This window comes from Salvelinus sp. IW2-2015, linkage group LG37, assembly GCF_002910315.2.
Source record: "Salvelinus sp. IW2-2015 linkage group LG37, ASM291031v2, whole genome shotgun sequence".
NCBI lineage: Eukaryota > Metazoa > Chordata > Actinopteri > Salmoniformes > Salmonidae > Salvelinus > Salvelinus sp. IW2-2015.
Window position 1 is genome coordinate 306138 of NC_036876.1, and position 72089 is coordinate 378226.

Genomic DNA, 72089 nt, shown 5'->3' on the forward strand with positions numbered 1-72089 from the left:
ATCCGTCATAATCTAATGTAGAGAAAGTTTAAGACAAAAGTATCTATGTTAGTGTTGGCGGCACTGGGTCACAGATCTAATTAAGGAATTTTGAAGTAAGTAATTACAGTAAAGAAAAACCTAAAAGTAAAACTGGTTGAAGTACAGTATCTAAAGTAAACCTAAAAGTAAAAACTGGTTGAAATACAGTAGCCGGAAAACGTAATATAGAAAGCAAAATAAAAGTAAAGTAAATTACGTTAGGTTCTAGACTAAGGGAGTAAGTGAATGGCTGACCAAAGAACTCATCATAAACTTTACATAAAAATACTTGTTGTATGGCAAATGAAAGATACACTGGTTCTTAATGCAACCGCTGTGTTAGATTTTTAAAAATAACTTTACCACAACATACAGCTTGGGTTATTGTGAGACAGCGCTCACCAACACGGCGGAGAATAGGCATCAACATATTACACAGAAATACGAAATAACATCATAAATGTTTTCTTACTTTTGCTGAGCTTCCATCAGAATGTTGTACAAGGAGTCCTATTTCCAGAATAAATCATTGTTTGGTTTTAGAATGTCCGTTTCTTCGGTCGAATTAGCAACCTTGGCTAGCATTGTGGKGCGAACATTCCCATCCTCTCTTGGCGCTGTAACGCTCGTCGTTAGGTGGAAGAGAGGAGGACCAAATTGCAGCGTGGTACGTTTCCATATTTATTGGAATACTTAACAACACGAACAAAACAATAAACAGAAAATGAAACTAACGACGCTACCGTCCTGAACATGTGAACAATGAAAAACAATGAACGCAACGAACAGGAACAATCACCCACAAACAAACAGTGAGAAACAGCCTACCTTAATATGGTTCCCAATCAGAGACAATGACAAACACCTGCCTCTGATTGAGAACCATATTAGGCCAAACAATAAACCCAACATAGAAACACAAAACATAGAATGCCCACCCAGCTCACGTCCTGACCAACTAAACAAAGGAAATAAGGTCAGGAACGTGACAGGCGCAAAGAACGGAAAATTCCAAAAGTCCCATTAAACGTTGAATAAACTGATAAAACTCGGTTGAAAAAACCTACTTTATGATGTTTTTCTCATATGTACCAAATAAAATCAGAGCCGGAGATATTCGCCGTGTATACGAAGAAGACAATGTCGAGCTCCCCCGCGCACCGTCAAAGACAAAGCAAATACCGGACCTGTCACTCCAAAAGCTCCTATTCGGCCTCAGATCAAGCTAGACACCCCATTCCACCTTCCACTGCCTGTTGACATGTAGTGGAAGGCGTATGAAGTGCATACATATCGATAAATAAAAGCAAGTTGAATAGGCAGGCCCTGAAACAGAGCCTCGTTTTCAGATTTTTGCTGCCAAATGAGTTCTGTTTTACTCACAGATATAATTCAAACAGTTTTAGAAACTTCAGAGTGGTTTCTATCCAATAGTAATAATAATATGCATATTGTATGATCTAGAACAGAGTACGAGGCCGTTTAAATTGGGCACGATTTTTTCCAAAGTGAAAACAGCGCTCCCCTATTGACAAGAAGTTAACAAATAAGGAACACTCAAAATGTGCATATATAAAATTAAGATATTTTAATTAGAATACAGCTGTAGACAGAAGTCAAAGATCAAACATCAGACATACAACTGATGTATCTCCTGAGTTCTGCCCTGAACAAAAGACAGCATCTTATATACAGTGGGGCAAAAAAGTATTTAGTCAGCCACCAATTGTGCAAGTTCTCCCACTTAAAAAGATGAGAGAGGCCTGTAATTTTCATCATGGTACCCACTTCAACTATGGACAGACAAAATGAGGAAAAAACATCCAGAAAATCACATTGTAGGATTTGTTTATGAAATTTATTTGCGAAATTATGGTGGAAATAAGTATTTGGTCCACTTTACAAACCAAGCAAGATTTCTGGCTCTCACAGACCTGTAACTTCTTCTTAAGAGGCTTCTCTCTGTCCTCCACTCGTTACCTGTATTAATGGCACCGCTGTTTGAACTGTTTATCAGTATAAAGACACCTGTCCTACACTCACAGTCACACTCCAAACTCCCACCTATGGCCAAGACCAAAGAGCTGTCAAGGACACCAAGAAAACAAAATTGTAGACCTGCACTCAGGCTGGGAAGACTGATTCTGCAATAAGGTAAGCAGCTTGGTTTGCAAAGAATCAACTGTGGGTAGCACTTATTTAAGGAAATGGAAGACATACAGAACCACTGATAATCTCCCTCGATCCTGGGGCGTCCACGCAAGATCTCACCCCGTGGGGTCAAAATGATCACAAGAACGGTGAGCAAAAATCCCCAGAACCACACGGGGGGACCTAGTGAATGACCTGCAGAGAAGCTGGGACCAAAAGTAACAAAGCTACCATCAAGTAACACAAACTACGCCGCCAGGGACTCAAATCCTGCAGTGCCAGACGTGTCCCCCTGCTTTAGCCAGTACATGTCCAGGCCCCGTCTGAAGTTTTGCTAGAGAGGCATTTTGGATGTCCAGAAGGAATGATTGGGAGAATGTCATATGGTAGCATGAAAACCAAAAATATACACTTTTTGGTAAAAACTCAACTCGTGTGTTTTGGAAGTGACAAAGAACTGCTGAGTTGGCATCCAATAGAACACATACTACTGTAGGAAGCATGGGGGGTGGGAAACATCATGCTTTGAGGCTGTTCTTCTGCAAAGGGACCCGAGACGCACTGTTCGTCGTAAAGGAAAGAATGAATGGGGCATGTATGCTGAGATTTTGAGTGAAAACTCCCTTCCATCAGCAAGGGCATTGAAGAGAAACGTGGCTGGGTCTTTGCAGCATGACAATGATGCCAACACACCGCCCGGCCAAACGAAGGAGGTGGCTTCGTAAGAAGCATTTCAAGGTCTCTGGAGTGGCCTAGCAGTCTCCAGATCTCAACCCCATAGAAATCTTTGGAGGGAGTTGAAAGTCCGTGTTTGCCAGCAACAGCCCCCAAAACATCACTGCTCTAGAGGAGATCTGCAGGAGGAATGGGCCAAAATACCAGCAACAGTGTGTGAAAACCTTGTGAAGACGTTTGACCTCTGTCATTTGCCAACAAAGGGTATACAGTGATCCTGCGCCACTTCGCGTTCACTTATCGCGGATTCGCTATTTGTCGGATTTTCATAATGCATTTTTTTTTTTTTTTTTTGGTGCATTGGTTGCTACTGCAATTCTGATTCGCTAAACTCACTCCCGCTTCTTGTATCAACATGCTACGAATTGTGCTATCATGTTTGTCGTCTCGTGCAGTTATGTGTCGTACATAAAACAGCTTGGCATATTTACATTAAGTTGGCCAAATTATCTTGTAAATTTCGAACATCTCCTAAACCCATAATGTCGACGAAACGGCCTAAGACGTGAGTCACTGGTATTTGTATACATGTAATAGTTGCTAATTGTAAAAAAAAAAAAGTTTTCTATTTCGCGGATTTCACTTATCGCGGGTCATTTTCGGAACGTAACCCCCGCGATAAACGAGGGATTACTGTATAACAAAGTATTGAGATAAACTTTTGTTATTGACCAAATACTTATTTTCCACCATAATTTGCAAATAAATTCATTAAAAATCCTACAATGTGATTTTCTGGATTTTTTTTTCTCATTTTGTCTGTCATAGTTCAAGTGTACCTATGATGAAAATTACAGGCCTCTCTCGTCTTTTTAAGTGGGAGAACTTGCACAATTAGTGGCTGACTAAATACTTTTTTGCCCCACTGTACCCGAGATCACACCTTATGGTATGATCTCCTGTCAAACCCTGCATGTACAGCTAAAAGAACAAGTTATTCTTAACACAAGGTTTCTGAGAACCTGTCTTAGTGACATGCAAATCTGTCCTTGTTTTAGAGAAAAGCAGACGCTGTCTCTCTGTGTCTCGCTATCACCCTCAGTCCCTTTTCTCACCTTCTCTCACAGACGCGGGGCTGCGGGTTTTGGCAGAGAGCTAGACACAGACAGAGGAGTCAGGGAGCAGCATGACACAGTAATCATCATTGTCTATTCCAAGGGCCCTGCATGCCCCTCCGTCTTTAGTCAATATGTAATCGAGTGCCATTTCATCTCTGGTCACTACTGCCTTAAAATTCTGCACATCTAGTGACAATTGAGCAAAACCCTGTACGGTCAAATTAGTAAGGGTCTGCATGGAGTAGGTCAAAATGTTAATCCACTTACCCTTTACTGCAACTCCTGCACCTGGAAAGATTACTAGGGCTGCCATCTCTATCTGAGACAGCACATGTCCATAAGCCTCACTTTTGGAAGTCCTATGCATTTAATCAGCTGGGAAATGTTACCTGGTTGTACGCTAGGAGCCTTCTTCAACCTTGGCCATTTAGTCTCAATGTGCCCACCCTCCTTAAATTCTTTAGCTGCATTTGAACTATTACCTATTGTCTTATTGGATAATCCACCTTCCCATGCTGCTTCCTTCCCCCTAGTGACCAACATCAGAATAGTATAATTGCTGTTTCTTTGTCGAACCCTGGTATTGTTCCTTTGCATCCAATTGGTACTACCTGGGTTCCCCACAGAGAGGCTGTGGAGGTGGGTTTCTGGAAAATCATTGCCTGTGTGCCAGATGTGTTCCCCTTCCCCTGTAATCCTATGTATGTCACCACGAGTGGGATTTGGAGAGCAATAAATACCCTGCATGTGTGTTTCCATGGTTGCGATTTTCTTGTTTCACAACCATAGAGTGTGTGTATGATGGTGTCCTCGACATCTGATGACTTCAGGTTCTGTGGCTGAACCCTCTGTTGGTTCGTCTGGCCTTTGGTCTCAGCCCTCTGGCTGTGGTCTTCCCAGTTTCTCCTCTGGTTCACTCTCATCGGTGGATCTCAGCCTCTTTTGTTGCCATGGTCACCTGGAAGGGTCCATCTTGGCTGGTCCCATCCTCCTTTGGTCGTCTTTCCTTCCAGTTCTCTGCTGCCAATGACTGGAACGAACTGCAAAAATCTCTGAAGCTGGAAACACTTATCTCCCTCACTAGCTTTAAGCACCAGCTGTCAGAGTAGCTCACAGATTACTGCACCTGTACATAGCCCATCTATAATTTAGCCACAACAACTACCTCTTCCCCTACTGTATTTATTTATTTAGCTCCTTTGCACCCCATTATTTCTATCTCTACTTTGCACATTCTTCCACTGCAAATCTACCATTCCAGTATTTTACTTGCTATATTGTATTTACCTCGCCACCATGGCCCTTTTTGGCCTTTACCTCCCTTATCTCACCTCATTTGCTCACATTGTATATAGACTTATTTTTCTACTGTATTATTGGCTGTATGTTTTGTTTATTCCATGTGTAACTCTGTGTTGTTGTATGTGTCAAATTGCTATGCTTTATCTTGGCCAGGTCGCAGTTGCAAATGAGAACTTGTTCTCAACTAGCCTACCTGGTTAAATAAAGGTGAAATAAAAATAAAATATTTTTTTATTTTATTTTATTTTATGGACTCGTAGTTTCACCTAGTCTCCTACACAGATGGTTAGAGCATCTGGATCCTCACCTGGGATTGGTTCTGCTGCTTTCCTAGTGTGAGAGTGGAGAAAACCTACAACATAAGTTAGTTCCTTCATGTACTCAAGATGGTCACACTGTCTCAGTTATGTCTATCTATCGGTCAGTCATAGGTCTCACCCCTGGGGGTTTTCTGATTTCCCATTGGCCATGGCTATCCTCTGTCATTAACTTGTCCTCCTTGTCCATAGGGCATAGGTGGCCCCGGGGAGCATTTCCAGCTCCGGGCGAGTGGTACTGGGGCTGAGTTTCCTCTTCTTCTGCCAGACCCAAAGTTTCCTCTGCCCCTGTTGTAACCTCTTCTTCTGCCAGACCCAAAACTTTCCTCAGCCCCTGTGTAACCTCTCCTCTGCCAGACCAAAGTTTTCCTCTGCCCCTGTGTAACCTCTCTTCTGCCAGACCAAAGTTTCCTCTGCCCTGTTGTAACCTCTTCCTCTTCCAGACCCAAAGTTTCCTCTGCCCCTGTTGTAACCTCTCTCTGCCAGACCCAAATTTCCTCTCCCCTGTTGTAACCTCTCTCTCTCCACCCAAAGTTTCCTCTCCCCTGTTGTAACCTCTTCCTCTTCCAGACCAAAGTTTCCTCTCCCCTGTTGTAACCTCTTCTTCTGCCAGACCCAAAGTTTCCTCTGCCCCTGTTGTAACCTCTTCCTCTTCCAGACCCAAAGTTTCCTCTGCCCCTGTTTGTAACCTCTTCCTCTTCCAGACCAAAGTTTCCCTGCCCCTGTTGTAAACCTCTTCTTCTGCCAGACCCAAAGTTTCCTCTGCCCCTGTTGTAACCTCTTCTCTCAGACCCAAATTCCTCGCCCTGTGTAACCTCTTCCTCTTCCAGACCAAAGTTCCTCTGGCCCTGTTGTAACCTCTTCTTCTGCCAGACCCCAAAGTTCCTCTGCCCTGTTGTAACTTCCTCTTCCAGACCCAAAAGTTTCCTCTGCCCCTGTTGTAACCTCCTTCCTCTTCCAGACCCACAAGTTTCCTCTGCCCTGTTGTAACCTCTTCTTCTGCCAGACCCAAAGTTTCCTCTGCCCCTGTTGTAACCTCTTCTCTCTCCAGACCCAAAGTTTCCTCTGCCCCTGTTGTAACCTCTCCTCTTCCAGACCCAAAGTTTTCCTCTGCCCCTGTTGTAACCTCTTCCTCTTCCAGACCCAAAGTTTCCTCTGCCCTGTGTAACCTCTTCTTCTGCCAGACCCAATTCCTCTGCCCCTGTTGTAACCTCTTCTTCTGCCAACCCAAAGTTTCCTCGCCCTGTTGTAACCTCTTCCTCTTCCAGACCCAAAGTTTCCTCTGCCCCTGTTGTAACCTCTTTCTTCTGCCAGACCCAAAGTTTCCTCTGCCCCTGTTGTAACCTCTTCCTCTTCCAGACCAAAGTTTCCTCTGCCCCTGTTGTAACCTTTCCTCTTCCAGACCCAAAGTTTCCTCTGCCCCTGTTGTAACCTCTTCTTCTGCCAGACCCAAAGTTTCCTTCTGCCCTGTTGTAACCCTTCCTCTTCAGACCAAGTTTCCTCTGCCCCTGTTGTAACCTCTTCCTCTCCAGACCCAAAGTTTCCTCTGTCCCCTGTTGTAACCCTTCTTCTGCCAGACCCAAAGTTCTCTCCCCTGTTGTAACTCTTCCTTCTTCCAGACCCAAAGTTTCTCTTGCCCCTGTTGTAACCTCTTCTCTTCCAGACCCAAAGTTTCCTCTGCCCCTGTTGTAACCTCTTCTTCTGCCAGACCCAAAGTTTCCTCTGCCCCTGTTGTAACCTTTTCCTCTTCCATTTCTCCCACACTGCGAACTCGCATGCCCCAACTGCCCACAGGTCCATCATTGAGTGCTGTTCCAGACACAAAGGGCTCTGACGGGCCCACCTCCTCTTCCAGTCCATGTTTGTGAGTCACCATAAGGTTGAGTGGTGAAAAGCACATACCCTGCAGGCACCAGGTTCACGGGTGTGACTGATGTGACTGTGGGGGAGCTACAGGCTGTGGTTGTGGTGAGCCTGTAGAAACAACTTTGAGCAGCCATCATATTGTGAGTAAAACCACCACTTCCTTTCTCGATCTGTGCAAGCCGGGCCTTCTTCAGTGCAGTGTCTAGTCCTCATTTTCTCTGAATTATCTCCTTGACTATATCCAACCTAGTCTTGTACAGGCTTCATTGCTCCTATCTCCTCATTCTGTTTTGACTGTGCCATGGTGCTCCGGCTTTTTATTTAGATAGTCTGCGTGTAATGTGTCTTCCAATTTCTATAGGGTTATCCTAAAGTGGGTGTAATATGTATGAATATTTCTATATGAATTCTTCTCTATCTCCTTTCAGTGTGTGTTCAACAACAGTAGGTGATACTGTAATCCTAATTCTACTCTCACTTAATACAGGCTATAGTAAATGGTTCTACTAAATTCAAATATATTTCACACACGGGCCTCAGAGACAACCGCATGATAGACTTCAATTCCTAATATTATATCTTAAGGGTGTAGAGTAACAGTAATATGTTATTCACCAGTGCCCCCTTGGTGATAGCATCACTAAGTAATTTTCTTTGAAAATCTCTACAGAACAGAACTTCCTTGTAATAATTTTACTGGTATATTAAAGGTTGTACATCTCCTACACTGTCCTATGGTAGGAAAATGTCACTAACAAATATGTTCAACCTTTAATTCAAATAACTTCTGTCCTACTCTTAACTTTTTATTCCACCATTGGGCCATTACCTACGTTCAAGACAAATGGGAACTCGGAAAAAAATTAGCTCCGACTGGGAAAAATCGTTTTGAACGGTCATCCAACTCGGAATTCCAAGTCAGAAACTCAGGCATCTTTCTAGAGCTCCGACTTTCTGACCTGAAGATCGCTGACATCATGATTGACCTTGTTTTTTTTCCCCAAGTTCCAATTTGTCTTGAAAGCACCATAACTCATGACTAATTCCATGTACCATGCATGAATTAAATGACTGAGCCACGAGTTGAGGAACAAGGAAATCAGACCCCCCCCTTTTCATTTGAGGAAGAATAGTGATTAAATATTTTATTATAGAAATGTTTTTGTGTGTTAAATAAATGTAATGTTAAAGTATCACTACACATTTAGTAATCACAGAATCCATTTTAAACTATACACACAGTTACACTTTTGTATAACTTAATACAATTATTCTATCAACAGGAATGATAAAAAGGTGCTTTTGGTTATGCATTGATTAGCACACCAAAGTTGGCATAAACGATAAGTAATACAATTAAACTAAAAGCCTGTTTCACACCATAGCCCACTGAATTTGTAAGAAAACATTGATTTCGAACGTGGCACTGACTCGCCCATGGATTGATGGTTCAGCATTGTCTCAATGAAGAATTTGGCGATCGACAAGCCACGTGCAACATGCACGCGCAGTTACAAGCCTGCTAGAGACGAGCAATATCCACTTTCATAGTATGGATGAAGCCTGAGCTGGAATGTGAAGCTAACTGAAGCTGGTTAGCTTTAGAAAACCCTGAATAGATCTAGCTTTCTTCGTAGGATACCGCTCAGCTCAGGCTTCATCCGTACTATGGTGGATATTGCTCGTCCGCCTCCCACTAACTATAGCAGGCTTGTAACTGGCTTGTAGCAGGCTTGTAATAAAATATTGAATCAGTCGTCTTCCTCAAATGAAGGGGATGATGAATCTTTGCAAAAGGGATGGACTCTGATTTCATTTGTCCTCAACTTGCGGTTCAGTCGTTTCATTCAGGGTAAGTCGAGTTAGCCCTGAGTTAGCCTGCCCCGGAGCAGATTAGTTCTGAAGGATTCATTGCCGTAGAAGTTTACCTGGCTAAAAGATGAGCCACTTTCGAATGACCGGTTATCCTGAGTTGAACTCAAGAGTTGAACAAAGTTACCTGCTAACTCCTCAAACCTGCTTCGTAGGAGACCCCTCAGGCAGAGCGTGAGACTGAACCCAGCTGAACTTAGCTAGAAGGGATAGGATTAACACTACCACCACCTGATACCCCATCGGTGTTATCGCTCCCCAATACTGTAGTGTTTGATTGCTGCATGGGGTCTTCTTGGTTCAGCTGCCTTCTTGCAGTCTAACATTACCACCCACAAGAGTCCATGTATAACTGAAACACAGAACAATGTATATCAACATATATAATACTATATAATATTACATGTGTAAATGACATTAATTACTGAATGCATGATGACCATACATTTAAAAAAATCAAAAGGTCTCCGTCACTCCCAACGCCGAACATCCGGGATGACTTCAGTGTGTGTCACAAATAGCACCAAACCACCTACATAGTGCACTATTTTTGAACAGAACTTTGTGGACCCTGGTCAAAAGAAGTGCACTACATAGGGAATAGGGTGCCGTTTGAAGCAACCTTCAGTTCAAGCAGTAGCAGCATCAGTGGACTAGGTGCTAATTCTCTGTGGCAGAGTTCAACGGGAGTTCAATGTGATGTGATAAGGGGGGGAAGGCTACAGCAGGCCTTTAGCACTTGTAGTGGAGGATGTCTACTCTCCAACTGTGACAGGCAGTGCAGGCCGGAGTAGGGCGTCCCTGAGGGGAAACATTCAGAGCAGTGCACATAGAAATACAATGAATAGAGCAGACAGTTATCACGTCTAGTGAAGGGTGTCTCCGTGTGGCTGGCCTGGGGTGAAACGTTCAAAGCACTGGGCTTGGGTGAAACGTTCAAAGCACTGGGCTTGGGTGAAATGTTCAGAGCACTGCATGTAGAAATGTGACATATAGAACATGACAGACAAGACAGTCCTATCTGTTCTATCTAATGCTTTTCCATGTGAACAATCTGTAACAAACCTTTCTGATTAGGCAGCGCTCATTGAGGTGAAACGTTCCCAACGCACAATTCTACATCCACGTAGAAATGTGATGTATAGAGCATGACAGACAAGACAATCCCTATCTGTATTTTCTATAATGTTGAACCTTTCTGACAGACTCTCGGATATAAATGTATTGAATAGAGCTGGCATGATTACATGACAAGATATTGTCAACAAAATATATTTAGATCTGAATGTTGTGTAACGTTGCCAGCCACAGGCCTAGCCTACTCAGACAGTTAAACTGAGGATGCAACAGGCCTAGCCTACTCAGACAGTTAAACTGAGAGCAAACAGGTCTAGCCTACTCAGACAGTTAAACTGAAGGAGCAAACAGGTCTAGCCTACTCAGACAGTTTAGACTGAGGATGCAAACAGGCCTAGCCTACTCAGACGTTAAACTGAGGATGCAACAGGCCTAGCCTACTCAGACAGTTAAACTGAGGATGCAACAGGCCTAGCCTACTCAGACAGTTAATGAGGATGCAACAGCCTAGCCTACTCAGACATTTTACTGAGGAGCAACAGGCTGCCTACTCAGACAGTTAACGGATGCAACAGGCCTAGCCTACTCAGACAGTTAAACTGAGGATGCAACAGGTCTAGCCTACTCAGACAGTTAAACTGAGGATGCAACAGGCCTAGCCTACTCAGACAGTTAAACTGAGGATTGCAACAGGCAGCCTACTCAGACAGTTAACTGAGGATGCAACAGGTCTAGCCTACCAGACAGTTTAAACTGAGGATGCAACAGGCTAGCCTACTCAGACAGTTAAATACTGAGGGGATGGCACACCAGTTACAGACAACAGGAGCAACATACAGTCAGTACAGCACAGTTACGAGAGACAGAGAGAAGACGAGAGAAAGAGAGTGAGTTAGAGGGCGAGAAAAAGAGAGTGTGACAGAGAGAGTGAGAGACAGAGGAGAGTGAAGACAGGAGAGTGAGAGACAGAAGATGAGAGACAGAGAAGAGTGAGAGACAGAGAGAGTGAGAGACAGAAGAGAGTAGAGAGTGAGACAGAGAGACAGAGATGAGAGAAGCAGAGAGAAGAGACAGACAGACAGGGAGAAAAAGAAAGAAAGAGAGCGAGAAGAGAGAGAGAGAGAGAGCGAGAGAGAGAGAGAGAGTGAGAAAGAGAAGAGAGAGGGGTAGAGAGGGAGAGAGAGAAAGAGAGGGGTAGAGAGAGAGAGCGATAGTGTCACGCCCTGACCTTAGATAGCTCTGTTTTTCTATATATTTTGGTTAGGTCAGGGTGTGACTAGGGTGGGTACGCTAGTTTGTATGTCTAGGGTTTTTGTATGTCTAGGGTTTTTGTATGTCTAGGAGTGTTGTATGTTTATGTTGGCCTGATATGGTTCCCAATCAGAGACAACGATAAACAGCTGTCTCTGTTTGGGAACCATATCAGGCCAACATAAACTGAGGAGGTAGCCATTTTCCTCGTTTGTGTTGTGGGATCTTGTCTACATTGAGTTGCCTGAGTGCACACCTGTGGCTTTTCGTTTCGTTCCTTCCTTCGTCCGTTCGTTCGTTCGTTCGTTCGGTTGGTTGTGGTTTTGTTAGGTGAGTTTCGGTTTATTAAAAGTATATGGAACTCTACAGAGACTCTACTCTAGAGAGAGAGATAAAGCCCTTTGAATTGAATGGGCGGTGATACAGTCAAACCAGTCGGACCAGTCAAACCAGTCAACGTTTATGTTCAACATAAAGTAAGTTTATGCCAAATTGTTCTTACTCAGGCAGTCGCCTGAGACCTTCACCAGGGACCACAACAGCACATAGACCTAGTAATAATGGGCCATAGGATCAGTCTAAACTAGATTAGACCCATCTGATTGACCAAATGCCCGGCCATAAACTGTCGAATGCCCAGAAGATTTGGACAACACAGAGGGGATAGCCACATAGCCTAGTCAGTGATTGATCGATTCACCAGCACATTTATTGATTACCTGATGTAATCAAATTAGTGACAAATCAATAATAGACTCATACACTCAGACCCAGCCACACAATGACTAGACCAGCTAGTGTAATGGCTAGCTGACTGTCTGACCCAGCCACACAATGACAATCTACWGTATATACAGTTGAAGTGGGAAGTTTACATACACTTAGGTTGGAATCATTAAAACTAGTTTTTCAACCACTCCACAAATTTCTTGTTAACAAACTATAGTTTTGGCAAGTCSGTTAGGACATCTACTTTGTGCATGACACAAGTAATTTTTCCAACAATTGTTTACAGACAGATTACTTCACTTATAATTCCCTGTATCACAATTCCAGTGGGTCAGAAGTTTACATACACTAAGTTGACTGTGCCTTTAAATAGCTTGTAAAATTCCAGAAAATGATGGCATGGCTTTAGAAGCTTCTGATAGGCTAATTGACATCATTTGAGTCAATTGGAGGTGTACCTGTGGATGTATTTCAAGGCCTACCTTCAAACTTGGTGCCTCTTTGCTTGACATCATGGGAAAATGAAAAGAAATCAGCCAAGAAATCAGCCAAGAAAAACAATTCTAGACCTCCACAAGTCTGGTTCATCCTCGGGAGCAATTTCCAAATGCCTGAAGGTACCACGTTCATCTGTACAAACAATAGTACGCAAGTATAAACACCATGGGACCACGCAGCCATCATACTGTTCAGGAAGGAGATGTGTTCTGTCTCCTAGAGATGAACGTACGTTGGTGTGAAAAGTGCAAATCAATCCCAGAACTACAGTAAAGGACCTTGTGAAGACGCTGGAGGAAACAGGTACAAAAGTATCTATATCCACAGTAAAACGAGTCCTATATCAACATAACCTGAAAGGCCGCTCAGCAAGGAAGAAGCCACTGCTCCAAAAACGCCATGAAAAAGCCAGACTACGGTTTGCAACTGCACATGGGGACAAAGATCGTACTTTTTGGAGAAATGTCCTCTGGTCTGATTAAACAAAAATAGAACTGTTTGGCCATAATGACCATCATTATGTTTGGAGGAAAAAGGGGGCGCTTGCAAGCCGAAGAACACCATCCCAACCGTGAAGCACGGGGGTGGCAGCATCATGTTGTGGGGGTGCTTTGCTGCAGGAGGGACTGGTGCACTTCACAAAATAGATGGCTTCATGAGGCAGGAAAAGTATGTGGATATATTGAAGCAACATCTCAAGACCTCAATCAGGAAGTTAAAACTTCGGTCGCAAATGGGTCTTCCAAATGGACAATGACACCAAGCATACTTCCAAAGTTGTGGCAAAATAGCTTAAGGACAACAAAGTCAAGGTATTGGAGTGGCTATCACAAAGCGCTGACCTCAATCCTATAGAAAATTTGTGGGCAGAACTGAAAAAGCGTGTGCGAGCAAGGAGGCTTACAAACCTGACTCAGTTACACCAGCTCTGTCGGGAGGAATGGGCCAAAATTCATCCAACTTATTGTGGGAAGCTTGTAGAAGGCTACCTGAAACGTTTGACCCAAGTTAAAACAATAAAGGCAATGCTACTGAAGGATTAAAATTGATTATGGGGGTCATCTAAAGACCTTACGTGCCACCGTTTGCTTACGTGCCATTGTACTTATGCTCACTGTATAGCTGAATATTGAGGCCTCTGTCGGTGTCTAGCTCTCTGCCAAATCCTGCAGCCCTGCGTCTGTGAGAGAAGGTGAGAAAAGGGACTGAGGGTGATAGCGAGACAGAGAGACAGCGTCTGCTGTTCTCTAAAACAAGGGCAGATTTGCATGCCACTAAAACAGGTTCTCAGAAACCTTGTGTTAAGATAATCTTGTTCTTTTAGCTGCACATGCAGGGTTTGACAGGAGATCATACCATAAGGTGTGGGGTATATAAGATGCTGTCTTTTGTTCAGGGCAGAACTCAGGAGATACATCAGTTGTATGTCGGATGTTTGATCTTTGACTTCTGTCTACAGCTGTATTCTAATTAAAATATCTTAATTTTATATATGCACATTTTGAGTGTTCCTTATTTGTTAAGTAAATAACTGAGCCCAGAAAAGTGGAACCAACATTTGTCGAGCTTGCCAGGAAGGAGTAAGTGTAACACTACTGGACGGAACCTGAACCTCCCTTCTCTGATCACCAAATTATAAGGTAAGCAGACACCTGTTATATCGAAGTCTGTAATTTAGAAGAAGTGGGTGTTCAGTGTTTCGCTGGTATGTAAAAGCACCACCTCCCTCTTGTAATTATAAAAATAATGGAACCTAAATTGTGTATGTATAAGTCAATGAATGTATGGTAATTGTTGTATGTTATATGTATTAAGAACAGGTGACACCTGGAAGATAGATTGTTTAGTTAGGGAGCAGAAGCTGTATCCAGCGTGAACAGTTCTGGAACAGGTGATAACAGAATGACACCTGGAAGATAGAAATAATATGTTGTCTGTCCTTATGTGTTTGGTGTGAGTGGGTGAGGAGATAAACAAATCGAGAATTTGTTATTTGGTCTGAGGACTGAGAGTCGTTATAAGTGGATTTTTGATAAAGAGAGTTTCAAGTTCCTTGGTGTCCACATCACCAACAAACTATCATGGTCCAAACACACCAAGACAGTTGTGAAGAGGGCACAACAACACCTTTTCCCCCTCAGGAGACTGAAAATATTTGGCATGGGTCCCCAGATCCTCAAAATTATACAGCTGCACCATCGAGAGCATCCTGACCAGTTGCATCACCGCCTGGTATGAGGCGCTACAGAGGGTAGTGCGTACGGCCCAGTATATCACAGGGGCCAAGCTTCCTGATATCCAGGACCTATATAGTAGGCGGTGTTAGAGGAAGGCCCCAAAAATTGTCCTCGACTCCAGTCACCCAAGTCATAGACTGTTCTCTCTGCTACCGGGGAGTAAGCGGTACCGGAGCGCCAAGTCTAGAAACATAAGGCTCCTTAACAGCTTCTACCCCCAAGCCATAAGACTGCTGAACAACTAATGAAATGGCCACCCGGACTATTTACATTGACACCCCTGCTACTACTCGTTGTTAATTATCTATGCAAATGACCTCGACTAACCTGTACCGCCGCACATTGACTCAGTACCGGTATGGCCTCGTTATTGTTATGTAAATGTATTGTGTTACTTTTTGATTGATTCCATTTTTTTTAACTTTAGTTTATTTAGTAAATATTTTATTAACTCTTTCTTGAACTGCATTATTAGTTAATTAAGGACTTGTAAGAAAGCATTTTACGGTAAGGTCTACATCTGTTGTATTCGGCGCATGTGACAACTACAATTTGATTTGAAAAAAAGGCCACTCTAAAATTTGCAATTTTCTCAATCAACACAATGCCACAGATGTCTTAAGTTTTGAGGGAGTGTGCAATTGGCATACTGACTGCAGGAATGTCCACCAGAGCAGTTGACAGAGAATTGCATGTTCATTTCTTTACCATAAGCAGCCTCCAACGTGGTTTTAGAGATTTTGGCAGTATGACCTTACGGCCTCACAACAGCAGACCACGTGTAACCACGCCAGCCCAGGACCTCTTCACTTACGGGATCGTCTGAGACCAGCCATGAAACGGAGGAGTATTTCCATCTGTAAATATATTTTTTTTAAAGGAAGGTCCAAAAAAATCCTTCTGATTGGCTGATCCTGGCTTCCCAGTGGGTGGGCCTGGCATTTTGTTGCTCAAAATGATAATTATTGGGCTATTAATGGGATTCAAGGAATAAAATGGCCAGTGTAAGGGACTCAAGGGAAAAAATGGGCCATTGTGTTAGAAATTCCAGAGCCGATGTCTGATCCCAGTCTGCCCCTGTTGCTATAGGATACCCCTCAGGACTCTGCTCTGCACCTCGGTTCGTTCTGTCGTGCATCATCCGAGCAAACTAACCGAAGGCTAAATCCATGACGTCAGAGCTCAACCGACTCACAGTGGTGGGCACAGCAATCGCTCTCTCTCTGTGTTACTCCCCCGCCCCTCATCACACACACACATAACGCATACCAAACTCTCTCCCCGTCCAAACATGTTTTACCCTGGAGCCATGAAGGAGCAGCCAACCAGGAAAGAAGGGCGCAAAATCAAAGCGAATTAAGCTTGATAATCAGCACTTTGAGAGCGGCCGCGGCATGTACGCCCAATACTGTACACTACAGTCGTAAAGCAAAAACTTCTGGTATTTTATATAGGCGACAATAATAGCCGTTCTACTATATCTCACGATGGCTTGATTATTTTGAAGCCTATCGTCGGTGGTTTTCGGTCAAGGCACGGCCAGGGCTCAAGCCTTCGAGATGCACGGTGGCTGCTGCTGCCGCCAACCACTGCACCACAACACGGACACCGCCACGGGCCCAGTTCTATCATGGTGTTCAAACGGAGAGCGAGGTAAGCACACCGGGGCTATTTTCGGTCGGGAACGGGCGCTTGCATTGGCGGCGGGAGCACAACGGAGGTTGAGGACGATAGATAGGGCTCTGAAATTATGATTGAAACTGAAGCTGAGATTGATACAGTGACCGCAGCTGTGGTCCGTGCAGACATGACCTGAAAGGAGAGAAGCCTTTGCCTTACCAAACAAAGCCCCCCCTTTCGTTCGTGCGAGAATGTGTCTTGCTTATACCCTTCATTGAGCATTCATTGCGTTATATAATGTATGTTGGCGTCTCGAAATATAGCCTAACTTCGCCTCGCCATTGGCTGCCTTGCTTGTAGCAAGTCGAATCATCATGCTTGCTTGTGTGACAAAATCAAATCTGTGCTTTGGTAGACACTGTTTATGATTCGGCTATGTTGTAGGCTATCAAGCAAGATTCATTTTCAATATACACTATGCTGTTCTTGTGTAATTGTTAGCTTAATCTTTCAGCCCGGAAATCTTTGTTCTTGATTGAACTTCTGGGCACATTTAAGTATATCCCCCCCCCCCCCCCCTCTTTATAATGATTTTATTATAGTAATAAATCCGTGTATTGTAGCACTTACCGAAGTGTGGGTGGTTATACACACTGTGACAAACATTAGTGGGACAGTTGGTGAGAACTGTAATAGGCTATCTAACAGTACAATGCATGTTATTGTTCTGGCATTTGTTTAAGTTCTTCATGCAAAACGTCCAGTGGTGAACAGTGAGGCTTTGCACAGTCCATTGATTTAATCACAGTACCACTAAACCAGGAATGGGCATTAGTCAATTTCGGGGCAATTGTACACATTTTGCCATGGGGCGTAGAGAAAGTGTTGCCGTTTTACAACAAATTTCCTGCAATTCTACACCTTTCCATAGGGTGGAGAGAAATGTTTGCATGTTTTAATATCTGAGTTAAACAGAAAATAAATTGGGGCCGGTATTTCGACCATGATTACTTAGTTAGCTGGCGGCTAGACTAATTTACCAATCTAAAAATTGTTAGCTGACATGGGCTAATTGAGTGACTCAGTGACCGACATAAGAGAAAAAAACCATTTCGAAATTGCACCTTGTGTAGTCTACTGTTCTAACTTGCAACAGTAAATTGAGCCCAAATGAGTTCACCCCCCCTAAATGTTTTTTTGTCTACTCCCACGAGTAGACAAATCCCTACAACAAGCGTTGTAGCGCTGATAAATTGTCATTCACTGCTCTGTTTATAGTACAGTACACTGAGTATGAACAACATCAGACTCAGAGTGTACTGTACTAGCTGAATGATACTGGTGCTTCTCGCTGGTCATCACAACCCTCAAGTCATATTTGTTTGGTGAGCCATACAACTCCGCCTCTCTCCCCATATCTCTCTCCCCATATCTCTCTCCATATCTCTCTCACACTCCCTCTTTCTGTTCTCCATATTTATTTGTCCATTCTGTCTCGCCCTCTCCCCTCCCCTTATATTAGCTTGGTGTGTTTTATATAATATTTGTTTGATGACCCTTGGCAATTCTCTCCCTCCCAGCCTCTGTCTCTCTCTATCCCCAGAAGGATGCGGCTTGGGCCCATGTGGATCTGGACCCTTAAATAATAATATAACAACAATAATAATATTTATTTTTCTCTCTCTCTGTCCAGAAGGATGCGTCTTGGGCTGCGGTGCTATCGGGTGGGGCCCACGTGGCTCTGGAAGGCCCTGCTGGTGTTCGTGGCCATTGCCTTCGCAGGACAGCTCCTGGGAGTCATTTACAACAAAAGGTCAGAGGTCATATAGCTTTTAGCCTGGTCACCTAGCCTGGCCACCTAACCCGGTTCCAGATCAGTTTGTGCTGTCTTGCCAACTTCTATGGCCGCACTGCAGCTTTTGTTGTTGTTCTACTTCATCACCATCATCAATCAAATCAAATGTATTTATAAAACCCTTTTCACATCAGCCAATGTCACAAAGTGCTATACAGAAACCCAGCAAGCAATGCAGGTGTAGAAGCACGGTGGCTAGGAAAAACTCCCTAGAAAGGCAGGAACCTAGGAAGAAACCTAGAGAGGAACCAGGCTCTGAGGGGTGGCCAGTCCTCTTCTGGCTGTGCCGGGTGGAGATTATAACAGTACATGGCCAAGATGTTCAAACGTTCATAGATGACCAGCAGGGTCAAATAATAATAATCACAGTGGTTGTAGAGGGTGCAACAGGTCAGCACCTCAGTAGTAAATGTCAGTTGGTTTTTCATAGCCGAGCATTCATCTTCTTCTTCTGTTATTACTCTATATCTGTGTTATGTTTCTATTTCATTCTGCTCTTCAATAGAAAATAGATGAGAAAAGACTAAGAGGATAGAGCTGTCTCTTCTATAACTGCCTAAAGGTAGCCCATCCTCCTATAGCTCCTCCCATCAGCCTCCACTCTTTTTTTAATAAAAAAAAAATGTAACTAGGCAAGTCAGTTAAGAACAAATTCTTATTTACAATGACGGCCTATACCGGACGGTGCTGGGCCAATTGTGCGCCGCCCTATGGGGACTCCCAATCATGGCCGGTTATGATACAGCCAGGAATCAAACCAGGGTCTGTAGTGACGTCTCTAGCACTGAGATGCAGTGCCTTAGACCGCTGCGCCACTCGGGAGCCCTATGGTGGGTGCATAGACAGATAACAGGACAGACGAGGCAGAACAGAAGACAGCAGGACTGGTTGGACTGGATTTCTAGGCTGGCATGCTCTTGGTAAGACTTAGGTGTATTGCCTGGGGCTGCATAGATTGACTGTGGTTGATTTTATATTATTTCATTCACCATTTGGTTCACAGCCCATATGGGAATACAAGACACTCTTCAACAAATACTTGTGCACAAAACAACATTACAAAATAGCTTATTAGGATACAAGCTTTAGCTATATGGGCCTTGGGTTAGGTAGGTTACATTGTGTATTGCCAAAGCAGCAATACACCTTTTTCTTTTGTCATGCCAATAAATAATTTTTGAAATTGAGAAGTTGGGACACCCTAAAGCTTTAGGTATAGTGCCTTGGGCCAGTTTTTGGCCACTAACCCAGCCACACACTCCCGCGAATAGACACACTTGAATGTAATTTGTTGTTTTGTACACTAGAGAGACAGACATGTGCTTAGTTTTGTTGTTGTTGCTGGTTTTCTCCCTCTCTCTGTCCCATTCTTTCATACTCTCTCTCTTCCTCACTCTCTCAATAACTTTCTCTCTCTTCCTCACTCAACTTTCTCTCTCTTTCATTCTTCTCTCTTTCTCCCTTTCTGTCTTTCTCTCCACATCTGGCAGTTTTACCTAGGGGTTTTGGCTAAATCCTTCAGCCTTCTGAGGAGAACTAGCGTCCCTGCTCTCTTTCAGTGGTCCAACTGTTATATGGATAAAAGTGTCTGCTAAATTATTACAATCTAACCTGTTTTATTGATATTCAAATGACTGTCACGCTCTCTCTGTCCCTCTCGCTCTCTCTGTCCCTCTCGCTCTCTCTGTCCCTCTCGCTCTCTCTGTCCCTCTCGCTCTCTCTGTCCCTCTCGCTCTCTCTTCCCTCTCGCTCTCTCTGTCCCTCTCGCTCTCTCTGTCCCTCTCGCTCTCTCTGTCCCTCTCGCTCTCTCTGTCCCTCTCGCTCTCTCTGTCCCTGTCTCCCAATAGCCTCCAGCAGGATAGGTTGCGGTGGTTGTTCTCGTCCGATGGCCAGGGCCCGTCTCTGGGCTCCTGTCGGCCCCGCAGCCACGTCATGTTCTTGAAAACCCACAAGACAGCCAGCAGCACCGTCCTCAACATTCTCTACCGATACGGAGAGGTACAGACTCCATCTCCACATTCAGGGAAACATTTCTGTGTTTCAAAAGAGCACAAAGCTGTGCAAAAATACTGTAAACCTCATAATAATCTGGCAATTGGATTCTTCTTCTTCTAGGAGAAGGACCTGCGCTTCGCCCTGCCTCTGGGGTATCAGTTCGACTACCCCCTCCCTTTCAACGCCCACAGGGTCAAAGGTTACAGAGGGCCCCGTGTGGCAGAATTCAGCATCATGGGAAACCACATGCGCTTCAACAAACCAGAGGTACGTTACTTCAGGGGCGTATTCATTACGTCAATTCTGTTGCAAAACGTTTTTTTTATTTTTTATTTTACCATCTTTTCTCCCCAATTTCGTGGTGTCCAATTGTTAGTAATTACTATCTTGTCTCATCGCTACAACTCCCGTACGGGCTCGGGAGAGACGAAGGTCGAAAGCCATGCGTCCTCCGAAACACAACCCAACCAAGCCGCACTGCTTCTTAACACAGCGCGCCTCCAACCCGGAAACCAGCCGCACCAATGTGTCGGAGGAAACAGCGAGCACCTGGCTCCCTTGGTTAGCGTGCACTGCGCCCGGCCCACCACAGGAGTCGCTGGTGCGCGATGAGACAAGGATATCCCTACCGGCCAAACCCTCCCTAACCCGGACGACGCTAGGCCAATTGTGCGTCGCCCCACGGACCTCCCGGTCGCGGCCGGCTGCGACAGAGCCTGGGCGCGAACCCAGAGTCTCTGGTGGCACAGCTAGCGCTGCGATGCAGAACAAAACAGGGAGGGACCTACCTGAATTTGTCCAATGGAAACTCTTGTTTTGCCCTTCCATTTGGTTCTTAAACGGTTTCCGCAATGAATACGCCCCAGATTACGCCCCAAAATTATAAAAGTAGAACATTTTCCACATTTTACTTGAAGTTTTTATTTTTTTATTCTAGAAATACATGTTGGAATTTTATTTCTTGAGGAAATGAAATAAAGTAAAATCAAATGTTTTGGTATTGTCGTATGTTAGCAAAACACAGATTGTAATTTGCATGGAGCTGATGATATCTTTTGTAGGTCTGTCAGCTCCCTGGTGTTTCGTTAACTACTCATGTCACTGCTGGAAAAGAAAGGACTGAATGTTTAAGTTGTATGTACTGTAGGTGAATGTTTCAACAGGAGTTAGCCACGTATTGTAACTAAAGAAGGAGCGATACTGTGTGTGGGTGTGTGTATATTACTTTTGATAACAGGACAAATCAGAGCTAAAACGGGTTTGTCAGTTTGAGATGACAGTGCATGCTGACATTCTGTGTCATCTGCAGTGGTGGAAAAAGTACCCAAATGTCATACTGGAGGAAAAGTATAGATACCTTAATAGAAAGCTCCTCAAGTGAAAGTCACCCAGTAAAATACTACTTGAGTAAAAGTATAGGTACAGTTGAATTTGGAAGTTTACATACACCTTAGCCAAATATATTTAAACTCAGTTTTTCACAATTCCTGACATTTAATCGTTGTAAAAATTCCCTGTCTTAGGTCAGTTAGGATCACCACTTTATTTTATGAATGTGAAATGTCAGAATAATAGTACAGAGAATAATTTATTTCAGCTTTTATTTCTTTCATCACATTCCCAGTGGGTCAGAAGTTTACATACATTCAATTAGTATTTGGTAGCATTGCCTTTAAATTGTTTAACTTGGGTCAATCGTTTCGGGTAGCCTTCCACAAGCTTCCCACAATAAGTTGGATGAATGTTGGCCCATTCTTCCTGACAGAGCTGGTGTAACTGAGTCAGGTTTGTAGGCCTCCTTGCTCGCACACGCTTTTTCAGTTCTGCCCACACATTTTCTATAGGGTTGAGGTCAGGGCTTTGTGATGGCCACTCCAATACCTTGACTTTGTTGTCCTTAAGCCATTTTGCCACAACTTTGGAAGTATGCTTGGGGTCATTGTCCATTTGGAAGACCCATTTGCAACCAAGCTTTAACATCCAGACTGATAATAATTTTCCTGCCTCATAATGCCATCTATTTTGAAGTGCACCAGTCCCTCCTGCAGCAAAGCACCCCCACAACATGATGCTGCCACCCGCTTGTGAGCATCCCCCCTTTTCCTCCAAACATAACGATGGTCATTATGGCCAAACAGTTCTATTTTTGTTTCATCAGACCAGAGGACATTTCTCCAGAAAGTACGATCTTTGTGCAGTTTCAAACCATAGTCTGGCTTTTTTTATGGCGGTTTTGGAGCAGTGGCTTCTTCCTTGCTAGGCGGCCTTTCAGGTTATGTTGATATAGGACTCGTTTTACTGTGGATATAGATGCTTTTGCACCTGTTTCCTACAGCATCTTCACAAGGTCCTTTGCTGTTTTTCTGGGATCGATTTGCACTTTTCGCACCAAAGTACATTCATCGCGTCTCCTTCCTGAGCTGTATTACGGCTGCATGGTCCCATGGTGTTTATACTTGCGTACTATTGTTTGAATAGATGAACGTGGTACCTTCAGACATTTGAATGAAAAAGGAAACAACACACTGCTCTTGATAGTATCACTGATCTTTAATAAGCTTTACGTATCGGCCTCACGGCCTTCGTCAGAGCTTTTGTGAATTTAAAAAAATTAGCACCCTTATGTAGACCTAGCCCAGGTCTACAATTTTTTTCTGAGGTTTTGGCTGATTTCTTTTGATTTTCCCATTATGTCAAGCAAAGAGGCACTGAGTTTGAAGGTAGGTCTTGAAATATATCCACAGGTACACCTCCAATTGACTCAAATGATGTCAAATGATGTCAATTAGCCTATCAGAAGCTTCTAAAGCCAGGACATAATTTTCTGGAATATTCCAAGCTGTTTAAAGGCACAGTCAACTTAGTGTATGTAAACTTCTGACCCACTGGAATTGTGATACAGTGAAATAATCTGTAAACAATTATTGGAAAAATTACTTGTGTCATGCACAAAGTAGATGTCCCAACCAACTTGCCAAAACTATAGTTTGTTAATGTAACAGTATAGCTTTCGTCCGTCCCCTCGCCCCGACCCGGGCTCAAACCAGGGACCCTCTGCACACATCAACAACTGCCACCCACGAAGCATCGTTACCCATCGCGCCACAAAAGCCGCGGCCCTTGCAGAGCAAGGGGAACAACTACTTCAGGTCTCAGAGCGAGTGACGTCACCGATTGAAACGCTATTAGCGCGCACCACCGCTAACTAGCTAGCCATTTCACATCGGTTACATTAACAAGAAATTTGTGAAGTGGTTGAAAAATTACGTTTTTGACTCCAACCTAAGTGTATGTAAACTTCCGACTTCAACTGTACCTTAATAGAAAGTTACTCAAGTAAAAGAGTTACCCAGTAAAATACTACTCGAGTAAAAGTATTTGCTTCTAAATATACCTAGGTATCAAAAGTAAATGTAATTGATTAAATATACTTCAGAAAGTTAAAATAATTTCAAATTCCTTATATTAAGCAAAGCAGACGTCACCATTTTCTTGTTTTGAAAATGTACGGATGGCCAGGGGCACACTCCAACACTCAGACATAATTTGCAAATGATGCATTTGTGTTTAGTGAGTCCGCCAGATCAGAGGCAGTAGGGATGACCACGTATTCTCTTGATAAGTGTGTGAATTTGAATATTTTAATTGAAAATGAAAATATGCATTGAAGCACCCTCTATTGATTGTTTGTTGAGGTTTCGAAAGGTAGACCTTTTAGCTATAGCTGACCATTATGGATTCATTATCCCTGAGAAAGCCCTGAAGGCTGAGCTTTTGGTGCTAGTCAGGGATGGATTAACAAGAGAAAGAATTCTCTCATTGCAAGGAGAGGAGACGGGTAGACTTTCCGATGCCAAGTCGGAGGACAGGGCAGAGGAAGGGGTTGCTCGTACCCCCTTTGCATTGCCTCGATATGATCCTTTATCTTCTGCTTCAGGTCGTTCAGACGGGACCGCTAGGCTGAAGGTGAGGCTGGCCCGGTTAGAAATGGAGCAACAAGATAAGGAGAGACAAATGCATTTTGATCTTGAAATTAGGAAAATAGAAGCCGACAAGGAGGTAAGGATCCGACAACTGGAGCTAAATGCTGGCTCCAGTGCGACTCCAAAAGCTGCTCATAATCAAGCCCACTTCGATGTGAGTAAAAATATAGCTTTAGTCCCACCATTTAGAGAGTCGGAAGTTGATGCCTATTTCTCTGCGTTTGAGCGTGTGGCCTCTGCGCTACATTGGCCACTTGAGGTTTGGCCGCTCCTGTTGCAATGTAAATTGTCTGGGAAAGCCCAGGAAGTAGTAGCTGCTCTCTCGCTGGAAGACAGTTTACATTACGAAACAGTTAAAACTACCGTGTTGCGGGCTTATGAGTTGGTGCCTGAAGCTTACAGACAGCGCTTCAGGAACCACAAGAAACCCTCTCACCGTACTTTTGTTGAGTTTGCAAGGGACAAAGAGTCTCTGTTTAATCGATGGTGTTCAGCCAGCAAAGCTAACACCTTTGCTGATATTCGGGAGTTGATGCTGTTGGAGGATTTTAAAAGCAACCTCCCTGATAGAATTGTAGTTCATTTAAATGAACAGAAAGTGGTGACATTGGCCCAGGCAGCAGTGTTGGCAGATGAGTATGCTTTGACACACAAGACTGTCTTTGGTGCACCTCGTTTTGAAGGTAGACTGATTACGTCATCAGTGCCTCGTTCAGGTCGCTTTTCCTCTGACAAGCCTTTTCATGAAATCCGTGAATGTTTTTACTGTCATAAAAGGGTCACGTGATTGCGGACTGCCCAGTTTTGAAAAATAAACCGAAACAGTCCCAGTCACCGTCCCCAAAAAGGAAAAGTTTGGGTTTAGTCAAGTCTTTGGCTCGTCCGTTGGTCCGAGGTATTGATTCAGCATTTGAGAAACCGGATCCTGTCTATGCTCCGTTTATCTCTATCGGTTGTGTTTCCTTAACTGGAGAACAAGCTGATCAAAAGCCCATTAAAATCTTACGAGACACCGGGGCGGCGCAGTCAGTAATCATTACTGATGCTTTACCCTGGTCTCCTGAAACATATTGTGGCTCGCATGTCATATTACAYGGGATAGAGACAAAAACAGTACCTGTACCATTACACTGGGTCCACTTAGTGTCAGYCTTGGTATCAGGACGTTTCCGTGTTGGTGTAGTGTCTACACTGCCAGTAAAAYGAGTCACATTMCTACTAGGGAATGATATTGCTGGTGGTAACGTTACTCCTGTGTTAGAGGTAGTAGAAATCCCAGAAATCAGAATTGCAGATGAGAAATTGGTTCAAGCATTTCCKCATGTTTTTCCTGCTTGTGTGTTAACGAGGGCACAATCTCGCAAGCTTGGAGATGTGGTGGATTTGGCTAGTTCCATTTTTGAGAATGTTGAAGTAGAAGACAATGCACTGAGTATTCCTTCTGCAAGGCCAACAGTTTTTACTCCTGTAAAAACTATGGCAGGGGACTGCAAAATCACACCCCAATTACATGACATTCTTTTGTCTGTCACCCCTGAGAAGGTGATTGAATGTCAAAAAGGAGACACCAGTCTTCGCAAGTGTTTTGCTTCGGTAATTTCCGTTGAGGAAGCTAAAACTAGAGAGACTGCCTACTTTATGGAAGCAGGAGTTTTGATGCGGAAATGGGCAGCTCATGACACCGTTAATGACTGGAGTGAAGTGTGTCAAGTGGTTGTTCCTACACCGTTCCGACAGCAGGTGCTGTCACTCGCCCATGACCAGGCGTTGTCTGGACATTTGGGGATCACAAAGACTTATAACCGGGTCCTTCGTCATTTTTTCTGGCCAGGTTTGAAGTCTGATGTGGTCCAATTTTGTAAAACATGTCACATATGTCAACTCACTGGGAAAGCGAATCAAACAGTTCCTAGAGCACCGCTCTGCCCGATTCCTGTGGTGGGGGAACCGTTTGAAAGAGTGATAATTGATTGTGTAGGTCCATTGCCGAAAACCAGGTCAGGTAACAAGTTCTTACCAGATATACTGTACAGCTAGCCTATGTGAAGGGCTCGGCGAATGTGGTTACTGACGCTCTATCACGGGTTTACTACTGGGGAAGCGTTGGGTTTTGTTATTACAAACTGTATGTTTGCAATTTTTGTGGTGGGCGTGTTACGTTCCCCAGTTTCTGTGTTGTATTTGAGTGTGTGTGTTTCAGGAGATGGCTGGAAGCCATCTCCTGAAACACACACACTCAAATACAACACAGTAACTGGGGAACGTAACACTGTCCTGCTAAGCATTCAAAATGTAACGAGTACTTTTGGGTGTCAAGAAAAATGTCATGATTTCATTAAAATAACATCCTATCTAACAGTTTGACGATGGCATCCGTCACTCATTTTCTTTCTCCATGACCTTTGACCCCTCTAACCTCTCTTCTTTTGCGGTCTACTACAGGTAGGGAAGGTGATGCCAGCCGACACCTTCTATTTCTCCATCCTTCGTGACCCTGTAGCGCTCACCGAGTCGTCCTACGCCTACTACAAATCCGTTGCCCCTGCCTTCAGGAAAGCCAAAGGTACATATCAAATCATAGTCCATAGGCCTTCGGAGTGGCGCAGCGGTGTCACTAAAGACCCAGGTTCGATCCCAGGCTGTGTCGCAGCCGTCTGCGACCGGGAGACGCATGAGGCGGTGCACAATTGGCCCAGCGTCGTCCGGGTTAGGGGAGGGTTTGGCCATCCGGGATGTCGTTGTCTCATCGCACTCTAGAAACTCCTTGTGGCGAGCCAGGCGCATGCACGCTGACTTCGGTGTTTCCGCCGGTACGGCTGGCTTCCGGGTTAAGCGAGCAGTGTGTCAAGAAGCAGTGCGGCTTGGCAGGGTCTTTTTTCGGAGGATGCATGGCTCTTGACCTTCGCCTTTCCCGAGTCCGTATTGGAGTTGCAGCGATTGGACAAGACTGCTAATTGGATGTCACGAAATTGGGGAAGAAAAAGGGGTAAAAAGTACAAAAATGTAAAATTAAACAACAGCATACAACAATATTTTAAACTACCTAGTTAACAAATCCATACTTGGAGTCAGTCAGGGTCTGGGTCAATTCTATTTCAATTCCAGTCAATTCAGAATGTTAACCAAATTCAAATTCCACATTTTCCTCATTGAAAAGCATTTAAGAGATTTTAAATTGGAATTTCAGTGTACTTCCTGAATTGACTGGAATTGATCCCAATGCTAGTATCGATATAATATCGTCCAAAATAACATTGAGATATGTAAATGTATAGACCCCCCCCATCACCAATGCATATAGAGTCTGGATGCTATCAAATGAATAGCCTCATTGAGGACATTTTAGGTTTTCTAATCTTAATCTAATCTTAATCTGACAGGCCTGGGAGACTTCGCAGACAACCCCTGGAAGTACTACGACCCCCGTCTCCATAACAACCACTACGCTCGCAACCTGCTGTGGTTCGACTTCGGCCTGGACCACAACGCCAACTTCTCCACCGCACTGGCGCAACGAGGTGAAGTGGCCATCCGACGTGCCTTCAAACTCATCCTGGTCTCGGAGCACTTCGACGAATCCATGGTACTGCTCCGCCACGCCCTCTGTTGGCCTCTGGACGCTGTCGTCTCCTTTAGCCTGAACGCCCGGCAGCAAAAGTCCAGTGGAAGCAGCTCCTGGGTGGATAAAGCGGCCGCTGCTCAGCCCCCCGCCAAGGCTCTCACAGACAACCAACGCCAGAAGCTCCGGGAGTGGAACGCCCTGGACTGGCACCTCTATCAGGCGTTCAACCGCTACTTCTGGGACGAAGTGGATCGCTTTGGGAGAGCCAGAATGGACCAAGAGGTCGTTCTACTCCGGACCCGCCGGGAGTTGCTGGCTAAGGCTTGCCTGAGGGAAGGCGGGAAGCCGGTAGAGGCAAGCCGCATCCGAGACAGGAACATCAGGCCCTTCCAGAGCGGCTTGGTGAAGATCCTAGGATATGAGCTCCAGCCTGGGCTGGACAACGCTACCCGTCAGGCCTGTCTGAGGATGATCAGGCCGGAGATCCAGTATAAAGATCTGCTGGATGCCAGGCAGTTCCCCAGGGCAGCTCCCCAGCCTGCCCAAGCTCCGCCCCCAGCTATCCCTGCTGGGGGAGCCTACGTGAGGAAAGGCCCCTCCTTCCAACTCAGGACAGGAGAGCTGGGAGTGGAGGGAGGAAGGAGGATGGGGGAGGAGGAGAGGGACTGGGACGGGAGTCGGTTATCTCGTAGTAATAATAATAACCAAACATTGGCGCGAGATAGAGGTGGAAGAAGGGGGAAAAGGAACATAAGATAGTTTTCCATCCAGAATTAATTCCAGGTGGGGAGTGGATAAGACTAAACCCCGCATGAGCCTGTGTACTCGTACTCAAGCACTTGTTGAGTATTTCTATTACTCAAGTACTACTGAAGTACTCCGAAAGACCCATTCTCCCTCCAACCCTGCTGTACCTCCACTTTATTGTACATTCCCGTTTTTCTGGCACATCTTATGACTCCTTTTATGAACGGTCATGACTGGTTATGACTCCCTTATGTTCATATTGACTATGTAAGGGTGCGAATTATGGGGAAGCTAAGCTTCCCTGAATGACACATGAGCTCCTCTAAAGGTAATCAAATTCCCAAAATGTTTTTTTGGGGGGAGGGGTATTGATAATTTGACCTAGACACGCACCGACAGCAAGACGCATCAATCTTACCACTCAGTATGTGTTGCCCATATATCTGATGCTGTCGGGACCAAACAAGTATGACAGAGGGGTGGCGTTTCGCACGCTCTGATCCTTTCTCTGGTGAGATACAAGTAACTGCCAAAATAACGGAAACACCAACATCAAGTGTCTTAATAGGGCGTTGAGCCAGAACAGCTTCAATGCGCATGCCGCCGTGGCATAGATTCTGGAACTCTAAGTGTCTGGAACTCTATTGGAGCGATGTGACACCATTCTTTCATGACAAATTCCATAATTTGGTGTTTTGTTGATGGCGGTGGAAAATGCTGTCTCAGGCACCACTCCAGAATCTCCCATAATTGTTCAATTGGGTTGAGTTCTGGAGACTGACACACACACACCCTTTAAACCCCCTATGCTCATTTGAGACCCCTTTTTCAAAATCACTGAGATCTCTTCTAGTCATGGTAGCCAAAATAATGGGCAACTGGTCATTTTTATACATGACCCTAAGCATGATGGGATGTTAATTGCTAAATTAACTTAGGAACCACACCTGTGTGGAACCACCTGCTTTCAATATACTTTGTATCCCTCATTTACTCAAGTGTTTCCTTTGCGAATTGAGGGAAAATTACTAAACTTATTTTTGTATTTTTTTTTATTGTTCACATTTTTGGGGAAACATGGCTTCCCTTGGCATCCAAGAATACACCCACTGTAGAAGACCTAATGACAATCACCAAATGTCATTACACTGATGGTGTCTGTAACAGATGTCTCTTTCTATTCATTAAATGGCGCGTGCACAGTGCACTGTTTGGATGCTGGAATTATTTTGGAGTGGAGGAACGTGCGCAGCCGCAGGTAGCCTACTTTTTTAAGTGATATGTTTGACAATCAGATGACAACTTCATGACTGGTTGTGTTCATGCCACATTAAAATGTAATACATTTTTACAGATAAATGATAATTATATCTTTACTATTAGGCCAATAAAATAAAATAAATCCTAGTAGAGGCTCCCCTGAATGTCACAGTATAGTTCGCTCTCTGGACTTTATGAACACTGTGGACGTGAAATGGAATTGCATTGCATTCAGTGGGCCAACTGTTGTTCAAAAAGTTTGCTTCTCTGCTTGAGATTCGGAGGTCCAACTTCTCTTGCACGATCAAATTGTCAGCATTTTTTTCGTTTTTAGAAAAATAACTTTTAACCTTTTTCTTGAATGCTAATGTTAAAACAGCAAACAGGCAGCCAGCCATAGCTACTGTAAATGCTGGGATAGGGATGATGTGAATTGCATGTTCTGACTGAGGATCGGAATGGAATCCATCCCTCTGAACACAGTGTGCCTGGCGTAGAAAATGTAGTCCATATGAAGCAGCGGAGGCTGGTGTGAGGAGGACAGCTCATAATGGCTGGAATGCAATGAAAGGAACGGCAACAATCACATGGTTTCCATGTGTTTGATAGCATTCTATTCATGCCATTACAATGAGCCTGGCCTATAATTTAAAGTGACACCAGCCTCCACTGATACAAAGCCAGCATTGAAGAGCAGTGAATCTCACAATAGGCCTTACTGTGATGTCTTCTAGAGAGATAGATGGAAAACATCTTAAAGGCCCAATGCAGCCGTTTTTATCTCAATGTCAAATCATTTCTGGCAACCAATAAGTAATAGACTTCTATTAAAAAGGGCAAAAATAGTTTCTTGATGAAAAAATTCTCAAGCTAGAATTTTGCTAGGAATGTCTGGGGGGGGGGTGGACTGAACTAGCTGTTATTGGCAGAGAGGATTTTAACTCTTTGTTATTGTTATCTATTAAACAATTTATCGCATGGTGATGTCACCATGGAAAGCCGTAACTCCAGCCCATGCAAGCCTGCTGATTAGAAGGTCCTGTGTAGATATTTATTTTTCGACCAGCAACTATCAGGAAATAACACTGATAATAACAATGTAAAAAACTTCTACAGTGTTAGTTTCATCAGCGGTATCAATTAGATAACAGAATTTTGACTGCACTGGGCCTTTAATGTTAACACATGGTACTTTGATAGGGACCGACATGTACTGTATCTGAACTGAAGCACTGTGGTTGAATGGATAGCAAGTCTTGACTATGAACCTTTTTTAGTGTGTCTTTTCATACTGTATGTACAGTGTATGTAATATAGTATACCCAGTATTTCCCTGGCTCAATGGTAGGTTTCAATGCGAGCTATGATTCCACCCCCTCACATAGATATTCACATGTGAAGCCTGAGTACGTCTCATGCATACCTTACATACAAGAACACGTATGTAGATCATATCTTACATAGTATATACATTTTAACACACACACACACACTGTACTCTGTCATGCTTGACAGCGTAAGTGAATCATGGAAGCTCATTGAAATGCATTCTCACATGTCCATGTGGCCCAGCCAGCTAGCGCAATTGGTGTCAGGTGACCATGGGGTGCATATATAAAGGCACGCCATCTGGTGGTGTGGAGGTGTAATGCTATAGCCTGGTCCCAGATCTAGTTGTGCTGTATTAACCAACTCCTATCCTGATCTTAGACCAGGCTATAGCAATACCACTGAGGCCACTGAGTACCAGGATGTTATTATTGGTTGACGATCTTACTAGTGTAAGATACACACAGGTATTAATGTCTTTGGCAGAACAAGCTGTGATTTTTGGAGAGAATCTGTGACCAAGTCAGTTCATTTTTATTAAGCAATCTACATGACAACTGCTGGTGTGACACAACATCTTTGAACACAATCTACATTACATAATTGCTGGTGTGACACAACATCTTTGAACAGAATTTACCTGAAGCTTCTTTAGATAACAGGGACACACACACACACACACACACACACACACACACACACAGCTATCGTTTCCCTTTCCATTCACCACTCCAGGTGCAGTGTAATCTATTTAGTTGTTTTTTTTATCACTTTGGCACATTTTTCAGATGTAAAGTGGTATATATTCTAAGCTCTATCTACAAAACTCTAAACTGATAACACGTGTAATGCCTCCTGTCTTATGTTCAGAACCTTTGATTGTGCATTCATTGAGGTTGCACACATCTTTCACCCCTGGGTCTTTCATGCCAAATCAAAGTTTTCCATAAAATACAACATTTACTTTAGTCACCAATACATCAGATAATGATAGGCTCACCATTTAGTAATTTTAACTAACATTCAATCCAATAGCAAAGAATACAAGATGCACATTGTAAAAACTGTTATTTTTGACGTGCTGGTTAGAAAGGATAGTAGATTGTAAATATAATTTTCCATACAGAATTTGACTAACTTGACATGCACCATTTTAGTAGCATTATCCTTATACAGTACATACAGTACTACAGTACATAGGTCAAATAATCAGATATAGTGGTATTTTAAAGCCGCCGGCTACGGTAAAAACGTTGCCACGGTGTTGTATGCCATTTCTGCCCCATGGAAAATTGTACAATATCACCTTTTCTGCGTGACTTGTCAACTGACACAGTATCACCTGTCTCTGCTTGACATTGATCAGCTTAATGTATCAATGAAATTCAGATACTGGCTGGAATGTATTGTTATATACTGTATAATCCCAGGTATTTCAGCAGTGCATTGTACACTACGCTATAATGGTGGCACATAGGGAGTCTTTCCTCTTTGTCCTATTGAAGCACACTGGCTGATGGAGAATGAGGATGTAGTATTTACAGCCACATCCATACATGATTTGAAATTGACAGTGTTCAGCAGTTATCAAGTTATACACGTTAGCTAGGCACTACATCATGTTGGTTCAGTAGTGAGCAGTTTGATTAAGTAATAGTTCATTGTATTGTTTGCAAGATCATATCAAAAGTGAATATTGCGTTTTGAAAAGCAGATACTTATATTGAATACACATCCGAATTGAAAGAGTGATTCGGTGCAGTGAACACTGAATTTGAAAGTGAAAGTGACACTGAATTTGTTTGGTGCTCAGTCGATGGAAAATGTGTTTAGAGTTTTGAAATATGAGCCATTTTGATGATCTGTTTAGATTTCTCTGCTTAGTTGTGAAAATATACCACAGACTTGTGAAAATTGCACCAAACGGATTGAAAAAAAACTGACTTGGTATTACCATTGTGAAAGTGGCGTCAGTTAGTGTGTTTGACAAACAGTCAAGGAATATATTGTCCATAAAACCTGGAACATTTATTACACAATCACATTGACACATTAGCCTACTGCAGTTTTACAACTGTTAAATTCACCTTTTAAGGAAGGAGGCGTGACGTTTTATCATTTTATTTCATCTCAGTACACTACACTCCTTTGGGTAACTGARGTTTTTTGTTGAGTTCAGGTAGTTAACTCTACAGAAATACAGTTGATTCATCCACAACTGAAATATATTTTTTAATTTAGTACAATGGTTAGACTTAAAACTAAAAATAGAATTTGTTGGTTACATCAGTGCTATGTCTTTCATTGTGTCTATGTTATGAACTACGGTTATGGTGGGCTTTTAGTTTCACTGTTTCACTGTCTCCATGTTTGTAGTTTTTGATCGTCTTGACCGAGACTCGGAGATGGTGGTTTTTGGTGGTTTTATTAAGAGAAAAATAAAATGTTGAATGACAAAAATACAAATGCTAATAAAAGTTATTTTTTTGCCTTAAACTGTACATTTTGGGAACAGGGCTTTAAAAATGACCGTTTCTGTATTTATCATTACTTTTTAAAATCTCTGGTATATATGTTATGTATTATTTTAAGGTAAATTTGACTGGAGTGCACTCTTTTTTTGTTGTTTTATTTTTACATTTAAGAGCTAATGGAAACATACACACATTGATACACAATTTAATTATGTTAATTATCCCATTTCTTTGAGACATAATTATTATAATATTATCAATATACAAAAACACACAAAATGTACAGTACGTGACCCAAGTGACCACATTTATGAATTATTTATTCATTAAAGCAATGGCAAGAATACAACCACACACACAAAGCAGTGAGTGATATAGGCAAATGTATCCACTGACAATACTGTAAGAAATTGTCATTTTGTTCCTCCAAACTTGTTAATTTTTAAAGTGATGGGATTTACACTTCTTGAAAGCAGCCTGTAAGGCAACTCCGTCCCCAAGGCTGATGTTTAACCACTCTGCCCCCAAGGCTGATGTTTAACCACTCTGCCCCCAAGGCTGATGTTTAACCACTCTGCCCCCAAGGCTGATGTTTATCGACCTCTGCCCCCCAAGGCTGATGTTTAACCACTCTGCCCCCAAGGCTGATGTTTAACCACTCTGCCCCCAAGGCTGATGTTTAACCACTCTGCCCCCAAGGCTGATGTTTAACCAGAGGTTGAGAGTCTCACAGGCTACTTTCAAGGCATCTTTGTGCAGATTGCTATGCCCGTACAGAAAAACCACATGATTTCCCATGTGGAACATTTCACATGTCTTCACATGTTGTCACGTGTTATCACATTAACGTCTCATACGATCATGTGAAAACGTGCGTTTTTGGAACATTCATGTGGTTTTGGAACATTATATGTGAAATTCATGTGGMTTTTTTTCAAGAAGGGTGGTACTGTGATAATTATACTTTTCTGTTGACCTCTCTACTATTGACTTGATACACTATTCTCACATGATGGGAACCATGTTACATATTGTATGTCTGTGAGAATGAATGGTACTGTACACTATTGAAATAAAGGGTTTTTGTCTCATGTATGTTGACTTGAAGAATACTCACCTGGAATCATGGGACATGTTTTCTCACTGCCATTAAAAAAAACAATAAGGTGTTGAAGCAACGAAATGTCATTCCACCAAATAGTATTATAAATTGAATGGATATCATTATGATTTAATTAATTTGTATGGGAAAAACAAGGAAATAGTAACTAGGGTAAATTGAGGGAATATAAACTTTCTTTGATTGGCCTAACATTAACAAACAACCATAGTGTACTGGTTTGATAGGCTTAACATTAACAAACAACCATAATGTACTTGGTTTGATAGGCCTAACATTAACAAACAACCATAATGTACTGGTTTGATAGGCTTAACATTAACAAACAACCATAATATACTGGTTTGATAGGCCTAACATTAACAAACAACCATAGTGTACTGGTTTGATAGGCCTAACATTAACAAACAACCATAATGTACTGGTTTGATAGGCTTAACATTAACAAACAACCATAGTGTACTGGTTTGATTGGCCTAACATTAACAAACAACCATAATGTACTGGTTTGATAGGCTTACATGAACAAACAACCATAATGTACTGGTTTGATAGGCCAACATTAACAAACAACCATAATGTACTGGTTTGATAGGCTTAACATGAACAAACAACCATAATGTACTGGTTTGATAGGCCCAACATTAACAAACAACCATAATGTACTGGTTTGATAGGCCTAACATTAACAAACAACCATAGTGTACTGGTTTGATAGGCCTAACATTAACAAACAACCATAGTGTACTGGTTTGATAGGACTTTTATTCTCATTCAAATTGGGACTATTCTACCGTACTTCAGAGCATACTTTTTTGCAGACATTGTAGGTTATACTTCAGAAAACTATATTTAACATGTCATTATCTCCCTGTGACTTGAAGATGTTTATACTTGGTTTGGAACCTCGATATACAGTATATCTGCATGCATTCATTCATTGGTTTTACAAAGCTTCTGCCTGTGATCCTTGTGTGGTTTTGAGTGGCTTATCTATTTAAGATTTAAATAGAAAGTGCAAATCTCTAGCATTGCTGCAATTGATCACATCAAGTTTACAATGGGTTTAACAGGATTTTCAGTCAATGTTTTCAACTGACAAAATCAAGTGTGGTTTATTTAATTGTGAGACATTTTTTTTTAATAATACTATAGTATTTAGTAGGCCTACCTGACTGGGGAGAGAAAGGCCTGCTATGTGGGCTTCTGTGAACTATATTTATTTATAGGCAGTTGATTTACTCCTGCCTATTTAAATATTCATTTTTTTTGTCTGTGATCGACTGGTTGTACTGATGCAAAGTGAAGAGTCGGTTGCAGGTTCATCGACTGATGGCCACAATGAATTGGATTTTAAATGTTTATTATTGAGAATATATTTATAGAAAATAGGCCAGCTGTTGACGCTGGTCATAAACGGAGACTATAACTCCAAGAGGGGTGTGAATCGTATTAGCTTGTTTGTATGTGGCAATAACCGGGTAAATAAGCTAGCTAACGTTAGCAATGGTTCTAATGATGGAATCGCAATGCGAGTATTTTATGTATTTCCCTGCTGTTCCCATCACGGACCTTTCCGACCCGTCAAAATACCGAACTCTCCCCCGTCGCAGTCACCTCTATCTCGGCGAGACCGTGCAGTTCTTGTTGGTCCTGCGGTCCAGAGATGAAAGGTCAGGTTCGGGCGGGACAAAGGGAAACGGGGATAGTGACAGCGGTACCCGGGCTTGGAAGGAGCTGGTAGGGTCCCTCTCCGCTGTAGCAAGTGTCTGCCCCGGAGAGAGCCGACATCGCTCCCAACTTCACCCCCACGAGTTCCAGAGAAGCTACAGCGACGACGGTGCAGACGAGGACCCCGACGACGTTGACTTTGCTGCGGGTACAGCCCATATAGGCAGAAGGGAGTCCAGGAACCGAGGCTTCAGAGAATGCAAGCCGCTTCTCATTCACAATAACACGGGGAGTGATGGACGGCAGTATCGGCGGGCACCGATGCAGGTAATATGAAATAATTAATAACAGTCTGGTGATAAGTGGAAGGGAAAGAAGGGTCCGTAAGTGGACGAGAAACATGCCCAGTTTATTGTATTTTATAATAGGCTACGTGTACACCTCTTGTGTGAAATAYGAAGTGCTGACATTTCCTGAGCTGATAAGAGTGCAGCAGAATCACACATGTAAACCACGACCACAGTGAACCAGACCTTTTTCAACTTCCTGCATGCACTGACCCAACAAGCCAAAACACTGTCTCACTCTGACTATGATAACTTGTTATTGTGATCTGCTGTACATGTCGGCGCTATCTAGTAGTTACTGATGACATACAAGACGCCTCAAGCATGCGAGCCTCAGCACTGTTTTGATTTGTCCGAACTTGACATTGAGAGAGAAAGAGCAGGGCTTGTGGAGTATTTGCTCACCGTTGCCTGTTATGAAGCCGCACGGTGCCAGTGCAGACAGACAAAAACAACCCAGTCATATTTTCAGAGAAGTCATACCACCTCTCATAACACAGCAGCTCATAGCCAAACAAATGTACCTTGAGGTGTTGGCAACACTGCAAGAATACACCCACTATGATAGTCAATGTGGGCAAAATAATGGGAATGGATTGTTGTATTTGTGGCACTCAACCACACTTTAATTTCCCATGTCTTTTGTGAAAGATCCTGTTTGTCCATCATACACTGCTGATGTGGGTGAGTGGATAACAGTAGTGACTCACATCCGTATCAAGAATCTATAGTCCAAATAAAGCCTCCTCCTTTCTTTTGTGAGAGCCCATTGTTTACATAATCTCTCTCTGTGTGGCACACACACACACACCACACACTAGCACAACACAGCCACGTCACACAATCACAGCAACACGGAGACAAGCACAACAGCGAACAGCACAACGTACACACACACCATAATATAGTTTTTCTGTCATCGTCTTCTCTCTCCTAGTCACCCATGAACAAATTAGAAAACAGTATAATATTTCTGTGTGTGTGTGTACTTGTGACCTCCTCTTCTCCTAGTCACCACATGGACAAGCCAGTGTACTGAACGATGAGGTCATCTTCCCTCTGACCGGCTCATTGGACAAACTCCACGTCAACACGCTCAAGGTCAAGGTGAGAGTGTGTTTATGTGTGGTAAGATCGTAGTGACTATTCATGTTCATAACCTCGCATAACCTGTGCATTCCTGTCTATGTCAGATCGTAGTGACCGTGTGGAAGCAGGAGAAGGAGAAGGCGAGAGATCAGGGAACATGGTTACCTCACCATCCTACAAGCTGAGGAGTCCCACACACACCTTCAGACAGGACCTCAACACCTTCAAGGCACAGGGTACCACAAAACACACACATGCCTTTGAAATTCAAAAAACTCAAAACATCATATTTGCATTCAATTAAATATTTGTACAAGAATAGTTTTTGATGTATTTTTATGACATATCTCTCTCTCTCCCCCTCCTTCCCCCTCCTCTGTCCAGTCAGCACCACCTCTGAGTGTCTTCCTCCTCAAGACTGGTGAAATGCTCAACAGATTACCGCGTCTCCGGAAGCACCTGACCGTACTCAAAGGTAGGGAGCTGGGGAGGTTAAACTTTGTTACATGAACGAGAAACACTCTGACCCTAGTTACACTGAATGAGAAACACTCTGGACCGCTGTCACCTATGAAACCTCTACCCTAGTTACACTGAGAATGAGAAGACAACTCTGACCACTCTGGACCAAAGTATGACATCAAGTACTTTATCCTCGCTGCCACAGTGTTATTTACATGTGTTATGCAATGAGCTCAGAAGTGTAATGGCTCATATGTGGTGTGTGTGTGTGTGTGTGTGTGTGTGTGTTGTGTTGTGTGGTGTGTGTGTGTGTGTGTGTGTGTGTGTGTGTGTGTGTGTGTGTGTGTGTGTGTGTGTGGTGTGTGTGTGTGTGTGTGTGTGGGTGTGTTGGTGTGTTTACACACTATAGAGTAAGAGGACCCTCTGAAGATGACCCTGTATTGTCTTAAAGGATTAGTGTGACAAACTACAGGCACCGAGAAAAATATTCATGTCCTTTTGACTTATTCCACATTTTGTCGTGTTATAGCTTGAAATTAAAATGGATATTTACATATATATACTTAATTTCTCCACACCCATCTACACACAATAACCCAATAATGACAAAGTGAGAGAAAAAAAAATGTAATACATTTTTGCAGATGTATTGAAAATAAATTACAGAAATATTTAATTTCCATATGTATTCACACCCTGAGTCAATACTTTTAAAAGCACATTTGTCAGCGATAACAGGTGTGAGTCTTTGGGGTAAGTCTCTAAAAGAGCTTTCCACCACCTCAAATGTGTAACATTTGCACATTATTTTTTTCATAATTCTTCAAGCTGTCAAATTGGTTGTTGATCATAGCTTGACAAACCATATTTTCATTGCCATATTTTATTTCAAGTAGATTTAAGTCAAAACTGTAACTCGGCCTCTCACGGAACATTCACTGTCTTCTTGGTAAGAAACTCCAGTGTAGATTTGGCCTTGTGTTTTAGGTTATTGTCCTGCTGAAAGGTGAATTCATCTCCCAGTGTCTGGTGGAAAGCACACTGAACCAGGGTTTCCTTTAGGATTTTACCTTTCTGTTTTTTTTTATTCTGAAAAACTCCCCAGTAGATGAACGATTACAAGCATAACCATAACATGATGCAACTACCACCATGCTTGAAAATATGGAGAGTGGTACTCAGTAATGTGTTTTACTGGATTTGCCCCAAACATTACACTTTGTATTCAGGACAAAAAGTGAATTGCTTTGCCACTTTATTTGCAGTATTACTTTAGTGCCTTGTTGCAAACAGGATGCATGTTTTGGAATATTTGTATTCTCTACAGGCTTCCTTCTTTTCACTCAATTAGGTTAGAATTGTGGAGTAACTACAATGTTGTTGATCCATCCTCAGTTTTCTCCTATTAGAGCCATTAAACTCCGTAACTGTTTTAAAGTCACCATTGGCCTCGTGCTGAAATCCCTGAGCGGTTTCCTTCTCCTCTGGCAACTAAGTTAGGAAGGATGCCTGTATCTTTGTAGTGACTAGGTGTATTGATATACCATCCAATGTGTAATTAATAATTTRACTATGCTCAAAGGGATATTCCATGTCTGCTTTTGATTTTTTTTTTTACCCATCTACCAATGGGTGACCTTCTTTGCGAGGTATTGGAAAACCTCCCTGGTCTGTTTTGAAATTCACTGCTCAACCGAGTGAACTTACAGATAATTGTATGTGTGGGTACAGAGATGAGGTAGTCATTCAACATTCATGTTAAACACTATTATTGCACACAGAGTGAGTCCATGCAATTTATTATGTGACTTGTTAAGCACATATTTACTCCTGAACTTATTTAGGCTTGCGTTAACAAAGGGGTTGAATACTTATTGACTTAAGACATTTCAGCTTTTCATGTTTAATTAATTTGTACACATTTTGAGAAACATCATTTCACTTTGACATCATCGGGTATTGTGTGTAGGCCAGTGACAAAAAAATCTACATTTTAATACATTTTAAATTCAGTCTGTAACACAACAACATGTGGAAAAGTCAAGGGGGTGTGAGTACTTTCTGAAGGCAGTGTAAGCCCTTTTTTTACTTACCCAGACACAGATGAACTCATGGATACCATTTTTATGTTTCTACATACATACACAAACCCCACTTACAGCATCCACATCCCATTAAAGGAATAGCGCGACATTTTGGCAGCCGAGTGCAGTTTCTCGGTGTGCAGTTTCTCTGTGTGCAGTTTCTCTGTGTGCAGTTTGAAGGAAGTTGAAGGTCGTATGCTAGCAGTTCCTATAGACTTCCAGTCATTGCACTAACTGTAGTTAGCAATGGCCCCAGAAACTACCTTCAACTTCCTTCAAACTGCACACAGAGAAACTGCTCTCGGGTGCCAAAATGTTGCGCTATTCCTTTAACTTCTCTGGGATATGTGGGACGCTAATATCCCTCTTGGCCAAAAGCCAGTAAAAATGCAGAGCTCCAAAATCACACATGAAAGACACCAAATTAAAGCTACACTTGCTGTGAYTCCAGCCAACATGTCTGATTTCAAAAAGGATTTACGGCGAAAACACACCAAACAATTATGTTAGGTCAGTACATAGCCACAGAAAAACACAGTCATTTTTCCAGCCAAAGAGAGGAGTAACAAAAAGCAGAAATAGAGATAAAATGAATCACTAACTTTTGATGATCTTCATCAGATGACACTCATAGGACTTCATGTTACACAATACATGTATGTTTTGTTCGGTAAAGTTCATATTTATATCCAAAAATCTGAGTTTAGGCGGGACGCTACTGTCTCACTTGGTCAAAAGCCAGAGAAAATGCAGAGCGCCATATTCAAAAAAATTACTATAAAAATCTAACTTTCATTAAATCACACATGAAAGATACCAAATTAAAGCTACAATGGTTGTGAATCCAGCCAACATGTCAGAATTCAAATAGGCTTTTCGGCGAAAGCAAACGATGCTATTATCTGAGGATAGCACCACAGTAAACAAAGAGAGAAGCATATTTCAACCCTGCAGGCGCGATACAAAACGCAGAAATAAAAATATAATTCATGCCTTACCTTTGACGAGCTTCTGTTGTTGGCACTCCAATATGTCCCATAAACATCACAAATGGTCCTTTTGTTCGATTAATTCAGTCGATATATATCCAAAATGTCCATTTATTTGGCGCGTTTGATCCAGAAAAACACRGGTTCCAARTTGTGKAACYTGACTACAAAATATCTCAAAAGTTACCTGTAAACTTTGCCAAAACATTTCAAACTACTTTTGTAATACAACTTCAGGTATTTTTTAACGTAAATAATCGATCAAATTGAAGACGGGATGATCTGTGTTCAATACAGGATTAAAACAAACTGTAGCTAGCCTTCTGGTCATGCGCCTCTAACAAACAGTACACAACAAGTGACCCTGATTCAAAATGGCCGTACTTCTTCATTACACAAAGGAAAAACTCTCAACCAATTTCTAAAGACTGTTGACATCCAGTAGAAGCGGTAGGAACTGCAAGAAGGTCAATTAGAAATCTGTATTCCCAATGAAAATCCATTGAAAAGAGAGTGACCTCAACAACAACAAAAAATCTGAATGGTTTGTCCTCTGGGTTTCACCTGCTAAATAAGTTCCGTTATACTCACAGACATGATTCAAACAGTTTTAGAAACTGTGTTTTCTATCCAAATCTACTAACAATATGCATATTTTATCTTCTGGGGATGAGTAGCTGGCAGTTGAATTTGGGTATGCTTTTCATCCAAACGTGAAAATGCTGCCCCCTATCCTAGAGAAGTTAATGGAATGTGGGGTTTGTGTATGTGTATAAATATTGTCCGATGGAAGTGACTCCATTGTTTTAGGAGATAATACTACCATGACTTTTAGGAGACAATACTACATCACTTAAACATCTCCTTCTCTCTGTTTTCCTGTTCCTGTCTCTTTTTTAATATCTCCCACCTCTCTCCCGCTCCCCGCTCCCCGCTCCACCTCTCTATCCCCCCTCCACCTCCCACTCTCTCACCCTTTTCCACCCCCCCTCCACCTCTCTCCCCCCTCTCCCCAGTATTAAACTCCAGTTCCCAGGAGGAGGTGTGTGTTAGGAACGTGAGGGTTCTTCCTAACTTCAACGCGTCCTACCTCCCCATGATGCCTGATGGCTCTGTACTCCTAGTGGACAATGTCTGGTAATTACAGTCCTAACCTTAACCATTAGGATTCAATGCAAAACTGGCCTTAGGTCAGTGTCTGGTAAACAAGTGTTTGAAAGATGTAATGTCTGTCTAAATATTGTCTGTTTTTTTTAAACTGCTGTAAAAAATAAAAAATAAAAAAAGGGAAAAAAGACCTTGATCAGAATGTTAAAAGTTCCACTTTTTGTAACCATTTTGTAACCACAACATTCTATACTACCTGTCTGCAGCCACCAATCAGCGGAGGTTACCATGGCATCATTCCACAGAATGAACAGTAGCTCCTCCCACCTTCCCAGCATGCTCTCTGCCCTGGAGGAGCAGAACTTCCTGTTTCAGCTGCAGCTCAGAGACCAGCCAGAGGAAGAGTCCAGCGAGGTGAGAGTGGGGGAGATTCTCAATTGGGCAAAAGTCTATCCTCTCCTCAACTCCTTCCCTGAAACCGATAAGTGGGTAATAGTCATGGAGAGTGTCAATTTGTTAGTAGGAGAACGGAGGATTGTGCTCACCTCCATGATAACCTACTTCGGCAGAGGATGCACAGGTGTATCCTCATGGAGGCTAGTGCAGAAGTGTTTAAACATTGACCACTCCCCCCTTTGAATCAGCTGTTGTTTTTTGGAATGAGAAAAGCAAGCACACATTTAAAATCTATATGCTACTTATCCTTTTATCTAGAAAATGTTAATGTGCGAGTGCAGATGTCTCATTTCATACGAGCGCATTTGTTTCTCCGTTTCCTCTCCTCGGCTCCTCTCCTCGGTTACCTTCAACCTTTTTCAAAAGCAGGCAGGGAGAGATTCTCTCACGGAGAGAAAGGAGAATGTAATACCAAATGAAATAGTCCCAGTTTGTAACATAAAGAGGAGTGAAGGGAGTATCTGTGTCAGTGAGATACATTCCAGACTATAATATCATACTTAACCCGAATGTACACTACACGATTTTGGCCCGGATTTAGTTTTTGAGATTGGAGACAAAATTCCCATGTCATTGCCTACTCGGGACACGCAGCCATCACTGACGCTTGTTTAATGTGAGCGGGTCAGAGACACAATCTGAGGACTACCGATCTCGTCTTTGAGCAGTCCCAGACGTCCCAAATATTTTCAAACATGTTTGATTTTATCTGSATAAAATCTGCAATGCTCGTGTAGTGTGAAACAACAAGTTTTGAAAACGGTGACAAGCAATAGCCAATGAGAGCTCGCCAGAGAAGAAAACAGGGAGATGATGAGTGTTTCGCTTCACCCAGGATGTGTAGACTAGAGCAGGAGCGATGACTACAACTAGTATGTGTTTGTACTTGCCTTTAACCAAAGCCAAAGTGTCAAATCGCTATAGCTCTGAAGTTCACAACCAATGTTATTCAATTCAATATGTTGGCTTGATACAGTTGAAGTTGTAAGTTTACATACACTTAGGTTGGAGTCATTAAAACTTGTTTTTCAACCACTCCATAAATTTCTTGTTAACAAACTATAGTTTTGGCAAGTTGGTTAGGACATCTACTTTGTGCATGACACAAGTACATTTTCCAACAATTGTTTACAGACAGATTATTTCACTTATAATTCACGGTATCACAATTCCAGTGGGTCAGAAGTTTACATACACTAAATTGACTGTGCCTTTAAACAGCTTGGGAAAATCCAGAAAGTAATGTCATGGCTTTAGAAGCTTCTGATAGGCTACTTGACATCATTTGAGTCAGTTGGAGGTGTATCTGTGGATGTATTTCAAGGCCTACCTTCAAACTCAGTGCCTCTTTGCTTGACATCATGGGAAGTCAAAGAAATCAGCCAAGACCTCAGGAAAAAGTGTAGACCTCCACAAGTCTGGTTCATCCTTGGGAGCAAGTTCCAAACACCTGAAGGTACCACGTTCATCTGTACAACACATAGTATGCAAGTATAAACACCATGGGACCACGCAGCCGTCATACCGCTCAGGAAGGAGATGCATTCTGTCTCCTAGAGATGAACGTACTTTGGTGCGAATGGTGCAAAACAATCCCAGAACAACAGCAAAGGACCTTGTGAAGATGCCGGAGGAAACAGGTACAAAAGTATCTATTCCACAGTAAAACGAGTCCTATATCAACAGGAACAAAGCCTCCTTCACTCACGCCGCAAACTTACCCTAGTAAAACTGACTATCCTACCGATCCTCGACTTCGGCGATGTCATCTACAAAATAGCTTCCAATACTCTACTCAGCAAACTGGATGCAGTTTATCACAGTGCCATTCGTTTTGTTACTAAAGCACCTTATACGACCCACCACTGCGACCTGTATGCCCTAGTCGGCTGGCCCTCGCTACATGTTCGTCGTCAGACCCACTGGCTCCAGGTCATCTACAAGGCTATGCTAGGTAAAGTGCCGCCTTATCTCAGTTCACTGGTCACGATGGCTACACCCACCCGCAGCACGCGCTCCAGCAGGTGTATCTCACTGATCATCCCTAAAGCCAAAACCTCATTTGGACGCCTTTCCTTCCAGTTCTCTGCTGCCTGCGACTGGAACGAATTGCAAAAATCTCTGAAGTTGGAACTTTTATCTCCCTCAACAACTTTAAAAATCTGCTATCCGAGCAGCTAACCGATCGCTGCAGCTGTACATAGTCCATCTGTAAACTACCCACCCAATTTACCTACCTCACCCCCATACTGCTTTTATTTATTTACTTTTCTGCTCTTTTGCACACCAGTATCTCTTCTTGCACATGATCATCTGATGATTTAATCACTCCAGTGTTAATCTGCTAATTAATTCGATTTATTGCCTACCTCATGCCTTTTGCACACATTGTATATAGATTCTCTTTTTTTCTACCATGTTATTGACTTGTTTATTGTTTACTCCATGTGTAACTCTGTGTTGTCTGTTCACACTGCTATGCTTTTAATTTGGCCAGGTCGCAGTTGCAAATGAGAACTTGTTCTCAACTAGCCTACCTGGTTAAATAAAGGTGAAATAAAAAAATAAATAAAAAATTTAAAAAAATTCTAAAATGGATTAAATAAATAAAATCCTCATCAATCTACACACAATACCCTATAGTAACAAAACAAAAACAGGTTTTTAGAAAATGTTTGCAAATGTATAAAAAATACAAAACAGAAATACCTTATTTACATATGTATTCAGACCCTTTGCTATGAGACTCGAAATTGYGCTCKGGTGCATCCTGTTTCCATTGATCATCCTTGAGATSTTTCTACAACTTGARTGGAGTCCACCTGTGGTAAATTCAACTAATTGGACATGATTTGGAAAGGCATACACCTGTCTATATGAGGTCCCACAGTTGACAGTGCATGTCAGAGCAAAAAACCAAGCAATGAGGTCAAAGGAATTGTCCGTAGAGATCCGAGACAGGATTATGTTGAGGCACAGATCTGGGGAAGGCTACCAAAACATTTCTGCAGCATTGAAGGTCCCCAAGAACACAGTGGCCTCCATCATTCTTAAATGTAACAAGTTTGGAACCACCAAGACTCTTCCTAGAGCTGGCTGCCTGGCCAAACTAAGCAATCGGGGGAGAAGGGCTTTGGTCAGGGAGGTGACCAAGAACCCGATGGTCACTCTGACAGAGCTCCAAAGTTCCTCTGTGGAGTTGGGAGAACTTTCCTGAAGGACAACCATCTTTGCAGCACTCTACCAGTCAGCCCTTTATGGTAGAGTGGCCAGATGGAAGCCACTCCTCAGTAAAAGGCACATGACAGCTCACTTGGAGCAAAGTACTGAGTAAAGGGTCTGAATACTTATGTAAATGTAATATTTCAGTTGCTTCGTCGTTATGGGGTATTAGATTGATGAGGGAGAAAAACAATTGAGGCTGTAAAATAAAAACATTTGGAAAAAGTCAAGGGGTCTGAATACTTACAGATTGTATTGTATGGCAAGCGTTAATGTCTGACTGAAAATATTTGAGGCTGCTTTGAGCCACAGCTCGTTGTAGCTACGTGAAATCTAATCACATCGTTGTTTTGGCGAGACAGCGTGGTATCGACAATCCTTACGACCAAGTGAAGAATCTTGTAGTGTGTGACCCCCATCTGTGCCACATTGTTTAGTGTGCGCACCACTATGTTGGCAAGACCATCGCTCAGCAAATTATTCTATATATTTTTTCTGTGTGTAGTGTACAACCGGCTTTATTGTGAGATCATTTCAACTGTTTTAGATTAAACATATGCATGAAAGATCTGCCAATAATGTCCTTATGTCTACAGCATGAGATCATTTGAGGAATGTGTTTTTCTTTCTGCTTTAGGGTCTGGAGGTTCCATTGGTGGCTGTGCTGCAATGGTCTACCTCTAAGCTTCCATTTACCAGGTAGGTTTACTTTTTAAATGTTTCTATTTTACCCTCTTTTTTCTCCACAATTACGATCTTGTCTCATCGCTGCAACTCCCCAACGGGCTCGGGAGGCGAAGGTCGAGTCATGCGTCCTCTGAAATATGACCCGCCCAACCGTGCTTCTTAAAACCAGGCCGCTTAACCTGGAAGCCAGCCGCACCAATGTGTCAGAGGAAACACTGTTCAACTGACGACCGGGGTCAGCTTGCAAGCGCCCGGCACGCCATAAGGAGTCGCTAGAGAGTGCGATGAGCCAAGTAAAGCCCCCCCGCCAGACCCTCCCCTAACCCGGATGACGCTGGGCCAATTGTGCACCGCCCTATGGAACTCCCGATCACGGCCGGTTGTGATACTGCCCGGGATCGAACCCGGGTCTGTAGTGACTCCTCTAGCACTGCGATGTAGTGCCTTAGACTGCTGCGCCACTCAGGAGGCCCAGGGGCCGGATTCACAAAACCTTCTTAAGAAGCGATTTCCTCTTAACTGCCATTTTTTCCTTAACTATAGACTCGAGAAGAAAGTTAAGCAAAGCTGCTATTCCTCAATAAAGTTATTGGAAATGTTCTTGTGCTATTTCTTATGTTTCTCCTTTAGCAAAAAGATTCTTGAAAATGAAGTTCTTGGAAATGTTCTTAATTCCAAGATGGCTAAACCCTTGTCTTAAACTCAGGCCAGTGAGAGAAAAAGCTCATGAAAGCAATTGACCATGTTTAATTCACACAAACTTCACCTGAAAGTTTCAGTATGGACATATTTTAGAACAGTAATCTCGGTAAGAAAATACATGATTGCCATTGCTTGCTAGAGTTAAATCTTTGTTTCATCAGACCAGAGAATCTTGTTTCTCATGGTCTGAGAGTGCTTTAGGTACCTTTTGGCAAACTCCAAGTGAGCTGTCATGTGCCTTTTACTGATTGGGTTTGCTACAGAGATGGTTGTTCTTCTGGAAGGTTCTCCCATCTCCACAGAGGAACTCTGGAGCTCTGTCAGAGTGACCATCGGGTTCTTAATCACCTCCCTGACCAAAGCCCTTCTCCTCCGATTGCTCAGTTTGGCCGGGCAGCCAGCTCTAGGAAGAGTCTTGGTGGTTCCAAACTTCTTCCATTTAAGAATGATGGAAGCCACTGTGCTCTTGGCGACCTTCAATGCTGCAGAAATGTTTTGGTARCCTTCCCCAGATCTGTGCCTCGACACAATCATGTCTCGGAGCTCTACTTACAATTCCTTCGACCTCATGGCTTGGTTTTTGCTCTGACATGCACTGTCAACTGTGGGACCTCATATAGACAGGTGTGTGTCTTTCCAAATCAATTGAATTTATCACAGGTGGACGCCAATCAAGTTGTAGAAACATCTCAAGGATGATCAATAGAAACAGGATGCACCTGAGCTCAATTTCGAGTCTCATAGCAAAGGGTCTGAATACTTAAGTAAATAAGGTATTTTTTTCAATTTATTTTTTATAAATTTGCAAAAATCTCGAAAAACCTGTTTTTGCTTTGTCATTATGGGGTATTGTGTATAGATTGATGAGAAAAAAAAGTATTTGAATCCATTTTAGAATAAGGCTGTAACGTAACTAAATGTGGGAAGGGGTCCCAATACTTTTCCCGAATGCACTGTAACTACCCTATTATAACTACAAGCATAACTACAAGCCTTCCCTTCACAAGATACATGTACACCCAGTATTTGTTGGAACTACCCCATAATAACTACTCTCCATTAACTCTATTATCTGTCCAAATATACCTACCCCATTATTACCTGATTTGACCGTTTTCACTTCCTTTCCCCAGGTACATTTCGACCCACTACCAGCTACCCAGCGTGAGACTGGACCGCCCCCGTTTGGTGATGACAGCTTCCTGTCAGAGTGCCGTGAGGCCGCAGGAGCACTTCCGGGTCAAATACACCCTCCTCAACAACCTGCAGGACTTCCTGGCTGTACGCCTGGTCTGGACACCTGAAGGTGAGAAGAGATAATCATTATGGAGGGGGGAAAAGAGTGATAGAGAGAGATTGGAAGAGGGATGGAAAGAGACAGAGGGAAGATGGAAGAGAGCGAAAAAATAATGGAGAGGTTGTTACAGGGGAGGGAGGGAGAGAGGGAGGGAGGGAGAGAGAGGTGTAGTGGTAGATGATGGGTGAATCCTGTCTAACATCCAGTCATGATTTGTAACAAAGCCCCTAACTAACTGACTACATACCAGAGGAACAGAATGACTTTAGGTTATATTATTTTGCTCTCTCCTTGGTTAAACTAAGCACCATCCTCTCTCCCTTCCTCCCCCCAGGTCGTGGTCGGCAGGAGGACCCGTCAGCGAGTTCTGTGGTGTGTCACTCCCCCCTCAACAACTTGGGACAGTGTCGAAAAGGATCCACCCTCTCCTTCACAGTTGCCTTCCAGATTCTCAAGGCAGGACTGTTTGAGGTACCAACACACATACACACACACTCGCTCTCTCGCTCTCTCTCTCTCTCTCTGTCTGTCTGTCTGTCTGTCTGTCTGTCTGTCTGTCTGTCTGTCTGTCTGTCTGTCTGTCGTTTCTCAGACCAAACATTACTCACTCACCCTCCTCTTCCTCTCCAGTTAAGCCAGCACATGAAGCTGAAGCTCCAGTTCACAGCGTCCTGTTCCAACCCCCCTGCTGAGGCCAGAGCCATGTCTCTGTCTCTGTCCCGTAACAACTCTCCCTCCAGCCCTGCAGTTAGAGACCTGCTGGACAGACAGAGTCTGGGACGGTCACAGAGTTTCTCTCACCAACAACCCTCACGGTCACATCTTATGAGGTAGGAGACACAGATGCGTATATACAGTCGCTAGTGAAAGTCTTGCTGCCTTAAAATGTCATCTAAAAAGGAATACATTCAATTTTTTCCCTACCGATCTACACAACCTACTCCACATTTTCAAAAAATAATTAACAGTTATAGAACATTTTCCAAATGAATAAAACGAATAATGAATAAAGAAATGAATAAAACAAAGGTGTTTTGATTGCGTAGGTATATAGTTCTCATTCACTTTGAGAATGTACAGTAGGTTGTATAGATCGGGGAGGAAAAACATCAAATGTAAAACAACAAATGTCCCTTTTTAGATTTAACTTGAAGGCAGAACACACACGTAGACACACACACATTAGCATTCAGTCAAACACGCACACACCCAACCATACTGGAATCCCCAAGTTCTCCCTGACCGCTCGGACTCTCTGAACTCTCTCCTAATCATCCCCATCTTGTGTGTGTGCCTGTGTGTCTGTTGCGTCTGTCTGTATCTGTCCGTGTGTGTGTTCCAGGACGGGCAGTGTTATGGAGCGCCGGGCCATCACTCCCCCGGTGGGATCTCCAGTGGGTCGACCCCTCTACCTTCCCCCCGAACGCCCCGTCCTCTCACTGGATAAGATCGCCAAGAGAGAGTGTAAGGTATTGGTACTGGAACTTGGAAGAGACTGGGAGAGCGAGGGAGGGAGGGTTGGAGGAATGAGGTAGAGAGGTAGAGAGGTAGAGAGGAAATAAGAGATGTAATGGGAGATTTAGAGGAAGAGTGGGGGGAGAACATTTTTCATTGAGCATTTCATCCAACCTGAAACAAAATGCAAAAACTGGTTCACACAAAAATACAGACCACAGTCACCACACTGAATGACTTACTCTACATGACCCACATCATTTCAAGACACCGGAGAAGTTACTTTCAACACAATTCTTTTTCTTTTTTTACTATTATTTCAACATTCTGTTTTATTCCTTGTTTTATGTCTTGGTGTGTACTTAAATATGTAAATAACTGTTTTAGACAAAAAAACATCGGGTGGCGAGCTAGATCTGCAGTAATATTTGGGCTGCCATTTAACGTGAAATTCACAGGGTTTGGTTAATTAATAGACTTAATACATTGTCTAACTAACACTATTAAGTGTTCTCTAACACTGTTCTGCATGCGACATGTTTGATGTAAAACTTTGGATGTTAAAGCTAGAGTCCTTGAGTCAAGCAATAACAAGCAGTCACCCCGCCTCTGTTTTTGTAAAAATCTTTGGGATAGGCCTGGAGTGATGTAACCACTGTCATAGACAGAGCTATGGATGCAAAGACTGACCTTCCATGATATCAAAATTATTATTTTAGCCATGTTTTGAAGGACTGACCATCCATGATTTCAAAATTATTATTTTAGCCATGTTTTGAAGGAATGACCATCCATGATATCAACATGATAATTTAGTCATGTTTTGAAGGACTGACCATCCATGATTTCAAAATTATTATTTTAGCCATGTTTTGAAGGAATGACCATCCATGATATCAACATGATAATTTAGTCATGTTTTGAAGGACTGACCATCCATGATATCAACATGATAATTTAGTCATGTTTTGAGGCTGTACAGTGTTTGTTTACATTGTTTTTACTCCAATGTTTGTAAACAAACTTATATTTTTGGTTCTGATGGGGTACGACTGTTGCTCTTGAGGCATTTATAATATTCTTCAAGAATCAATGGGTATATATAATTCCTAAGTAAAAAATAAATAAAAAATGATGTAGCAACTAAGGATTCTAGCTTTAACAAAAGCACCAGGATGCCCCAGAGAAAGGGGTGAGTTCGGTTTCATTGTGGAAAAAATGTAGTTTCACTCTTGTTACAATGTGTTGTAGTTTAGTGACTAAGGGTGTTACGTTCCCCAGTTTCTGTGTTGTGGGAGGCGTGCGTAACAAAGGGCCACAGTCTCTACACTGAATTTAAAACATTTAATATTTTGTCTTTGCACTGGCTATCAGAGATTTTGTGTATTTGTCTGATTTTTATTATTTTATTTTGTCAGCATTTGCTGCTGCTTAAAAATCTACAATTTTCTCATCTCCTTAGTACACTACATATTAGTACACACTCCATGATAGGGAATAATCCTGCATCCTTTCCAATCATTTGTCTTTCCTTTGCGTCCCTATACAACCTACAGTCTAATGGATTTAACAATGGGGAACCTCTCTCCAATCCAATACTTTCACATCCAAGCCGGGAAATTGTGCAAGTGCACATTTTGGGAGAAGGGTGGAGAATTGGGACATAGCCTGCCACTGTGGTTCACAGCTGTTTAAGCTTTGACTGGTTGAGCCTGTTGATCGTTGTAGTCATTCAGACTTGACCTTATTATTAGGGATTTAGTCCCCTTGGCTAATCCAGAATAGTGCATTATTTAAAGTCAGTCCCTGTAGCTGTTTTCAACTGTTTCCATTTGTGTTAGTAACAGAGAATGATCGTGGTGTGTGTGTGTTGTATGCTTCAGAATGAGCCTAAAACACTGGATCTATATTTGTCTTTTCATTTTATTTTCTGGTTCATAAACTAATGGGAATGGCCAAGAGGTATCTATCCCTGATGTAAAAGACAATGTGATATTCGGTGGGGATATTTCAAACAATCTGACAAAATGTGACTGTCTACTGAGTGGTATGCCTCATTTTCCCTGGACACAAACTACTTTCTTGTGTATCCTTTGTTCATTTCTATATCTTGTCAAGAAGGACACAAGAGACTTGAGTAGAGGATGTAGTTTGCTATTATCGTGTTTGTTTTTTGTTTAATTTCTGATGAAAAAACTCTGCATTGTTGGAAAAGGACCCGTAAGTAAGCATTTCACTGTTAGTCTCCACCTTTTTGATTCCGAAGCATGTGACATTTTTTGTTGTTGTTGATTCCAGGCTTTGTTTAATGCTAGTGGTAGATCATTGGTAAAGAATAGAGAACAGTAAAGGACCAAGACAGCTGCCTTGCAGAATACCACTTTTCCATTAAAGAAGACCCTCTGTGTTATATTTTAATAGATACAGTGCATTCGGAAACTTTTCAGACCCATTTACTTTTTTCACATTTTGTTAGGTTACAGCCTTATTCTGAAATGGATTACATTGTTTTTTCCCCCACATCAATCTACACACAATACCCCATAATGACGAAGCAAAAACAAGTTTTTAGAAAAACCTATTCAGACCCTTTACTCAGTACTTTGTTGAAGCGCCTTTGGCAACAATTACAGCCTCGTGTCTCTGCAGATCCTCTGAAACTCTGTCAGGTTGGATGGGGAGTGTCGCTGCAGAGCTATTTTCAGGTCTCTCCAGACATGTTCGATCGAGTTCAAGCACGGGCTCTTGCTGGACCACTCAAGGACATTCAGAGACTTTTCCCGATGTTGTCTTGGCTGTGTGCTTAGTGTTGTTGTCCTGTTGGAAGGTGGAGCTTCGCCCCAGTCTGAAGTCCTGAGCCATCTGGAGCAGATTTTCATCAAGGATCTCTCCATACTTTGCTCCGTTCATCTTTCCCTCGATCCTGACCAGTCTCCCAGTACCTGCTGCTGAAAAACATCCCCACATCATGATGCTGCCACCACCATGCTTCACCGTCGGGATGGTGCCAGGTTTCCTTCAGACGTGAAGGTTGGCATTCAGGTCAAAGAGTTCAATCTTGGTTTCATCAGACCAGAGAATCTTGTTTTCTCATGGTGAGAATCATTTAGGTGCCTTTTGGCAAACTCCAAGCGGGCTGCCATGTACCTTTTACTGAGGAGTGGCTTCCATCTGGCCACTCTACCATAAAGGCCTGATTGGTGGATTGCTACAGAGATGGTTGTCCTTCTGGAAGGTTCTCCCATCTCCACAGAGGAACTCTAGAGCTCTGTCAGAGTGACCATCGGGTTCTTTATCACGTCCCTGACCAAGGCCCTTCTCCCCGATTGCTCAGTTTGGCCAGGCGGACAGCTCTAGGAAGAGTCTTGGTGGTTCCAAACTTCATCCATTTAAGAATGAGTGAGGCCACTGTATTCTTGGGAACCTTCAATGCTGCAGAAATGTTTTTATACCCTTCCCCAGATCTGTGCCTCGACACAATCCTGTCCTGGAGCTCTACGGACAATTCCTTCGACCTCATGGCTTGGTTTTTGCTCTGACATGTACTGTCAACTGTGGGACCTTTTATATAGACAGGTGTGTGCCTTTCCAAATCGTGTCCAATCAATTGAATTTACCACAGGTGGACTCCAAGTTGAAGAAATATCTCAAAGATGATCAATGGAAACAAAATGCACCTGAGCTCAATTTTGAGTCTCATAGCAAAGGGTCTGAATACTTATGTAAATAAGGTATTTCTGTTTTTTATTTTGAATACATTTGCAAAAGAATCTAAAAACCTGTTTTTACTTTGTCATTATGGGGGTATTATGTGTAGATTGATGAGGATTGTTTTTTTGAAAAAGGCTGTAAGGTAACAAAATGGGGGGGAAAGTCTGAAGGGGTCTGAATACTTTCCGAATGCACTGTAGCTGTCAACCCATAGTAGAGTAGAGGATGTAGGCTTGTTTATCAGGATTTATTTTGTTTGTTTTTATTTACCTTGAAAAACAGCCCCATTCCAACTGCATTTCCATTGTTCCCTTTATCAGAGAAAAAGTTTGGTCATAACATTTCCATTCCTTTCCTTTGTGATTTGAAATTAATTTATTATTTCCACTCAGACCAAAGTAACTCATAATTGCATTGTTTATGTATATTTTGGACTTATTTTTAACAGGAATTTGTTTTTAAGCACTTTATTTACATTTGAATTGTATTGTTCATGGTTCCTCGGACACACAAACACAAGGAATGCCTTGAATGCAAACGTCTGTTGGCAAAAAGTGTTTTGAATTTGCAACAAACATGTTGGAAAAAAGTGTTTTTGGTCACTCCTAGTTTGTTGCACTGACTGAATAAAGACAATTGGAAAGATTGGGCAGTTTGTATACATGCCTTTTGTTTGCGTGTGTGTGTGTGTGTGTGTGTGTGTGTGTGTGTGTGTGTGTGTGTGTGTGTGTYTYTYTATATATATARARARARARARARARARASTATATATATATACATACATACAGTATATATATATATATATACATACATACATACATACAGTATATATATATAAAACAAGACCATGTTATGCTTGCAGCCAGTGGGGATTTTAGCATGTAACTCTTGGTGGGGCAAACAAAAACATGTGGGATGCATGCCAGCAATGCCACTACACAACACAACACTAAGCAATACATTAATTGCACTATCAATAATTGCACTATAACGGTGACAAATGGTGCCCACAAACTGTTAGGGCCTACATAAAGCTGTCCCACCAGCAGAGTCCCAACAGCAGTCCCAACACCTTACCACAGCTACACCTGGCTTTCAGCGGAGCCTTGTCTGGCAGCGAAACAGTTTCTTCAGCCTCATTTACTGCCTTTTAAAAAAAAACAATGGAGCTGTTATGGCTGACTTGCTTAAACAAATGTGGTTTCTACTGACAATTGAGCTGTACAAACTAAACCATAAGGGGACGACAAGCGGATAAGCGGTAATCTGTCATTTCGATTAAGAGGCTCGGACGGACGTAGTCAATTTAACTATTTGTTCAGCACTTTTGAAATGTAGAGTGACAGAATTCAGAACATGGGCCGTTCTTACAGTATTCTCCCTGTATACCAAGTCAGAACCGTGGGATAAATAAAGTTGGCATATAAGCAGACAATGAAAGCTCTTACAATATTCAATGACTCCATTTCTTTAAAACAGGTTATAGGCTACATGTGCACCACCAAGTCAGAACCGTAGGTGAAATTAAGAGGGGAAAATAGACCAAATTATTAGGGTGAATCACATGGGCTACTAATAGCTTACTACACAACATACACTTAGTATTACTTTCTTAGTTACAGTATACATATTTCCCTGGCAGCAGCACCTTCCCTGCAGCAGCATACAAAACATTTTTGGACTCACCTTGTGCTGTGCTCACTTGAACAGGAAGGTGGCGCGGCGGTCCTTCGTGGGCAAATTTTGTCATTAAACTTTGTCATCAAATGGTCGAATCATGATCACGACAGTGATCTTCAGGTCGTAGCTCTAGAAAGTGGCCCGAGTTCCCGATTCACAATTCCGAGTTGGATGACCGTTCAAAACTTATTTTCCCAGTCGGAGCTAGTATTTTCCCAGTTGTCTTGAACTCACTGAAGTCAAGTTTTCACAGTTCTGAGTTAACAGTTGTTTTGAGCGCGGCACAAATCATGCTTCATTGACAGCATGGCCAATGTTGAATGTTTAACATTTTAAGCTTGGAAAAGAGACCTTTAATCCCAGACTTGGGACCACACAGCCACTCCACTGAATAAACATGATCAAGGAATGACTGTAATATTGGGATCGATTGACAAACATATTTGCACGGCAACTGTGGGACTTTGGCCTGTGTGCCAGCCTGAGAAATCAGGGGGGGCGCTGACAGAAAAATGGATTTGCACGATATGTAAATGTACGATTTGCACAAGATTTAATATACGTAACAGTGGGGAAACAAGTATTTGATACACTGACGATTTTGCAGGTTTTCCTACTTAAAAGCATGTAGAGGTCTGTAATTTTTATCATAGGTACACTTCAACTGTGAGAGAAGGAATCTAAAACAAAAATCCAGAAAATCACATTGTATGATTTTTAAGTAATTAATTGGCATTTTATTGCATGACATAAGTATTTGATACATCAGAAAAGCAGAACTTAATATTTGGTACAGAAACCTTAGTTTGCAATTACAGAGATCATACGTTTCCTGTAGTTCTTGACCAGGTTTGCACACACTGCAGCAGGGATTTTGGCCCACTCCTCCATACAGACCTTCTCCAGATCCTTCAGGTTTCGGGGCTTCGCTGGGCAATACGGACTTTCGGCTCCCTCCAAAGATTTTCTATGGTTCAGGTCTGGAGACTGGCTAGGCCACTCCAGGACCTTGAGATGCTTCTTACGGAGCCACTCCTTAGTTGCCCTGGCTGTTGTTTTCGGGTCGTTGTCATGCTGGAAGACCCAGCCACGACCCATCTTCAATGCTCTTACTGAGGGAAGGAGGTTGTTGGTCAAGATCTCGCGATACATGGCCCCATCCATCCTCTCTCCTCAATACGGTGCAGTCGTCCTGTCCCGTTTGCAGAAAAGCATCCCCAAAGAATGATGTTTCCACCTCCATGCTTCACGGTTGGGATGGTGTTCTTGGGGTTGTACTCATCCTTCTTCTTCCTCCAAACACGGCGAGTGGAGTTTAGACCAAAAAGCTCTATTTTTGTCTCATCAGACCACATGACCTTCTCCCATTCCTCCTCTGGATCATCCAGATGGTCATTGGCAAACTTCAGACGGGCCTGGACATGCGCTGGCTTGAGCAGGGGGACCTTGCGTGCGCTGCAGGATTTTAATCCATGACGGCGTAGTGTGTTACTAATGGTTTTCTTTGAGACTGTGGTCCCAGCTCTCTTCAGGTCATTGACCAGGTCCTGCCGTGTAGTTCTGGGCTGATCCCTCACATTCCCATGATCATTGATGCCCCACGAGGTGAGATCTTGCATGGAGCCCCAGACCGAGGGTGATTGACCGTCATCTTGAACTTCTTCCATTTTCTAATAATTGTGCCAACAGTTGTTGCCTTCTCACAAAGCTGCTTGCCTATTGTCCTGTAGCCCATCCCAGCCTTGTACAGGTCTACAATTTACCCCTGATGTCCTTACACAGCTCTCTGGTCTTGGCCATTGTGGAGAGGTTGGAGTCTGTTTGATTGAGTGTGTGGACAGGTGTCTTTATACAGGTAACGAGTTCAAACAGGTGCAGTTAATACAGGTAATGAGTGGAGAACAGGAGGGCTTCTTAAAAAAAAACTAACAGTCTGTGAGAGCCGGAATTCTTACTGGTTGGTAGGTGATCAAATACTTATGTCATGCAATAAAATGCTAATTAATTACTTAAAAATCATACAATGTGATTTTCTGGATTTTTGTTTTAGATTCCGTCTCTCACAGTTGAAGTGTACTCTATGATAAATTACAGACCTCTCATGCTTTGTAAGTAGGAAAACCTGCAAAATCGCAGTGTATCAAATACTTGTTCTCCCCACTGTTATATATGTATTGAGATATCACCTAATTTGCATATTTCAAAAAAATATGTATTTTGTTTTTAATACTAAAAGTATTATATTCATGTCTACATTCAATGTTGATTATGATCTGGAGAAAAAAGGGAGAGAAAAAAAGACCTATGAGGGTGTGGCTCCTGGCCTTAAAAATAATGTTTTAAGTTTGTAATTTCCACTTTTTTTCCCTCAGAGGTAGGTTAATATAAACACCACCCAGGTAGGTTAATAAACAACACACCACCAGGTAGTTAATAACACACCACCCAGGCAGTTTAATAAAACACACCACCCAGGTAGGTTAATATAACACACCACCCAGGTAGGTTATATAACACACCACCAGGTAGGTTAATATAACACACCACCCAGGTAGGTTAATTATACACCACCCAGGCAGGTTAATATAACACACCACCCAGGCAGGTTTAATATAACACACCACCCAGGTTGGTTAATATAACACACCCACCCAGGTAGGTTAATATACACACCACCCAGGTTGGTTATATAACACACCACCAGCAGGTTAATATAACACACCACAGGTGGTTAATATACACACACCACCCAGGTTGGTTAATATAAACACACACCCAGGTAGTTTAATATAACACACACACCCAGGTAGGTTAATAACACACCACCCCAGGTTGGTTAATATAACACCACCACCCAGGTGGTAATATAACACACCACCCAGGTAGGTTAATATAACAAACACCACAGCAGGTTAATATAACACACCACCCAGGCAGGTTAATATAACACACCCCCAGGTAGGTTAATATACCACACCACCCAGGTAGGTAATATACACACCACCCAGGCAGGTTAATATAACACACCACCCAGGTTGGTTAATATAACACACACCCACCCAGGTAGGTTAATAAAACACACCACCCAGGTAGGTTAATATAACACACCACCCAGGTTGGTTAATATAAACAACACACCCAGGTTGGTTAATATAACACACCACCCAGGTGTTAATATAACACACCACCAGGCAGGTTAATATACACACACCCGCAGGTGGTTAATATAACACACCACCCAGGTGGTTATAAACACACACCCAGGTAGTTAATATAACACACCACCCAGGTAGGTTAATATAACACACCACCCAGGTGTTAAATAACAAACCACCAGGTGGTTAATATAAACACCACCCGGTAGGTTAATATACACACCACCAGGCAGTTATATAACACACCACCCAGGCAGGTTAAATAACACACCTCCCAGGTAGGTTAATATAACACACACCCAGGTAGGTTAATATAAACACACCACCCAGGCAGGTTTAATATAACACACCACCCAGGTTGGTTAATATAACACACCACCCAGGTAGGTTAATATACACACACCACCAGTAGGTTAATATAACACACCACCCAGGAGGTTAATATAACACACCCCCAGGTAGGTTAATATAACACACCACCAGGTAGGTTAATATAACCCACACAGGCAGGTTATATAACACACACCACCCAGGTTGGTTAATATAACACCACCACAGGCAGGTTAATATAACACACCACAGGTAGGTTAATATAACACCACCCAGGCAGGTTAATATAACACCACCAACCCAGGTTGTTAATATAACACACCACCCAGGTAGGTTAATATAACACACCACCCAGGTAGGTTAATATAACACACCACCCAGGAAGGTTAATATAACACACATCACCCAGGTAGGTTAATATCAGCCATCATGCCCAGCATCCAAGATTCAAAATATATATGCAGAAAGTTAAATAGGCGATTCAACGGTCTTGGGACAAGGTCCCTGGCATAAACATGGGGTGGCTAGTTGTTTACTGGATGGAAACCGAACCCACCTTGCTGTTGCTGAGTTGTGGTTTATTCCAGGGTGCTGAGTGGGTAGCCTCCACAGTCTGCAGAATACAACACAGAATACATCCACACACTAGTAGGCTGATTATACTGTCAAATCCTAGTGTTTACTACAAAGCCGGTCTTGTCACAATGTAGCTCTGGTTACAAGTAGTGCACTTAATGGAAAAGAGTGGGCTCTAGTCAAAAGTAGTGCACTATATAGGGAATAGTGTGTCATGTGAGACAGCAATAGACGACATCATCATCAGGGTCAGTTCCAAAGACATCCTTAGTGTGATTATATGTTCCTGGAATTCTCCAATTGTTTCCCTGTAACTCATAAGACATGTATGACATTGGAACTGGATAGGTGTTATGAGAATGTTGTTATCAATGTCCATAAACTTCAATTCATCTACTCAGTCTGCAACCCAGAGTTTGTAATATTCTGGTTGAATGAAACAGACAAGAGTCCCAGCTTACAATAGTCAAAAATGTTTATTCACGAGAACGTTCTAACATCAAAAATGCAACCCAGTCTTTATAACACGCACAAACAAGTTCAAATCTTAAGCTACGCCTTGCTCAGACAGTCAGTGTTTTTCCACTACACAGATACATTGTTTAATCTGCAACATGCTTCATAATTTTCTGCCAGCCTAACAGTTTCTCCCCTCCACGGGTGGAGACAGAATGTCCTGTAAGGAACACAGTGGTCCAGCTTGTCTGTCGATAGCTCCTCTTATCATTTGTTTCACACTTGCACCCTGCTTACATAGTAAAAAGGAACAAAAGGTCCTCGTTCTAATTCTGACTAAAACTACACACATCATCAAATTATAGTTTTATGATTATAATACATTTCATACAATTATATGGTTTCAGAGTGGAATTATTTAATCATTATCTTTAGACATACAAGTTATTTTATCAGTAGGGCACTATATAGGGAATAGGGTGTCATATGTCATAGAAGACAGCCTGCTTGTCACTGAGGTTGGGCTTGTTCCAGGGTTCTGAGCCTCTGTCCTCCGACCTCTAGTGATGGTCCTTCTCCTTCACCTTAGGAGACCGGCTATTGTGGTTATTAGGCTGCTGCATTGTGGTCTATGGTCTATGGAGAGGAGGGAGGGAGGGCGAGAGAGCAAGAGAGAAAAATCTCAGTAAGACTAAAATAATGGTGTTCCAAAAAAGGTCCAGTTGCCAGGACCACAAATACAAATTCCATCTAGACACCGTTGCCCTAGAGCACACAAAAAACGATACATACCTCGGCCTAAACATGAGTGCCACAGGTAACTTCCACAAAGTTGTGAACGATCTGAGAGACAAGGCAAGAAGGGCCTTCTATGCCATCAAAAGGAACATACAATTTGACATACCAATTAGGATCTGGCTAAAAATACTATCAGTTATAGAGCCCATTGCCCTTTATGGTTGTGAGGTATGGGGTCCGCTCACCAACCAAGAATACACTAAATGGGACAAACGCCACATTGAGGCTCTGCATGCAGAATTTTGCAAAAATATCCTTGTGTACAATGTAAAACACCAAATAATGCATGCAGAGCATAGTTAGGCCAATACCTGCTAATTATCAAAATCCAGAAAAGAGCTCTTAAATTCTACAACCACCAAAAAGGAAGTGATTCCCAAACCTTCCATAACAAAGCCAACAACCACAGAGAAATTAACCTGGAAAAGAGTCCCCTAAGCAAGCTGGTCCTGGGGCTCTGTTCACAAACACAAACAGACCACACAGAGCCTCAGGACAGAAACACAATTAGACTCAACCAAATCATAAGAAAACAAAAAGATAATTACTTGACACATTAGAAAGAAAAAAACAGGGCAAACTAGAATGCTATTTGGCCCTAAACAGAGAGTACACAGTGGCAGAATACCTGACCACTGTGAATGACCCAAAATTAAGGAAAGACTCAGTGAGCATAGCCTTGCTATTGAGAAAGGCTGCTGAAGGTAGACCTGGCTCTCAAGAGAAGACAGGCTATGTGCACACTGCCCACAAAATGAGGTGGAAACTGAGCTGAACTTCCTAACCTCCTGCCAAATGTATGACCATATTAGAGATGCCACAATCACAGTGGCAGGATGTGTGACCTGTTGCCACAAGGCAACCAGTGAAGAACAAACACCATTGTAAATACAACCTATATTTATGATGATTTATTTTCCCTTTTGTACTTGAACTGTTTGCACATCGTTACTACACTGTATAAAGACATAATATGACATTTGAAATGTCTTTATCCTTTTGTAACTTTTATGAGTGTAATGTTTACTGTTAGTTTTTTATTGTTTATTTCACTTTTGTTTATTATCTATTTATTTCACTTGCTTTGGCAATGTAAACATATGTTTCCCATGCCAATAACTGAACGCCATTGAATTGAAATTGAATTGAGAGTAAGGGTGAGAGAGTGATAAAGACAAAGAGAGGGAGAGAGAGAGATGTACTATTTCACAAGAACAATAACAATTGAGCCATGCAGTCAAGTTGTCTGCCAGTGTTTATAGGATCAAGGGTCAGTTCCACAGACTGCCTTACAGTGATTACACGTTACTGGAATTCTCCAATTATTTCCTATAAGAAACGTATTGAACCAACATCAACCTCATGCATTGTGATCAATCATTTCACAGAACTCTTAGATTCAAAACCTTTTCAGGTATAATACTGTAACTGCTTTGTTTTGATTGAGGTGGGTTTTAATGTCATATTTGTGAGTTATTTTAAATCATATATCTCAGATGTATGAAATAGTAGTTAAACAATACGTTTGTGACAGTTATTTTAAATCATATATCTCAGATGTATGAAATAGTAGTTAAACAATACGTTTGTGACAGTTATTTTAAATCATATATCTCAGATGTATGAAATAGTAGTTAAACAATACGTTTGTGACAGTTATTTTTAAGACAGTTATTAACATTGAGTTTTTACACATTTTGGTTTGAGGTTTGACTGAGGTTTGACACTTTTGTCAGCTTTCTTTTTTTTCTGTTTAAGACATCTATATTAGCATCTCATACTATACAGCATCTATAATTATGAAATATCTGAAAATACCCAGAATTGACCTCCTAAACACAAAAAAAAGTGACTTACCTGTTTATCGCTCACCTGCCTCTTGTGTTCATGGTACTACTGTTGGTCATACACACAGTAGATGCACTATAGTCTTGAAAGTGGACTTATACCGAAAGAAATCATAACATTTTACTGGAAGCCAAATATATTTCAACCTGCCATAGTTTAGGCTAGGCAGATATAGGTAAGAGTGATCATGGTGCAAAGTTGCGTGACGCCAGCTGGCCTTACACCATGTAATAGACGCTGCCGTCCAACAGATGGCGACAAAGCACTTTGATGTGACAACTAATTCTTTTTCCAAACGACAAAATTACACTTGTTCTTCTTGCCATACCGTAGAACTGGTACAAGCTGTCAACAACCGGTGTGGTTGTTAGATACATGTAGTGATATTTGTAGTTAATCGATCAAAAACTGTGATTCTGTAGCTGGCAAACATCTATTATTGAGCAGAGATGGAAGCGACTGAGAAAAAGAATGCATGTAACAGTAGCGAGTTTAGAAGAAGCGAGTTATCAGACACAGAACTCGAGATTGTGGGACAACCCTACTCCATCTCGGTGCTCAAAGTAGGCTATTGTCTGGCCGAACAGGACGGTTCTTTTCGGGCAGACGGGACTATCTCTCTCCTAACGGGACCTAGAACTATTCTAGTAGACACCGGAGGACCGTGGGACCGGGACTTTCTAGTGAAAAGGCTGAAGGATAAGCGACTAGACCCGGGTGATATCAGCTTGGTGGTGGGGACACATGGCCACTCCGACCATGTTGGTAATCTGGGGCTGTTTCCAGGGGCAACAATAGTTGTGGGGTGTGACATCAGTGAGGGGGATAGGTACCTTCCTAACCAGCTGGCTGAGGGGCAACCCTATCCTATTGATGAACATGTGAGTCTGAAACTGTTATTTTGTTCAACCCAACTCAGTGTAATCATATTCAATAGTGTGTGTGTGTAACAGCCATATTCAATGGTTTCCCATGCATATTCACCAGCACTTTACTCAGTAACATTACAGTGCATCATTTGCATGTTACAATAGGTACTACATACTACTGTACTCTGAACCTCATTGTAATACTTCAATCTCTCCACCAGGTGTCAATAGTACCCACTCCGGGCCACACAGGGCACGATGTGAGCCTTCTTGTGAAGGGAACCACAATGGGCACGGTGCTTGTTGCCGGGGACCTATTTGAGCGTTGCACTGACGACGACAGTTGGAGGGAACTGAGTGAGAATCCTGCAGTTCAGGAGGCCAGCCGACAGGAGGCGCTACGCACCTCTGATGTCATCATCCCGGGACACGGGTTGCCGTTCAGGGTCCACAGGGAGGAGGCGGACGGACGCTCTGGGTAGAAACTGCCCTGTTAGGCCCTTAGGCACAGATCAGTTTTAGCCTTCCTCTCTCTAACCGTAGCAATGTGGGGGAAGAAGTGCAAAACCTTAGATCAGTGTTTAGGAGTAACCACTGATGTGTACAGTGCATTCCGAAAGTATTCAGACCCCTTCCCTTTTTCCACATATTGTTACGTTACAGCCTTATTATAAAATGTATTAAATATTTTTTTTCTCATCAATCTACACCCAATATCCCATAATGATATCACAATACCCCATAATGACATCACGGTACCCCATAATGACAAAGCAAAAACAGGTTTTTAGACATTTTTGCAAATTGTTTGTAGAGCTCCGTGACAGGATTGTGTCGAGGCACAAATCTGGGGAAGGGTACCAAAACATTTCTGCAGCATTGAAGGTCCGCAAGAACACAGTGTCCTCCATCAATCTTAAATGGAAGAAGTTTGGAACCACCAAGACACTTCTTAGAGCTGGCCGCCCGCCAAACTGAGCAATCAGGGGAGAAGGGCCTTGGTCAGGGATATGACCAAGAACCCAATTGTCACTCTGACAGAGCTCCAGAGTTCCTCTGTGGAGATGAGAGAACCTTCCAGAAGGACCACCATCTCTGCAGCACTCCACCAATCAGGCATTTATGGTAGAGTGGCCAGACAGAAGCCACTCCTCAGTAAAAGGCACATGYCAGCCCGCTTGGAATTTGCCCAAAGGCACCTAAAGGACTCTCAGACCATGTGAAACAAGATTCTCTGGTCTGATGAAACCAAGATTTAACTCTTTGCCCTGAATGCCAAGCGTCACGTCTGGAGGAAACCTAGCACCATCCCTACGGTGAAGCATGGTGGTGGCAGCATCATGCTGTGGGAATGTTTTTCAGGGACTGGGAGACTAGTCAGGATTGAGGGAAAGATGAACGGAGAAAAGTGCATAGAGATCCTTGATGAAAACCTGCTCCAGAGCTCTCAGGACCTCAGACTGGGGCAAAGGTTCACCTTCCAATAGGACAACGACGCTAAGCACACAACCAAGACAATGCAGGACATGTCTCTGAATGTTCTTGAGTGGCCGAGCCAGAGCCCGGACTTGAACCTGAGTAAAGGGTCTGAATACTTACAGTACCAGTCAAAAGTTTGGACACACCTACTCATTCAAGGGTTTTTCTTTATTTTTAAAAATTTTTACATTTCATAATAATAGTGAAGACATCACAACTATGAAATAACACATATGGAATCATGTATTAACCAAAAAACTGTTAAACAAATCCAAATATATATTTTTTTTCAGATTCTTCAAAGTAGCCATCCTTTGGCTTGATGACAGCTTTGCACACTCTTGGCATTCTCTCAACTAGCTTCATGAGGTAGTCACCTGGAAGGTATTTTAATTAATAAGTGTGCCTTGTTAAAAGTTCCTTTGTAGAATTTCTTTCCTTAATGCATTTGAGCCAATCAGTTGTGTTGTGACAAGGTAGAGGTGGTATACAGAAGATAGCCCTATTTGGTAAAACACCAAGTCCATTACTTTAAGAAATGAAGGTCAGGCAATCCAGAACATTTCTTTTGAAGTTTCTTCAAGTGCAGTCGCAAAAACTATTAAGCGCTCTGATGAAACTGGCTCTCATGAGGACCGCCACAGGAAAGGAAGACCCAGAGGAGACTCTGTGAATCATGCCTTCATGGTCAAATTGCTGCAAAGAAACCACTACTATTTTTTTTATTTGTATTTAACTAGGCAAATCAGTTAAGAACAAATTCTTATTTACAGTGACGGCCTTCCCCGGCCAAACCTTAACCCGGACGACGCTGGGCCAATTGTGCACCGCCCAATGGGACTCCCAATCACTGCCGGTTGTGATACAGCCTGGAATTGAACCAGGGTCTGTTGTGATGCCTCTAGCACTGAGATACAGTGCCTAAGACCGCTGCGCCATGCGGGAGCTAGAAAAGAAGAAGAGACTTGCTTTGGCCAAGAAACACAAGCAATGGACATTAGACCGATGGAAATCTGTCCTTTGATGTGATGAGTCCAAATTTGAGATTTTTGGTTCCAACCGCTGTGTCTTTGTGAGTTGCAGAGTAGTGGAACGGATGATCACCGCATGTGTGGTTACCACTGTGACGTATGGGGGAGGAGGTGTGATGGTGTGGGGGTGCTTTGCTGGTGACACTGTCAGTAATTTATTTAGAATTCAAGGCACACTTAACCAGCATGGCTACCACAGCATTCTGCGGCATTATGCCATCCTATCTGGTTTGCGCTTAGTGGGACTGTCTCTTGTTTTTCAACAGGACAATGACCCAAAACACACCTCCAGGCTGTCTAAGGGCTATTTGACCAAGGAGAGTGATGGAGTGCTGCATCAGATGACCTGGCCTCTACAATCACCTGACCTCAATCCAATTGAGATGGTTTGGGATGAGTTGGACCGCAGAGTGAAGGAAAATCAGTCAACAAGGGCTCCGCATATGTGGGGACTCCTTCAAGACTGTTGGAAAAGCATTCCTCATGAAGCTGGTTGAGAGAATGCCAAGAGTGTGCAAAGCTGTCGTCAATGCAAAGAGTGGCTACTTTGAAGAATTTAAAATATATAAATTATACTTTGATTTGTTTAACACTTTTTTGGTTACTATGTGATTCCATATTTGTTATTTCATAGTTTTGATATCTTCACTATTCTATAATGTAAAAAATAGTAAAAAATGAAGAAAAACCCTTGAATGAGTAGGTGTGTAAAACATTTGCAAAAATGTCTAAAAAACWGTTTTTTTTAATGAGGTATTTGTGTGTAGACTGATGTAGACATTAATAAATGCATTTTTATAGCTTCCAAAATCTTTTTTTTTTTACATTGGCGGAGGAGTACCAAAATGGRTGTGCGCTCCAATACAGCGCCCCCTGTCAGTCATCTAGGGTTAATACACATCATTGGGCGGTAAACTTATCGTCACCTCACAGTGACTGAATCTATGTCGGGACCTTCCACACACATAGTCGACTCACACTGAAGAGATGTATTGGCCATGCGTATTGGTGTGCTAGTGTGTGTCGGGACACAGTGACTGTCCACGGACCCAAACGAGATGCTGCGGTACATCTAGCCGTGGCAAGAAGCGCATCACACTAGTCTGCGGTGTAGGGACAGTCGTCTGTGTTGATCACCTGTCTACTTTGCAAACGTGCCTTGAAATGAAACGTGTACATGGGATGTGCATGTCTCCTTGGGGCACGAGGAGGCTATGAATGATCATTCTGTGGTGGTAGACATATTTGAACCGAAGATACTGGTTTCCTTTATTCATCTGCGGTTGAAAATTCACAATAACCCCATGACACCACAACACAAGGTATTGTCAATGAGTTGTATCTTTCTTTCAGATACTAAGGTTTACCATCTTGGGTTAAATGCTGTAACGTTTGTGTTGTTTTCTTTTTATACTATAAACCGTAGGTGACAGCTGGGGTCTAACGAGCTTGGTGGAATGTAAATTCCATAAAGTAAGTGAATTCTAATAGGGGTCACAATGTTGAATGATTAAATTGGAGAGAAGGAGTTCCCCCTGAGATCGGAGACAGCAGCAGAGCCCTACACGATAGCCTACAATAGTACACTATGATAAATGGGGAAAAGTCACTCGGGGAACTGCCCATTAAAAAATTATAGGATTCTATGTAAAAAAAAAATATAATAATAAAAAAATGATTCCACCCCTGACTATAATGATGTCTGTGGTAAAGTTGTCTTATGGACCACTGCCTTGCCTATGATGTTTATAGGATTTTTATAATGTTGGCTAGCCTTAAGCAAGCACGCCTTTCATAGCCCTCATGAAATCAAAGTGATTTGAATAATGAGGAAATCATAAAAAGCCGTTGTGAACGTTAGTCAGAGGGCCTAAGGCAGGGGCCAGGGGCCATTCAATGTAACAGCGTTGCATAACTGGGATTTGTCAACGGTTAATATCAAGTGACTTGGACTCAATAAAGTAATGACTTTTTCTTCATTCGTCACTAGGCTTCCCCGATTAGCTAACTCAGCATTGTTCCTCTCTCTGAATCAGTATTAGCACTGTAATAATGTAGAATAGAGTTTGCCAGTTTGCAGTCCAAAAAAACGGAAATGAAACCTGTTTCGTTTAGACATTCCTATGGGGCAAATGAATGGGGAAAGAATGGAGTTTTGGGATAAACGCCGAAAATAAGGTTAACGGGCTTAGGAGATATACGTTTTGTTCGATGAGATAATATCGCTCAAGTAACATGAGCTTTATGAATTATGAAGCCTTGATGTGCTTATTTTGATTACATAAATGCTTCAAAATTCACAAAAAGTGACATTAGCTGATGAAGATTATCTCATAGAACAAAACGTGTAAGTTCATCCAAGCCTGTGTTTACCAAAGACATTATTTTTGGCCTTCATTCATTTCCCCATAGGCTTTGGCCAACGAGCCATGGTGGAGTTAGCCTCTGTTAGTTCCTACAAAAAGATACCATTACTATTGCTTCCTAAACAAACACCTGCCTTTTCATCACTAGGTTACTGTATTTCATAGATGGACCAACTACTCTGACAGACCTCGATAGCCTATATATTAGGCCTAGTAAATGCATTCCTCATTGCATTGGTAAATGTAGGCTACGGATTCACAGCTGTGACGGTACATCTATAGATTTCCCAATCATCCACCTCCACTCAAGTTAGGAGATGTGCATGACTGAACCAAAAAGCCTTATAGAGTTCAATGACATGACACTCAAGCCGCTCCTTGACCCCTCTAACAATACAACATGTCACTAATTTAATGTAAGTCCTGTGAATCTTGTTCATCTTGTCTGTTACTCAAAACCACTGCATATTTTCACTCAAGTGCCCATTCAGTTCACTGGAGGGGTCTTAATCTTAGACTTAGTTATTCATTCAGGGGGTCCTGCTGCTTGTGCAACATCACTACTGGTGTTGTGATTGTTGTTGTAGTCTTCACAAGGTCCTGTTTGTTGCCATAGTGATATCACACCAATGAAACAACCGTAGATCCTATGTGTTCTATTTAACTCTGTGGTTAGAACCGTAGAATTAATTCAAATCTGAATTCTATGGGTTCAGCACTCTCACTAACTGACTGTGCAAGGCCTCAGACGTTTCTGAAACCCCACCAGCAATGTAGCCTGGATAATAATAAGTTATAGACCACTTTTTATTACATAAAGAATCTCAAAGTGGTTAAAAAAAAAAATTGTTCCTGCTGAAGTCAGTTTTGTCTGTTGTTGTTCTGCCAAACACGATAACATCACATGAGTTGGCTAAATCAGAAATACACAGTCTGAAATCCAGGCAACTTCCAACATCATCTAAATCAGGGCTCTCCAACCCTGTACCTGGAGAGCTACCCTCCTGTAGGTTTTAACTCCAACCCTGTTCCTGGAGAGCTACCCTCCTGTAGGTTTTAACTCCAACCCTGTACCTGGAGAGCTACCCTCCTGTAGGTTTTAACTTCAACCCTGTACCTGGAGAGCTACCCTCCTGTAGGTTTTAACTCCAACCCTGTTCCGCGGAAGAGCTACCCTCCTGTGGTTTTTAAACTCCAACCCTGTTTCCCGAAGAGCTACCCTCCTGTACGGTTTTTAACTTCAACCCGGTACCTGGAGAGCTACCCTCCTGTAGGTTTTAACTTCAAACCCTGTACCTGAGAGAGCTACCCTCCTGTGGGTTTTAACTCACAACCCTGTTCCCGAAGAGCTACCCTCCTGTAGGTTTAACTCCAACCTGTTACCCTGGAGAGTTACCCTCCAGTAGGGTTTAACTCAACCCTGTTCCTGGAGAGCTACCCTCCTGTAGGTTTTAACTCCCCCTGTCCTGGAGAGCTACCCTCCTGTAGGTTTAACTTCCGACCCTGTTTCCTGGGAAGGAGCTATACCCTCCTGGTAGGTTTTTAACTCCAACCTGTTCTGGAGAGCTACCCTCCCGTGGGTTTTAACTCCACCCTGTTCCTGGAGAGCTACCCTTCCTGTAAGTTTTTTAACTCGACCCTGTTCCTGGAGAGCTACCCTCCCGTGGGTTTTAACTCCAACCCTGTTCCTGGAGAGCTACCCTCCAGTAGGAACCCTGTACCTGGCGAGCTACCCTCCTGTAGGTTTTAACTCCAAACTATTACTACTATTATTACTTTTACATCTATTACTACTATTTTTACGATTATTGCTACTATTACATCTATTACTACTATTACTTCTACAATTACTACTATTACTACTACTATTACTATMTTTACTACTATTACTACTTGTACATCTATTACTACTACTATTACTAGTTTTACTACATTTACATCTATTAATACTACTATTAATATTACTACTACTATTACTACTTATACTACTATTACTACTTGTACATCTATTACTACTACTATTACTATTTTTACTACTATTACTACTTGTACATCTATTACTACTACTATTACTACTTTTACTACATTTACATCTATTAATACTACTATTAATATTACTACTACTATTACTACTTATACTACTATTACTACTTGTACTACTATTACTATTAATACTACTATTGCTACTATTACAACTTTTACATATATTACTACTATTAATACTACTACGGATACTACTAGTACTGCTATTACTGCTAATACCACTATTARTATTACTACTACTATTACTGCCTATACTACTCTTACTACTACTATTGCTACTATTGCTACGTTTACATCTATTACTACTAGTAATACTAATATTACTACTATTACTTCTACTATACTACTTTTACTACTATTACAGCTTTTACTACTAATACTATTACTACTACTATTACTACTTTTACACTTACTACTACTATTACTACTACTATTACTGCTGCTATTACTATTACTGCTATTATTACTTTTACATCTATTACTACTATTTCTACTACTATTGCTACTATTACATCTATTACTACTATTACTTCTACTATTACTACTATTACTTCTACTATTACTACTATTACTACTACTATTTATACTACTGTTACTACATCTACATCTATTACTACTACTATTACAACATTTACATATATTACTATTACTATTACTACTACTTATACTACTATTACTACTTTTACTACTATTACTAGTATTACTACTATTACTACTATTACTGCTTTTACATCTATTACTGCTATTAATACTACTATCGCTACTACTACTACTATTACTGCTATTGCTGTTAATACTACTATTACTATTACCTAACTATTACTACCTATACTACTATTACTACTTTTACATCTATTACTACTATTAATACTACTATTGCTACTACTACAAKTATTACTGCTATTGCTGCTAATACTATTATTACTACTATTACTACTTTTACATCTATTACTACTATTAATACGACTATTGGTACTACTAATACTACTATTACTATGATTACTAGTATTACTGCTATTACTGCGAATACTACTATTACCATTACTACTACTATTACTGCTTTTACATCTATTACTACTATTAATACTGCTATCACTACTACTACTACTATTACTGCTAA

The 72089-nt window shown here is 42.2% G+C and overlaps 3 protein-coding genes and 1 non-coding gene across 5 annotated transcripts; 3 read left to right on the forward strand and 1 right to left on the reverse strand.

The window, feature by feature from the left end:
• Positions 1–5553: 5553 nt before the first annotated feature.
• Positions 5554–7460, reverse strand: LOC139023830 (S-antigen protein-like). The gene is made up of 3 exons (XM_070437794.1): positions 7148–7460; positions 5706–7024; positions 5554–5619 (listed from the first exon to the last, which is right to left on the reverse strand). Exons 1-3 carry the CDS (start codon positions 7458–7460, stop codon positions 5554–5556), a joined length of 1698 nt encoding a protein of 565 aa, XP_070293895.1.
• Positions 7461–16354: 8894 nt separating this feature from the next.
• On the forward strand, positions 16355–35034 carry LOC111959995 (galactose-3-O-sulfotransferase 2). Its single transcript, XM_023981833.2, has 6 exons — positions 16355–16767; positions 18428–18547; positions 20437–20587; positions 20705–20851; positions 27010–27130; positions 27948–35034. The coding sequence occupies exons 1-6, from the start codon at positions 16745–16747 to the stop codon at positions 28886–28888; spliced, it is 1503 nt and encodes a 500-aa protein (XP_023837601.1). The 5' UTR covers positions 16355–16744; the 3' UTR covers positions 28889–35034.
• A 1317-nt stretch (positions 35035–36351) lies between these two features.
• On the forward strand, positions 36352–54986 carry LOC111960433 (trafficking protein particle complex subunit 14). Its single transcript, XR_011475072.1, has 11 exons — positions 36352–37057; positions 38089–38184; positions 38271–38402; positions 38551–38641; positions 42718–42838; positions 43075–43222; positions 47124–47185; positions 49009–49181; positions 49507–49643; positions 49803–50002; positions 50515–54986. It is a non-coding gene; the product is annotated as a trafficking protein particle complex subunit 14 (transcript).
• An 8532-nt stretch (positions 54987–63518) lies between these two features.
• mblac1 (metallo-beta-lactamase domain containing 1) lies at positions 63519–68546 on the forward strand. 2 transcript variants are annotated; one of them, XM_070437855.1, is made up of 4 exons: positions 63519–64062; positions 64272–64528; positions 65823–65913; positions 66827–68546. In XM_070437855.1, the coding sequence occupies exons 1-3, from the start codon at positions 63631–63633 to the stop codon at positions 65887–65889; spliced, it is 756 nt and encodes a 251-aa protein (XP_070293956.1). In that variant the 5' UTR covers positions 63519–63630; the 3' UTR covers positions 65890–65913; positions 66827–68546. The 2 variants fall into 2 exon arrangements, with proteins under 2 accessions (XP_070293956.1, XP_023838059.2); XM_023982291.2 differs by having other exon boundaries at positions 65823–68546.
• The last annotated feature ends 3543 nt before the right edge of the window (positions 68547–72089 follow it).

Bases quoted from the DNA above. Each gene is read 5' to 3' on its own strand.
- LOC139023830 (XM_070437794.1), bottom strand. From the start codon at position 7,460: ATGGTGACTCACAAACATGGACTGGAAGAGGAGGTGGGCCCGTCAGAG. The intron at 7,025-7,147 runs GTTACAACAGGG...TGGGTCTGGCAG, and splicing joins TTGGGTCTGGCAGAAGAAGG to AAGAAGAGGTTACAACAGGG. The intron at 5,620-5,705 runs GTGAGACCTATG...CTTATGTTGTAG, and splicing joins AAATCAGAAAACCCCCAGGG to GTTTTCTCCACTCTCACACT.
- LOC111959995 (XM_023981833.2), top strand. From the start codon at position 16,745: ATGGTGTTCAAACGGAGAGCGAG. The intron at 16,768-18,427 runs GTAAGCACACCG...CTCTCTGTCCAG, and splicing joins GTGTTCAAACGGAGAGCGAG to AAGGATGCGTCTTGGGCTGC. The intron at 20,588-20,704 runs GTACAGACTCCA...TTCTTCTTCTAG, and splicing joins TTCTCTACCGATACGGAGAG to GAGAAGGACCTGCGCTTCGC.
- mblac1 (XM_023982291.2), top strand. From the start codon at position 63,631: ATGGAAGCGACTGAGAAAAAGAATGCATGTAACAGTAGCGAGTTTAGA. The intron at 64,063-64,271 runs GTGAGTCTGAAA...TCTCTCCACCAG, and splicing joins CCTATCCTATTGATGAACAT to GTGTCAATAGTACCCACTCC. The intron at 64,529-65,822 runs GTAGAAACTGCC...ATTTTTTTTCAG, and splicing joins GAGGCGGACGGACGCTCTGG to ATTCTTCAAAGTAGCCATCC.